Source organism: Chenopodium quinoa, unplaced genomic scaffold, assembly GCF_001683475.1.
Source record: "Chenopodium quinoa cultivar QQ74 unplaced genomic scaffold, ASM168347v1, whole genome shotgun sequence".
NCBI lineage: Eukaryota > Viridiplantae > Streptophyta > Magnoliopsida > Caryophyllales > Amaranthaceae > Chenopodium > Chenopodium quinoa.
Genome location: NW_018743955.1, coordinates 5,598,339 through 5,670,427, shown reverse-complemented (window position 1 = coordinate 5,670,427; position 72,089 = coordinate 5,598,339). Strand labels below are relative to the sequence as shown.

Genomic DNA, 72,089 nt, shown 5'->3' with positions numbered 1-72,089 from the left:
CATTAAAGATTTAATTAGGATAAACCTAATTATCATTGAGTGTATAAATTTACAATCAATAGATAAAATTATTTTGATTCATTACCTAAATTGGTAATGATATTAGAGTTTATAATTATGAAATTAATTTGTACAAATTTAATTTTGGTGCCTCAAAGTTAGGACAAAGTTTTGCATGGCTTAATGTATGCATGAGCTTGTTTCTGTCGTAAAATGGGAGTATGAGCGTTCTTCAACAACTCAAGAATAATGATTTATTCCAATATAATTTTACGCACTACCAACCTAGTAATATATGTCTCCATTTACAATGGAATATTGAGAAAATATGACAATTAAGGGTCGGATGTGCTTATTATGACACAACATGACCAAAAAGCTCATCAAATACTGAATCATTGTCTTATGTTTTGTTGTATTAGTTTATCAATTGTAAAAATAAAAGGGAGAGTTCAATATCAACCGGGCCTAAAACTGAATAATAATTTAAGATTTAATTTTAATTTACTTATGTATTTTTTACTATATTTAAGTTCTTATGTACAGACATGCCAACACAAACCTCCCAAATTAATTATAATTATCCAATAACGTTTGAGACATAACCCTACACTAATACCAATTATTTAACTAAAGAACAGGTTATGATTGTGCGCAATATAGATGATTGTATGAATCAATGAATAGTTATATAACTAATATTCTTGTATCTCTTAAATCAAACATGATTAAAGTGTATCCTAATCTCGCAATCTTAGTATGGAATGTTAGTTCCCCATAATTTTATAGTTTAGTGACAGTTACTTCCGTTACATGGTGTACAAATCAATTGGACCAACTCAAGCACATACGACAAAATCTAGACATTAAAAAAATACAAAGCAAAGTAATATTATATGAATTTGATAATAATTTAATAAGCTTAATTGTGTTATAAATTCCTACAAAACGCGGATGTGTACGGTTGTCGATAGTGAATTATGGAGACCATGACATTGGCTTCCTTCCAACCACGCGATTTTGTAGAATAAGAAATTGGATCAATACTTGAATATTTTAAGTATAAATAAGCTATAAAATATTTGATAAAAGCATATTTTTGGAATCTCTTGTTTATTTCAACACTAAGTAACTAATGGATAATTCTCCTAAAAAAGGGAAAAACAAATAAAAAGGGCATAATATTTAAATGGATAAGAGGAAATTATGCTAAATTTGCCCATAAAAAAAAAAGGAAAGTGCTTTTGTAAAGAATTATTAACAAATATAGTACTTGATCAATCAATCTAGTTTTTGGTGTTTAAAGAGCCTTGAAATCGGGAGGGAAGCTCTAACCACTTGAGCTATCCCTCACTCTCATCAATGTAGTTCAATGTTACTCCATATCTTTATGTTTTTGTCACTAACCATTGAGTAAAATTGCGTACGTAGATTAAAAAAAATAAAATAAAAACTAATGCAAAGTATGTTGATAAACTTTATTTTTCCCCAAGTCATCCACATTTTAAATTAAAATTATTATAAACATGCTTTTTTATTAGATTTAATCTCACGACCTCAAGATTATAACACTACCATCTTAAAAAATAAAATATGAAATTTTAGATGTTATTCCTGAAAAGTAAAATTTTAACAAGTGAAGATTATTCAAAATTCTTTCTATTAAGTACAATCGATGTGCTAATCCATTAGAAAATTCCAAAGATAAGCGATATAGGAATAAGCGATATAATTTAAATGCTAGAGGTTCAATTCTTGTTAAACCCTTCAATTTTTTCAGCTAAAATTTGCAAGAAATGAATCAATGCTAAGAAAGAATAACCAAATGTTAGAAAACTTCGGATCACTCCTATAAACTATTACTTGTAAAGTCAAGAAAATCAAAGCCAAATAAAACATTCTTATTAAGTTACTCAAAATTTTCCATATATTTTGACATATTTTAATTATAACATATCATCAATATCAGAAAAGTTGCCCTTGAACTGCACGTAACCTCCAATTGAAATGGAAAATTGCTTTTAACGTATGCAATTGGGTTAACCATTTACTTATTATAGTAATAAACTAATAATTAACCTCATAAATAATTAAAATTTGCCACAATCATCCCAACAAATTGGCTTTAATCAATATTATATATCTATATCAATTCTAAACCACTTTTAATAAAGTATATTATTACTAATAGTGGATGTTTTTGTATATTAGCAAGTTTCCTTACCCCCATCCACAAATTAACCACCAATTAATAAGATTAATTAACATTAATCATATGTAATTATTTATGTCAAAACTACCATAATATATTTATTGGACCACAAAGGGGACCATAAACACATCTAGTACTTTGATTCATGTCCCACAACAATGATCCCAACATTATTTTCCAAATTAAACCAAGATTCATTCCCAATTTAAGTACATTCATCCTACTACTCTCAAATGAGACAGCCTGTTTTTTTTTATATTTAATTTATCAACTATCCCATAATTATTTTTAAAATATTCCTCTTTATATCTTTGTTTTTGTTCAAATAATTATTAACAACAAATTAAAAAATTCCACCCTTCATAAATATATTCATTATTATATTTTCATTCTATATGTATATATATATATACAAAACCCTTATCCTTTGCAACAAACAAAAACTTTTCAAAACCCTCAAATTTTTTTCTCAACAACAAAAAACTCAAATCTACTTCTCTCTCTAAAATAAACCATGACTCATATGTTCAAGAAACAAAATAGTAGTAGCATGTTAACCCAAACAACAACCGCAGGAGCCTTAGCCATGCATAGAGACTCACGTGTGATCACAAAAGTCCAACCCAAAATCAGAATCATCCATATATTTGCCCCTGAGATCATCAAAACCGACGTCGCGAATTTCCGGGAGCTCGTCCAACGCTTAACCGGAAAACCCGACGCCGGGGGCAGCAAAGGCAAAGGCAAAGGCAAAGAGAAAGGCAAAAAAGTCAAAGCACTCGAGGCGGCCGAGGCCGGACCAGGGTGCAACAACAACAAAGGGAGTAACAATATAAGCACAAAGTTGGAAGTAATGGTAGGAAGTGGATCATCTTCATCACCATCTTCATCATCTGATCAACAAAATCATAGTAATAATAATAATCAAGAAGCTTGGAGATTAAATGGAGGAGATCATATAATAAATTCATCTGGTGGGTATTTAACTGGATTTAGTGATTTAGATTATAGTTTTGATTTTAATAATTTGTTTCATTTGGGGGCTGCTGATGGTTCTTCTCATCTTAATTCTATTGCTGAAAATACTCCTCTTTCTTATAGAGGGTAAAATTGGAAACAAAATTTTTCAAAAAAAAAAAAAAAAAAAAAAGATTGACTTTTGAAAAAAAAAAAATTGACTGGTTTGCTTGTTGGGTTAAATATAATTACTGATTGGTGGGAAATTCCTAGTCGGGTTTATTTGATCTTATTTTATTTTATTTTTGTGGGATTAAGAGAGCGCGATTTGATTAACGTTGTCGGGTGAGAAGATTAGGAAGTTGATTGTGGTTTAATTGTCTGATTACTCAAGGTTTTTTTTGACAAATGGGTGGATTATGTAATTGTAATTGTAATTTTTTAGGGGATGAGGTTGTTAACTTGTTACTATTAACTTATGATTATTAATATTATTTGATTTTGGTCCCTCCAATATTATTGAGTCTATTGTAAATATATGTGAGGGATTTATAATTTGACATGATTGATGAAACTATATACATGAGAAATGCCTTTACCTATTGATTTTGATTTTATGATTATTTTTAATTTTAGTTTTATTTTCTCTATCTTTAATTTCTCTCTCTTGAAATAATAATGTTTGAGTATCACATGTCTAAGCCATGTTTATGATGGTGTCACAATTCACATGCAATAGAATAATGTGTACGTGCAATTGTTACTGTATAATTCAACAATTTTACAACAGAATTTGTGTTTGTTCATCATCACATGAGTTTTGGCTCTTAGCTTTCGTTTACATAGTAAAAATGTCAAAAGAATTAGGTTAAAAAAAAAGGGAAAATTCATGAATTTATTTCATTATGAGTTAAAATTAAAAATATCAAGAAAAGTAAAATATCATAATGTAGCATTACTCTTTTCCATTTTAGGGTTTGATAAACACATATTTGAAGGTGGGAAACGGAATCATTGAGCACCGATTTTGAGATGACAAATTTGGTAGTGTTTCTTAAAATCCGTGTCCGCGAATGTGAAGATAATGATTCTAACAATGTTGTGATTTTCATTTTCTAAATCATAATCGGCATAATTTGATTTTAGATAAAATTATTGATTCATAAATAATCAATAACATAAATATTGAGATAATCGACTGATCATATTAACCATTCATGATCGATGTTGTTCTAAATAATAGTTGTTAGGTATAGGGCAACAAAACTGGGGCAACACCAATTGTGAAACTTGTTGTGCCCTGTGACTAATCAGCAAAAGTATTGTTTGATTCACTTGTCTAACCACTTTCAAAACTCCTTAGGCCATGTACTTTGTACTTCCTGCTTACCAAAAACTTAATGATATAACCGTCAATATGTCTTTGATAATACATCGATTTATGTTGTGCTACTACTACTTTCTTTGTATGACAATTTTCTACCATGAAAAGAAATTAACACATATAATTGTAATACCTCTCATGATTGCTTTTAAAGGAGTTTAATATACTACTCATATTAATAAAATGCATCTTTCTTTTAAGGTTTGTTCCGATTTACTGAAAACAACTGAACCGAACTGAACTAAATAGAGTTAAAATGAATTGTTCAAGAGAGAAGAAAATTATGAACTGAACTGAAATTAAACTGAACAGGACAGACACTAACAAAACTCATATGTTAAGATACTTATCACTTAAGTGTGCTTAGCTGGGAGCAGTCTTATGATGGGTGACCTCCTGAGAAGTTTTTTCGAGGTGCTCATAAGTGAGCACAAAAATGTACGGAATGACTTGTTTTACTTTGTGAGGACAACAATTGGCCCTTAATATGCATTTCGTGACAATAGGCCTCTCCCGGGGTTGGGGTGTTACAATAATCCAATACACTACTAATTAGTACCCATATGAAAATTAACCAGTTTGAGAATATCAACCAGTTGTGCCATGCATGCACATAGAGATTATATGTCCTAGTCATTGTAAAATAGGGTTGCCTATATATCATGCACCAATCATTTAATTCAAATTTTAGGACAATAAGTAGTTGTTTACCTATAAACCACAAAAAAAATAAAATTAAAAAAAAGTACTAATCTGGTGTAGAGATATACTAAATTTTTTTCCAGATAACTAGAATCGATTATATATTTATATTATAATTATAATGAAATGTAAATTTCATTTAATAATCGTGCATGGAAGTAGTGAATTTACTCATGATCTATGTTTAACAACTTCAACTCCAACATGTCCGGATACTCCCTTCTTTATTAATAGTTCCTAACTGGAGAAGCACAATCTGCTCCTTAAGATTCCTAATTCTACACCTCAATTATTATATGAATGTTTTTTTTTTTTTTTTTTTTTTTTTTTTTTTTTTTTTTGTGTGTTTTTCTAGAGATAAGAAAAAGATGTTTTAAATGTACATTTTGCCAACTATAATGTTGTGCAAATAAAAAGCAACGCATTTTGTGAGCGGTTGGCCAAATACACAATGTGACTACTTGTAAAAGAACAAAGTAATTTGTATAACACTGACTGAGTAGTTCCTATAATACTGTCTAAATAACCCCTATAACAATGATCGAATAACCCTTATAACACCAACGAAATAGCCCATGTGACTCTGACCGAGTAATCCTTATAACACTGACAAAATAACCTCATGATGACCGATCACACGGTGTGACCATCCACATATAATTCTTGGTGAATAAAAAGAGGTTATTTTCTATTAAGATGGTAAAAAAAAATTGTTTTACAAATTTTGATTCACAACCAAATTAAGCTCTAGTAATTTCAAATAAAAAAATAAGTTTCAATAATTAATATTTATATAATTTTGAATTACTTGTATAAAAGATAAGTAAAATTTAGGTGGATAAAAATATCTCACATACTGTCACTATTATATATACAGGTTAGCATATCATGTTCTCAAACACTAATAAAGGGAATATATACATAAAGATGCATATTTCTTTTATCACATAATTTATTCAATTAGAAATATTGTTTGTGTGACTATAGTGTATACCGCATGATCATACCTGTATTAGCCTAAAATTGTGTTGCATAAGCTTAGTTTCTTCATCTAGTACATATCATAAGATTTGTTACACGCACTTTGCTTTTACTACCTCCATTTCATATTAATTACAATTTGGGTATTATTTATGAGATATAAAATATTTTAAACAAACAACTAATACGAAACGGAGGTTGTACAACAAGATAACAGGTCTTCCTTCTCTAAAAACAATTTTATTGACTGGTATAGTGGTATGTTGTAAATGCTAAACTCATTGGTGATTTAAAATCAAGAATATTTAATTTTAGACTAAAAATGAAATATTACCTAACAATGCAACCTAGGGAAATAGTATATACTTCAAATTATGCAATGTGAGATTACTTATTTGATTGTTTCTACAACTAGGTACTCAATTAGTGTATTAAGGGTCTGTTCTCTTACGTTGAAATTCAGTTCAGCTCAGTTCAGTTTAGTTCAGCTCAGTTCAGTTCAATTCAGCTCCTAATTTTCTTCTCTTATAAAATATTCATTTCAGTTGAATTCAGCTCAGTTCAGTTCAGTCCAGCTCAGTTCAGTTCAGCTCAGTTCAGTTCAGCTAAGTTCAGTCAACGAGAACAGACCCTAAATTTAGTTTTATGAACATCGTCAAATGTTCTTCTTATACTAATCAAATATGTACGTACACGTACTTGATTATTATCTTCTTGTTACATAAAATAAAATAAAATATATAAAATCCTTAGCTTATATCACAAGTTTGACGAAACTTTCACGTTGCAATTTCACTTTCATTTTCTGACATAATATTAGATAATCATTTTCCAATAATTATATGTAACTCATATCATCCTCATCTTCTCTTCTCTCTTTTAACTCATTCAGTCGGTTCTTCGGCGTCACATCAATGATGTAAACAAGCTAGATAAAACTTTTACTATTGTAGTTGAGTTAGTATTACATACTTCTAGATCATGGTACTCCATATCAATTATTATTGAATTATTTTGTCTAAATCTAATGTTATTTTGCTTAAATTTTGTTTTATTTTATTAAAATAATATATTATTTACTCATTTATTTCAACATGTATTAAAAAAAATGCAAGTATAACATAACATGTAATAATTTAAGATTAACATATATATAAAGTGAAATAATAAGAAATTCATATTAAAATAACATGAATTTTATAAGCCTAGTAGATTATAGTGAAATTATCGATGTTGAATATAAAATAATAGCATGTAAATAAATAAAATGTACTTATTTCAAAATAACATATATATAAATTAAAATAATAAGAAATTCACATCAAAATATGTAGTAACATAAATTTTATAAACCTAGAGCACCTTACGCATGGTATTCAAGACTAAATAGAATTGCGTTTTAGTTTTGTCCTATATTACGAAGTAATTGACAAATGGTATACAAGATTAAGATAGAATTGCGTTGTAGTTTTGTCTTATATTACGAAGTAATTGACAAATTTTGAGTTTTACTAAAACACTTTTTGACTAATTTTTATGTGTAAAGATAAAACATAGTTACGTGAGATTTTATCATAATCATCTTATTGTGTTGAAAAATCCATTGTAACCTATTTGTTAGTGTCTCACATTGGAGAAAGAGGAAAGTTAATTCCAATTTATAAGGCATAAGAATTATTGTCAATCGGTATTAGTATGGAATCTCCTTAGCCTTGTTTAATCTGTGAACCATTGTTCGGGTTGCCCAGACTCATTTCATATATTATCTCGAAATCTAACCCATTGAATATTTTATAATTAAATACTCATCTTTTTTTAATTTTACTTTAAAATAATTAGAAACATTAATCATTAAACATGTTTGTTGATATAAAGGAAACATATCAACTAAAAAAAATAGAGGATGTATATTTTCCAAATTTATGCTCAACATAAATATTATATGTAAAATACTACTATAATAATAATCCTTATTAGAGTTAATGCAAACAAGATATAAGAATTTATTTATTTATTTATTTTTAGGAAAGATGCATAGTCTTAACTCTTAAGGATTGAAGAATTTGTGAATATAATTTGCAAATACAACTCCTCTATTAATTAATCTTCATATAGGAAGATCAAAACGTCTATTTCACTTTGTCACATAAATTAATGTGCAATACGGCGTGCCTTATTGACAAAATGTGCATGTCAATTAGTTTATTAGTGTTTACTTTAGTTTTTCTTTCTTTATTCTTATTCTTTTTGACATAAGCATGCAAGGTTTGTGTGGAATAATAAGTATACACGTAGTATATACTCAAAAATCCCATTTAAGCATGCAAGGGTTGTGTGGAATAATAAGTATATATTATGACAATTATCCCATTTTTCCAACTTTTCTCAACGATCCTTCAAAACTTCTCTTTTATTTAACATACACTGCTTCATCTGATCATATTGAAACCCGTTACCTTAAAAGTAACAATAAATGAATGTATAAATTTTTCAAGACGACGTACTTTTCATTGTATCTATCCACATTGATATAAGGGTTTTTTTTATCTGTATATTACTATACGTATATGAAAGTGTAGTAAAAAAACGGATTAACAAAGAAAAGGCAAGATTAATTAGAATCTTGCAAGGGATTAAGAAAAAGGTTAAAGGGCTCCAATAAATAATACTCGTAATATAATAACTTAAAATTTATTGGCTACGTATGTCCATCTTATGCCACAATGCAATAGGCCATAACGCCATAGGGTCAAATATTCTATAATATTGTAATTAGTTGAGAAAGAAAGAGGCCAATCAATTTTAACTCAACTACATTCTGTTTATGATTAATTAATTGTTGATATTACTTATTTATTTATTTATTTTTGATAGGGATATTAATGTATTTTAAATCCACTTAATACATGAATTTATGACGTCCACTACTATGATTTTTTTAATGAAGAAAATAACAGTTTGCAGTTGGTTAGCAATTTAACAAATATTTTAATTAATTAAGTCAACTGCGATATCCAAAGTCAACTTTTAATACAAATTGCTATGTGGCAACTAACACAATCTGAGCTGTTAAGTGTTGACAAATTTCTAACTAAATTATTTTTGTTTCGGCTGAAAATTGAAATTCAAACCGCCCATTCCACCGTTTTAAAGGCAAATTTTATCCAACAGGCCTTATTTTTAATGAATTATTATGTATGTACAACGTATATCAAAGATAAATTTAGCCTCTTTTTTGAATAGCTCTTTTTGTTTCATTACTTATAAGTTTTTTCATCCAATAAATCAATAATATATTATTTAACATAATTTTACAACTATAACCTTTATATTAGTTGAATTGTACTCGTTATAAATAAGAGTATAATAGTACAAACATATGTAAAATCAATAATAAACAATCATTATATTAGGAGTTTGTGATAATTTTCGCATAGTTAAAATGTTTAAATATGTGACTATTACTTTGGAACAACTAGTTTTTTTTTTTTAAGGATTGTTGCATATAATACAAGCCGCACGTCAACTAATAGGTGGTTTATATAAGGATGTTGGTTTAACAAACAATGAACAAGGATGTTGGCTTAAGTTGCTACTTTCTTAATCCGGTTACTATTTTTAGCTATTGTTTATATATAGATTAGTTAGTTTAATGCATCTAAACGTAAGATCAAATAATCATGCCTAAGGCCATTGACTATATATTTTTAATTGTTGTTGTCAAACTAATCACTTAAACTAATTAGAGTTCAAAACAGTTTTGTTGAATCGTATTGAATTGAAATATAAGTAATAACTACCAAAGTCATATGATATATTATTGATCTAACTAAATTAATAGCAGCTAATAAGTTAATTAATTTGCCTAATCCACAATTTAAGTAATCATAACAAGACACTAATTTAGTAATTTATGCCTCATCCGTCTTAATTAAAGTACATAAAAGGCGTTTAAATAATGAAATAAAATAATAAAATGATAGCAAGTGATTAACTATGTAAGTAGGAAATTGGCATGAATTAGAGGTGTATTCTTCAGATTTTGGACCAAAAGTTAAAAAAAAATATAGAAGAATTTGATTTAATATATGATGCTAACTAAATTTTAAATCAGTGATTTCTTTTGTTTTCTTAACACATTTTTGCTTCTTCAAGATCATTAGAAGTTTATCAACACAACCTGTAATTTAGATAGTAACATAAGCGGCTATCTCTAAAGTTATGGCAAATTTTAAACCATGTTTAGTTTCGTCGTGAACTCAAAGTTGTGGTGTTGTTTTAGACCATCCTAGGCGCGCTGTACTTATATACCTTTACCAAGAGCAAACTAATTCATACTCGCTTAGGACACTTTGCTACCGGAAACTTATCTTCTAGTTGTCTTCGCCACAAAAACAATGCTGCTTCAATCCACTTGGGGTTCACCAGAAACTTACTCCCTCGGACAGCCCAAAGAGACTTCTCAGTGCCACCGTCTGTTGAAACAACATGGGTGACACTGGAGTCAAGCTCAGTCGAGCATGTAGCTCCTAACTCTTCTGCGATCTTCCACAAACGATGATTAGCAGCAACGAAATTCCTAGGAAAAACTGCACTAAATACTATCTTACAATCTCTGAGAACCTGTCTTTTATTTGTTTTAAGCACTTGCCTAGCATCTCTAACAGAGACATATTGAGGATTAATGTAGAAAAAGTCATGGTGTATCCTGGTAAGAACGCGCAGTATGGTTGCAAGTGCTCCATCAAACTCATCCTCATCTCTCTTCAATTGAGCAAGAGACTTGCAATTTTTGTAACCCAATTCACGAAAACCCGATGAAAAGTAAAAATATCTGTCCATTACTATCAGATTATCTTTGTTGCTCTGCCAAATAGCTTCTGTATCATCAAGAACTAAGCCTAATTTCTCTGGTACTTGTAAAACATTTAGTCCTTTTCGATCTTGGTTAGGGCAGTCATCTCGCGATATTATTCTTGTTTGAAAGTATTGATTTTCAGGATCAAGAAGCTTTGCCATCTCTAAGGCATAAGCGCGATCCCCCATCGTGTATATATACATCTCAAACATCTTATTCGCTTCTTGCAAAAACTTATGAACAAACGGCCTCAACTTCGTCATGACCCCTAATTTATCTAGTATAAACAAGTCATTATTCGGAGAATTTTGAGTCGTCCTAGTTTTCAAGTATTCCTCATCCAAATCTAGTTTATCTAATCGAGTTGAATTAAGCAATGTATGATCTAAATCAAGGACTAGATATAATTTCTTTTGATTCAACAACGAGCCAACTTTTGAATTATCGTGAACACGAAAATTAAAATTAACAGGGTTGTAATTAAAAGGCGCAAGCAACGTCTTACCACAAGATAAACAACAATTGTTCATCATATTTAGATGCAGACATGGATTCAACATGTAATTTGTTTTTTGTCTTTTGATCCTTTCGCCTCGATTATTAGTAATAACAAAATCTACAATAGGAGCGAAATTATTAAAACCTTGATTATTACCGAAAACATGATCAGAGATTGGAACAGGAAAACTCAAAATATGATCGTATTTTAGAGCAGAATGATTCATAATTTGGGTGGTCATTGTTGATTTATTTGCTTGCTTAAAATTTTTTGAGAAAAATCGCCAGAAAAGAAATAACAAACGTACAATACCAATAAACTTGTGTTATATAAAAGTGTTGGGAGCTAAATAATTAGGTTAATATAGGAAAAGAGATAGCCGACTTTCAACCGAACACGTTTTTTCTGCCAAAAAGAAGGAATTTAAGTGCAAGTACACAATAATTTGATTTCCTTTAGGATTAAGATATGTATAACTAATTAATTACTATCTTTATTTATTTTTTTATGTTAAAAAATATACTTGTATTTTTTTTTCAATATCTTGCTCAATAAGGATGAAATTAATGGAAAGTTTTGTTGGTTGGTATTATCTTTTCTCTATATTCTAGAGAGTATAAAAGAACTATGTCTATCTTGTTTTTTTTTTTTTATTAAAAATAATTATGTCTATCTAAATTGCCTTCTTTTTTTCTTTTCTTTTTTTTTTTGAAGACTCTATCTAAAATGCCTAAAATATGACCATATATAAAGATTAAAAAAAAGTCACACGCTAAACAAAAATACTACCCCGTAATGGTTATCTGCAATTTTGGAGTATTATTTGTGAGATATAAAGGGTTTGTTCACTTCAACTTAATTTCAGTTCTGTATAGTTCATTTCAGCTCCAATCAGTCAGTTAATCTCCAATTAGTTCATTTAGTTTAGCTCAGTAAATGTGAACAGGCCCAAAATATTGAAAATTTAATCAAGCTTGATTTTCAATCTCATTATTAACGAAAAATTTAATAAATTTGTAATCTAAATTGAAATAATGTAAAAATTAATTCAAGAAAATATGGAAAGAAGAAAATTGGAAACACTGACATTCAATAACTATTTTAGGATTTGACCATCACCTTAAAAGTTGTGTTGACAAATAAATTGATATAAATTTTTGATAAATTATGTTTGTAACTTATATTTGAAGTTATTAGGTAAAAAAAAAAAAAAAAAAAAAAAAAAAAAAAAAAAAAAGGTAATTTTATCAGATTAGTAGGGTTATACTGTAAAGTTAATTAAACATTTAAACCTATAAAATACGAGTACTCCATAAGGAAGGTGTTTCAGTGTTTGGTACCAAAGGTACTTTTTTTTCTTTTCTTTTTTTTGTTTTTGAGGGGAACCAAAGGTAACTATTCTGAAACAATAGTACTACTCCATACCAAACACTGATTTGGCTCCATTTTCAGTGTTTTAACTCTTTTTTTTTATATATATAAAAAAAAAAAAAAAATAGTACTCCGTACCGAACACTGAGTTGGCTCCATTTTTCAATTTTTTTTTTTTAATAAATAAAATAAAAATCCTTAATTTTTATGTCAGTGGTAACTCTTCTTCACTTTAAAGGTCAGTGTCAATTTTCTGAGGTCTGACAATCTAACTTGGGTATTACTACGGAGTAGCACTCAACTTTAGACCAAAATCAAAATCCAGCTCATAATAGACTTCGTAGTTGGATCTGATACTTAGACAACACATATCCAAGACCACAATTCAGGCTTGCCAAGAAACTTATTATAATTTCAGTTACATTAATGCTTAAAATGCAACTGCTGCTGGCATAATCCCCCATTATATACAGTATACAAAACTCTGATTGTATTCGACTATTTAGGGGAGAAGCTTGATCATGCAATCCTCTAATATTCATGCATCAGATATATTTCTATTTGAAAACAATTCAACCTTTTTTTCTAAGACATAGGAGCAAGAAACGGAGAGAGGAGTAATATGATGCTCTGCTAAAATATTGGCAATAAATTACTGCATATGACAGCATAACATTCATGAAATCTTAGCTTAGCTTTCGTACTCCAATGCAGGTTCATCCACTGAATAAGAGGATGAGTCCATCCTTGTCATAACTTCAGGTGCTCCAAAAGGATCCCTTATAATCTGCATCAATTGCAGATCATGGAGCAAAAGATCCCATCAATCATAAAAATATCATCAAATTGGTAAAGCTAAGAGTATTTAAACACGCTGACACACAGCTAAAACTGATTAAATAAAAATGCAGTAAAACTTTCTCACCCACTACAACCAAACCAAAGCTAATAAATCTTCAGAAAGCAACTTGATAAATTAAAAAGATTAATGATTTTTTAATAGTCAGTGAGTGTGTTGCAATTTTATTTTAATTAACTAGAATGTACCTGTGCTATCACATGGGACATATCCTCAAATGCCAATATTGATAGAATTTAGGGAGCGTTTGGTTCACATAATTAAGGTATAAGGTATGGGTTTAGAATGGTTTAAACACATACCTTATGTTTGTTTTATGATGTTAAGAGTTTCAAACCCATATCTCAAACCCCCAAGGCATGGGGTTTAGAAACCTTGGGGGGGGGGGGAGGGGAGGTGGGTTTAGCTCATTCTCATACTTTTAGGTATCTAATAAAAGAAAAAAATTGCATTCCATAAGCATACCAAACATATGGTATTAAGAATCAAGTTCCAAACCCATACCACTATGGTTTCATTCTTGATTCCAACCCCATACCAGTTTGCGAACCAAACGCCCCCTAAGGATTGGGGTTTATTAACAACCTGGTTAAATCTGACAATCTTATTTTAATTTTATAAAGTAATAACATATACAGCAATAGTCAGTGATAATGTCTCATACTCTCATGTATTCACTTTATCTTCCTTTTTCATCAAATTAAGGAAATACAAACCATTATGTCACACAAATTTCTAGTGATTTGATGACGCAAACAGCAAACCAGTAAACCAATCATGCAAAACATGCAAGTATTTTTGCAAGAGCCATTTGCATGCAAAACAGGACATGGAGTTATTCTCGAGGTATGTTTCAGCTTATATGCACATCAACTGTTGTTAAGCATTGTTTAAATTAAATGCCCCAAGATGATCAATAATGTATTTTTCACATCATCTTATGATAAATCAAAACCTGTTCAGACTTGAACTTATGAGTTATGACAAGCAATCATCACAGAAGCCTTTACCACTAGAGCTCGTTTTAGGAAGCACTATTTCTAAACAGTTAAGCTTGGTTTTGTAATAACAACAGAAGTAACGGCCATGCATTCCTATTGTGAAGTGTATATTATAAAAGTGTCACCTAAAGGATCATGGTTGATACAATTTATATCGGCCAATTATCAGCCCGTGTTATTGGGTATTGATTGTATTGGCTCTTTCCCTACAGTTATTCTTGTACAACAGTACTTAGTAATTGGGAAATATTGGCTTGGTAAGTTCATAAAGCCAAAATGTATCAACTGAATACCTGATGCATCAAATCTCAAAATATAGTGGATCAGGCTGTCTGGAAGATAGAAAATTTTTACCTCACTTAAGCATCACAAAGGAGAATAATTGAATCTTTCTTTCAACAAAAAAAAAATTAAAAAAAAAAAAAAAAAAAAAAAAAAGAGAATAATTGAATTCAACTGATGGGTAAAACATGATTAACTGAAGTATCAATAGCCTGGCATATTATCACCATATTATCAAGCACACAATAAGAAATCTTCATTCAAAGAGGAATTGAAGGACTACGTATATCCTATCACAATCCAAAGTTCCAAACCATAAATATATGATAAGTATAAATTTAGAGCTTACCAGTATCTCTTCATCTAGATATGAGATCATAAACATTCTCTGGAGGCTTCCACCTGAACCAATTACAAAATCAGAATCAACAAACAATCCTCATTGGTATATCACTACATGCAAACATCTCTAAAAATGGGAGATCATATTCGTTTAATCAAAACCCCCTATGTTTTCACTACCAAGCAGACAGCAGCAAGAGACCTTGATTCCCAGGTTAGCATAAGAGTCACTATAAATCATTAAGGTAAAACAGTGGGGGTGGGTGAGTGAGGGGGGGATGAAATTAAAATTGCAATCAATATAATGTTATTATGAGAGTAGCAAACCTTTGCCGCAAGAAACATCTCAATGACAAAACAGATTTCATTGACGTAACAGCAAGCCTTTCTATGATAAAAAAATCCATGTATATGATCATGCATTCATTCCTCTCCAACCACAAGGACCAAATGATAGCAATATATGCATTTTATCAGAAATACATATTGTTTTTCGTATCTCCAAATTCTAGAACCTCAATTTGAAATGCTCCAAAAATCTGGGGAAAAAAAATATCCAACACCTACTTTTCCAGAATCTTTTTTTTTTGAAAACGAATCATTTTAGTTACAAGGAAAGAAGCTGGAAATAAACCAAAAGGTTCTGTGTATCTCTCAGCTCCCTCAAGCTCAAGGAAAAATGATTTACACCAAGATACCTTCAATTTCTTTTATAATAAGTATTGAAAATATTATAAATATTCCTTTTATAATCTAAGTTTATGACAGAATTGACCAATAACAAGAAAAGACCAGAAAAGTAAAGTAGAAAAAGATCATTCTAATATAGTTTACACAAAGAATCACTTTAATATAGTTCACTTTGGTGCCTTTCTTTGAATCATTCTATGCTTAGTAGGCATTCCATTTTCACAAATGGGGATTCGATGCATGAATACAATCTCCTTCACGATTGTAATACTCTCCATATTCTTTAAACAATATTTTTTGTAATCGGAAAATTTTGACCTCCATCAGACAGAAATTAAATAATCATCAGAAAATAATCAATTAGGATATATGAATATAAGTATATACTTCCTCCATTCTTTTTTACTTGACTAGCTTTGACTTTTACACTATTCACTAGGGGTAAGCAAACCGGGTACCCGGTCAAAATTTTAGGACCCGCACTTGGAATTGGTTGGAATCGGGTCCTAAAATTCGGATCCAAATGGAATTGGTTCAACCGGGTCCTAAAAGTTAGGAATTGGTATTGGAACCAGGTACCGATTCCGGTTCCGGATACCCACTTATGTATGTAATTGTTAAAATAAAATACAAATTATAATTCTTATTTTAGTTAGGTTCATTTTTAGCGTTTAATACTTATATTTATGTAGGTATTAAGCTATTTGTATTTATGTTAGGTATTAATAATACTTTTTTAATTTACAAATTAGATACATTCAATATATTTTTATTATTTAAAATTTATTTAGTTTAGCAAAAATTAGGTAACCAGGTACCCAATCGGTTCCGGTTCCAAAAAGCTGAGAATTGGAATTGGAATTGGTTATAACCGGGTCCTTAATTATTACCCAGCATTGGAACCACCAGGTCCAATTCCGGTTTCGGATCCGCCGGTTCCAATTCCGGGTACCTGGAATTTTTGCTCACCCCTACTATTCACCACCCCTCCTTTGACCGACTTTTGTGAATAATAGGCAAGGAAAATTTATTCATGTGAGATTTTTTTAAATTTGTCTCAGTAAAGTACTATCACAATATATAACTTTTTATAATTTCGTATTATGGAAAATTAAAGTTATAGATCGTTAAAGTTTTACATTGGTAAGCGTGATAAAAGAATCTGGTCAAGTAAAAAAAAACGGAGGAAGTAACTAATACAAAAAGAAATGATCAAACTAGAGTAGATTAATTTACAGCACAACCTTTTTTTTGTATTAACTTTCCTCAATCCCTCACTCATATCTAAAAATGTAGCTTTGGTTCTTGAAAGTTCAGAACCCTTTTTTTTTTTTTTTTTTTTTTGTTAGGACATGCGCTTAAAACTGTCTAGTATAGAGGCCACTGTGAAGTGTCTAACTTTGGGAAGTGGGAACATCCTCTGCTTCTCCCTTAATCCCTTAATTAATAAGCCACATTACTATTTTCCATAGGCCAGTTTATACAGACTTTGTACTTAAATGTGGCTCGTTATCTGGGGACAGGGGGAGCATCAATGAAGTATTAGTTAGTAATGAACAAAAATTTTGGGCAGACATTAAAGGAAGAAGAAGATTGATTTCATTGATAACATGGGAATAAAAGAAATGTATATGTAATCAAAGCTTTTGAAAGGCTTGAATCTCTCCCAAATACAAGTATAATTAAATGAAACACTCAATGATATCTTTCATCAACTATCCTCTATATTATAGACTAACCAATATCCCTCGCATTGCTCAAGAGTCAAGAAACTCCTAACTGAATCATTATGACAGTTCCCTCCACCTATCCCCGATGCAACACAGTTCTCATAAGGTCACAAACAAGATATTGTTAAGATAACTTGCAATTGTTAAGTAAAATATATCCTTTTGATTTCAGAAGAAAAAAAGATAATTGATCTACTTACTTATTGGAATTCTGATACCGTTAGAAATTGCATCCCTAACAAGGACTGGAAGTTGTTGAACTGCACCAACAGCTTGCCCAAATGGACCTTTGAGCTGATCAGGGACAGTTTCTTCAACAACAGTAGGAGAGTCAAGGATGCCCTCCAAATATTCTTCTTTCATTCTGAGTGGCCCCTCGATAGATAATTTGGAGGATAAGGTGAATTTGCTTTCTACCTGCATCCAGGATGAACTAACATAAAATACTACACATGGCAAAGCAGGAAAAACTCAATTTATATAAATTTGGCTTTGAAAAACACGTAATTTTTCTAAGTGTCCCAAACAATACAATCTGAAACAATGTAAGTAATACTCTAATGTAGAACTTATCCAAGAAGTGTATCCAAACAACCAGAAGAGGTAAATCACCTATACTACACTCTTACAGTAATCCAAATCTTATGAATGTAATAACATGTAAGTTAGTTAACCATGCACTGTAATAACACAAGCCCAATGCCATAGCTACAATGATCCATTTACAAAAGTAGATACCTTCCCTGGTAATTGACAAGCAACTTTGATTTCATAATAATTTCTTCTGACAGTAACAGTGCCATATGTCCCTGAATCTACTTAAATATTTTCACAACTAGTAGCACCAAGAAACCATTGCATGTTAACAAGAGATACCTTCCCAGGGATTCATCCAGTTTTTTCGGGGGATGAGAGAGAGAGAGAGAGATCTTACTAATTCATTAATCTCATTTTACGGTAGGAAGTGCATTATTTATAACCATTTAAAAAAAAAAAATAATAATTCTAGAATCATAATTATAAGAAGAGGTCCCTAAATCATTGACTTCAACAAGTCTCCAATTCCTTCCCAATAAATTATAGACAAAAAGCTGGCACAGTGATCATATAGGTAGCATGAAAACAGCCAAGGTTTCTGAAATGCTTGAAGCAACTATTCCGGAAATATATATATATATATATATATAACAGGTAAATATTAAATTACTCATTCAGATGGATCAAATAAGACTCACCATCACTATGTTTTATGTTTTATATATTGATAGTAATTTAGAAAATTCTATCAAATTATGAACAGTGTCAAAATTCCAAATGGAAAGTACAAAAAAGAATGAAGAGAGTAGAATATCAAATTATGAACAGTGTCAAAATTCCAAATGGAAAGTCCCAATTTGATTATCAAGCATCCCTACTAAGTTTGTCCCAAATTGTCACACTTTGCCACGGACCCACTAGTATTTTATCTCCTTTTCCCAATGTCGAAAGTAAGTCTCACGCTTCTCATTTAATCTCTCATCACATTACTTTTCTACTAAAACATAATAGATTGGTCAACCATCTATCACTTAAACCTTTAAGCAAACCAACCATCTATGACGATTAAATTGAGATGGAGAAATAAATTGCCTTTATATCAAAAATACTTTACAAATTTATTTTGCCTAGTAGCTTGGATTGTGAGTTAGATTTAATTATTAAAGCAAACCTGCAGCCATCACCACTTAACCACTATAATTTTGCGAACCTAGAGTTAGTTTTTTAATAGAAAAAATAAATAGATGAATGAAGCTACATCTGCTTCTTAATCAAGCAATTATCTCTACTCAACAGAGAAAGACTGAAGATTTTGAGCACCACAGCAACCCACCAATCAACCTAAATAGTCCCACAACAATTGCAGCAGAGCCGGAAAGATTTGTGCAGATGCAGAATCTTTCTAGGGAGATGAGAAAGTAGAGTGGGAGAAGTTGGAGAGAGTTTGAGTAGTTTAAGGGAAACGGCTAGGATATCATTCATTATCAGTACCACGGAAAAGAGGCTAGTTAAAAATACAAGAACTTCCTTTTTTGTTGTTTTAAAAGCTGGAAATTGAATTTTAACAATAACTTCCTTTTTTTTGTTTTAAAAGCTGGAAATTGAGGCATGTGACTCAATCGCATTTTATGAATTCCCATATGGCAAAAAACATCTCCATATCCTAAGACCCAAATTGGAAACATTTCCTGGGAAAACGAGAAAACTCAAGTCCTTGCCATTTCCGTAATTCATTGGTGGGAGTGGCCTGAGTTATTGGAGATCTTGCAACAACAAAGAGTGCAGTGTTGAATAAAGGCGTCACCACAACTTGGACAGCTAGCGATGAGCATGTCAAAGCTCCCAAAACAACTGTTAAGATTTCTGATTTGTGGGAATATCGAATGCTGAAGCACAAGTACTAGCTATACATCACATTTCCAATAGATACTAACTTCAGCAGTTTTACAAACTACAGAAAAATTAAAATACTTGTATATTATCCAGTGGCTAACACTTCTAAAGACGCAGCATTTCTAGAGTGAAAGAGTCCACCCACTGAAGCTGATGGAAAGGCCAATCCATACTTTTACTGCAACACCCTTACCCACAATGAAAACATCAAAACATTAAGCCCGCACCTTTCAAGCAATCGCAAATTTTCCAACTGATAAACTTGTTACTGGGCAATCAATATGTTGCTTATAAGTCATTGTCATGTCATTTATTGAACAAGCACAGGGGTTTTTCATAAAACAAATGGTAGTTACATCATCCTATGGCATTATAGTACAGCTAAAGGTGGTAAATAAAGCATTATTTGAAAGGACATCAAATCTTAGTGTAACCACAGATAAAAGGTCAAAGTAGAGGCCAGAGGACATGTGAATAATTATGTTTTCTAAGTGAAAATATCTAGTAGCTATATTAAGAAATTTGAACGTTAGTTATGAAATAATAAGATAAAGTGAGAATAGTAATATTCAGCTCCGAGTTTCAAATTTATAATGCGAGAGAATTTTTTCAAAAATATTCAAATTACATGAAAGCAAGTCATAGTAAGAGGTTGTAGACTTGTAGTAGTCAAAGGGATAGAAAAAACATCAACGCATGTATAAACGATATTATTAACAGTTTAACACAGAAGTACAAACACTATTATACTATCTTCATTTCATAATGATTTACATATTCAACTTTAGTCCATTCCAAAATGGTCTCTAACATGTTGTTTTATTCTATTTTCGGCACACCACTTTTACTGTCTTACCCATAACACTTATACCTTTCCACTAGTGTTACCTTACTTTATTCACATTTTTTTTGCTGTCTCTTGCTCTCTCCTTTCCTTACACCATATTTGTGCAAATTGTTAATGTTAAGACCATTGTGAAACAAAAGGTAGTAACTTTATATTGAAACGCATAGAGATAGAGTAAAAGTCCTTAAGAAGGCATTACCGAGTTAAGTAGTCTCAAATTTGCTGTGACCTTTGAATAACTATCCTTTAACAATACATCCATTTTAGAGAGGTTTGCCAATGTGGTAGGAAATCTCCTGAGAAGATAAATTAGTCTTTATTTAGTCCATGAAAGCACTTCTTGTGCATCACCATAATCAGTTTTCAAATTGGTAAAACTGAAATACAGGAAAGGAGAGCAAAACAGAAAATGCATACTCCAAAAAGAATTGAGCAACAGCTGGAGTGCCAGACCCAAGCCACTCAAACTTCCATCTTCCTTCTAAATAGGGAGACCTGGAAAGCTGAATAAGACGAATAAATTTTTTGCTCCTGATAAAAGATTAGTAATCAAATCCAGTACATTTACCACCTACGTTGTGGGTCGAGGTGTTGGATTCAGACGCTCAAGAGCAGTTACCCTCTCCATGACATCTATTCGCTGCATCTCTGTGACCCTTCCTGTGAATAAAGCCTCAAAACCTCCTGCATCTTTAAGCTGCATAAACATCATATGACAAACTATTAGAATACACAAATGTCATATTTAAAATGAATAGATGGCAGGAGATCAATTGGGGCAAAGTTGGAAACTATCAGTAAAATGAATGGCAAACTAAATTAAATTGGCAACAAGCTTGTAATTTACATGCATTGCAATATCTAGCAGTCCAAATAAAAGGTCCTTCTGTTGTTGATTATACTTGAGGCCAAATGAGATAAAAACATTTATTGTCACCATTACAGATTAGAAAACTACATCAATGGGTTTCCCTTTACCAGTTCCAAGCCTGGATAAAGGAGGAGGGTTACGGTAGGCAAGTGACAGCCAATGTAAAACTTTGTCACATCGCTTGACATGAGCCACAATGATTGAGAATAGTACTAGGATGGGTGACCTATTGGGAAGTCCTCATATTGGTTCATGTAGCCGACTCCACGTATGGGATTAAGGCGTTCAAGAAGAAGAAAAAGAAGAAGATTACAGATTAGAAAAGAACAATCAGATTGATACCCTCGTTTGGTAATATTCACAAGCACTCCATCTAAAAATGTAATTTTGAAAACATTTTGAGGTTTATAGTCAAAGAACTTCTTACCTTAAAGCTCAAACTAACACGTTCAAAGTAGAATAGAGCGAGGATTACTTATCGTGAAACTCTGCCTCTTAATTACCATAGCAAAGTTTATACATGAGAGTAACTACCTCTTTTTCTTCACCTTAGCAAGATTATAATGAATCTGGAAGGTATAAGGAAGCTGAGTAATCATCGAAATTCATACATTAGTCTTATTCCCCCCTTTTTTTTTCCCCTTAGTATAGCTTGGTGATGGGATCCCTTCCCACCCAAAAAATTCTTCCTCTTCCAACAAAGGGGGCACCTCCATAGCCACTTTCTTTCTAAAATCAATGAACATCTCCATATATAAGATCAATGATTCTAATCCATGACACCAATGTTGATTTTCTCAAAAGTGTAACAAATTGAAGTCCATCAAAACTTCGATCCAATGGTATCACTCACTAATGTGCATAGATTAAGAATGAAATGCAAGATGAATCACACTCTAATTATCATACAGCTTAGCCAATATATCTCCTATTGAAGAAAATTTTCAACAATAGTAGTTATTTGCTACCATAGGTATTTTAAAAACAACAAAAACCTTGGAATCTTATATGTGATCCTGATAGAGCCACCAATCTCAATCCCTATTAAAGATGTCAAGATTTACACAATCTTTTAATTACGCTCAAACTATTAATAATTGGAGCATTAAGATTTTGAAATGGTTCTAGGATTTTATAATTTTTACATTCGTGTCAACATATGATCTTACTAATATGTCCATTCTATATGGTGTTTTACCCTTGTCCCTTGGTCATATTTTGGAGTATTTTTGCCTCTAAAGAGTCACTTTTATTACTAATATTCATTTTCTAGTGTTATATAGATTTGATACTGTTTTATAGGAAATTACAGATTTAATGCATTTTCCCGGACATAGATGAGTCATTACGAGCATTGGAGTAGGAGCGCGTTCATATGACCATGTTCCAAAGCCCAAGACCGAGTTGGAGTAATCAAACCGGTTATTAAGGGCTCGGCGAAGAAGAAGAAGAGTTTGAGGCATTGGACCGAGTCATAAAGACCCAAGGAGGAAATTCCGAATAAGGCCGGGGGAGGAAGAAAGAAGAGAAGCAACTCCGCTCCGAGGCGCGCTCGGTTGGGCGCGAGCGAAGGTTCTTCCAACAAAAAGGCGGGCCTGGCCAAGCGAGATGGCGCCCGACCGGACGCGTGCGTGTTTCTGAGGGGTGATTAGCGACTTTTTCACTTCGATTAGTCTTAGGATGTTCGGCTTCTGTATAAGTACGCTTTGTTAAGCGAGTTATTAGGACGTCTTTCATTAGTTAAATTCCAGATTTTTAGTTTTGATTAGTACTCTTGTTTTCTCAACACTTTTTGTTTACGCAATTCATTATTTTCGTTTATTTTGGTAACTATTTCTTTTCCTTTTATTTTCAGTAATTTAATTGTTTTGATTAATCATGTCTTGTTTATTTGCTTCGCTTAGTTTAGATTAAATATGTGTGAGTAGTTTTATTTCTAGGGTTTGTGAGGATTCATAAATAATATGAAGGGGTAATTTATTGTTGTTGATTTTCAATGCTTGATTAATTTCCTATTGATTTAATACTATGCAATTAGATTTTGCCAGGTTTATTTGTATGAGTTGTGCAATATTGATTCGAGATTCGAGAGATGTGAATTGATATTTAGGCTTAGTTTCAATAAACAGGTTAATTTATAAATGGTTCAAGATTCGTGAGATGCGATTTAATGTCGGTAGAATAATTGTGTGATTGTAATACGTAGCGAAAGCCCTTTATGATCTGATTAATTGATACATCGGTGATTGGTTATTGAGTTTTACCTCGCAATATTATTTATTAGCGAAAGCCCTAGGCTTTGATTTATTGATTTTTCCCTAGTTTAATTTGCTTTAGTTTAATTATTCTCCTTAGTTTAATTCCCCTAAAACTAATTTGGTTACTTGATAGTTTATATTATACTTCGTATTAATTAATTAGGAATAAAAAGACTCGTTTCCTTGTGGATTCGACCCTACTTCCCTATATGCTTTAGTTAGAGGACTTAGGTAATTCTTTTGATTAAGAGATAATACTTTATCCTATCACTTACGTATTCAAATTTTGTGCAATTAGTCACCCTAGCAAATTACATTCCCTACCTCAAGCCATTAACATCAAACACTCCACTAAATAGACTTCACTTAATCTAATCTCAGTTGGCCTTGCGCCCTAAGTTGTAAGTCATCTTCATAATTAGCCACAACTTTAAAAAGTAGAAAATTTTACTTAAACTAGAAACTAGATAAATTATCATCACAGTTTAAAAGTAGAGTAGGATTGAAGAATCCTACGATATTAACATTAAAATGATCCAAATTACCTTCCTCTAATTCTCTTTTGGATGCCCTATTTTAATAAGTCACGCTTTTCAATATATTACTTTAATCATTAATATATTAAATTATCAATAAGGAAAAATTATAAAAAGTTGATATTAGTATAATACATTGAGACGAATCTTACAAGATCCCACATAACTATGTTATTCTTAAGAATAAATCATCAAAAATAGTCAAAGTAGATTATGTGAATAGTTTAGAAGTTAAACAGATCATCCTAAAATGAAAAGAGGTAATATTATTCCTAGGGTCATTATAATATAAGACGTTCCTATAATATTTGGACATCCATACTACTCGATCAGTAAATCACAATGCAAGCTTTGGGAACATTTGGAATTCAAGTTTTAGAACATTATGTTTAAAAATCCTAGCATAATCTTTTTTAGAATCTTACAATCCTCAATTCACTGCCATGACCTTAATCTCGATAGAATCCTCAATTCAACACCAAAGCCTAAACTTTATATTCCTAAACGTTCAAAGTAGAACTTTTAACCCGAGTTCCCGACAACCTTTGTTTGCACACTTCCATTGTTACAATGACAAAGCAGCACATTTCTACCTGGACTACCAAGATACCAGCATACCACTTCCCAACAAATGAGAAAGTGAGGAGCCTACATCCCTGGCTCCCAACTAGACCTACATTTAGGCTACCACCTAGCATAGGCACATCTCTTACGTGCCACCGTGATACCTTAAGATCCATTGCATAGTTCATAGTGCTCCTTCCCGAAGAGAAAATGTCTCAAGACATCAAAAGCATAAACAATATGAAATTTGATCTTGTACATAAAATTCATAATGCATGTAGACGAGCCTTTCTTCACAATGTTTTCACTCGTGATGAAAAGGATTCTACACAAGGCATAAAGCCGCCTACTTGTAATCAAGCATATAACTCCAGCTTAAATCTCACAATTATGCTGTAAAAATTTACTTTATTCAAATTAAGAACAATGCTATGATCTAAGCAAGTGATTATTAAAAAGGGATAAAAATCCTGCAATAAACTGTAGAACAAGCAAGCTAGAGGGCATGAAGTTCTTAAAACCACTCAAGATCCCAAGTTGTGCAAGTAATATAATACAATAATAAACTCTGGTAACCCTCTTACTGAGACACCTAATCTATAGGTTATGAATGTTTAACTAAGACTACACAGTACACATATTGACTTTACTAATGAGACTGTGAGAGTATTATTCTCACATCCAATTACCGTATGTGGATACCTAGAGTTATTGTAGACACCCATTTGTGTCTCCCCAAAACCAAACCCGGTGATGAGTACCTTTCACGTCGAATCACAATCGAATGAAGTGAAAGTGTAGAAAGTCTAGTGTTGCGGATAGTTTTAATTTCTTCTCTTCTCTCCGTTTTTTAAAACTTATTTTAAGAAAACAGCCAATCCAGTTTGGTTGGTCCATGATATGGGTCCAATAATAGTGTAGTTGGATGGGGCTTGCAAAGACCTTTCCAACGATATATTATAAGCCCAATTCCGATGAATATGGAGGAAGTTATGGCCAATTTACCAAACTGGGCCCGGTTTGAGCCTTATATGCGGCCCAATGATCTAGGGGAGGGCCTAATATGATTTATCATTCCTAATGCAATTAGGAATGGTTTTAGTTTTCTAGATTCTTCTAGAAGGTTCTTTTCATTCCTAATTCAATTAGCATTGATAAATTGACTTTTGTTGACTTTTCAGAGTTTTAATTAAAATCAAAGAGCATTTTCGAGTAAAAGATACAATTTTATCCTCTAATACGGCAAACTTATCTGATTTTCGAAAACGCGTTAAAAACAGGTCTGGCGCCTGACTCCAGGCATTGGCGCTTGGAGCCAGGCGCCTGGTGCTAGCCATTGGCGCCTGGCGCCAGCTCTGTTTTGCGTGCGCCAGCTCTGTTTTACGTGCGCCAAGTGCTCTGTCTTGATATTTTATCTTTTTGGCTGATTTTCTCTATAAATAACGTATTAAAAACTCTGTTTTCATACACCTACAATCAGTTTTCATTCGCAATCATTAATTCTCTAATCCTCTCTTAATCATTCATCTTTCTTTCTTTTTCTAAACTTTGCTTTTAAATACAAAATTCCGCATTCACAAGATCTAGAAACACCTAGCCATATTCGAAGTTGCCTTCACCCTAGACGTGAAAGGTTTAATTTCTGAGGGTTTGGTCCCAAATCTCTATTTCAATTATTTAATTTAATTGTTTTGTTTATTGTTTTCCTTAAAGTTACTAACGTGTGTATTTTGTTATTAGAAAGAGATACGAGGCATCAAAGTAAGTACTTTAATGGTTTTAATTGATATTATGATGTAGAAATCATGTTTATATTGTTATTATGATATTCCTAGTATCATGTCTAGGGTAATTTTAATATTAAATATGATTGTTACGATGCTTCCTATGTTCTTCCTAATATTTATGATTGTTAGTATCGTGTTAGGGTTAAAGATTTGATTTTTATTGCTTAGTGACATGCTAGGGTTTGTTATTGATCTTGTTAGTATCATGTCTAGGATCTTGTTGTTATTATGCTTTAACATGAACATGATTATGATTATAATTGTTATAATTTATGATGATTATGAATATTATTATTATTATTATTATTTTGATGATGATTATTTATTTATGATGATTATTGTTATGATCATGATTATAATTATTATTATTGATTATTATTATGTTGCTTGATATTTATTGTTGTTGCTTGATATTTATTGTTATTGCTTGATCACACCTTTTATGCATATTTAAAGGGAATTGGTACTTGTAATCACGCTTAATAAGTTATTTAATAATCTTGTTTAGGGTTAATGTGATTATAATTCAAGTGATCGCCAATAATAGTTTATTTGTGCAATAATATTCAACCAACATAGATAAACAGGTTTAGGGTAATCCTATTGATTGCATGTTAATTAGAAAGCGCACACGAATACGATCAGAATAAAGTAGAGGCCTATTATTAGGGCAGGTTCAATCTCTTTTAGGTAGGATTTGTACCTTCATCCCCGAACCCTTATTTGGTTCCAGACCTTATGGAGTTGACGATCTCTTGGATCGTTAAGGCCTTCATCCTATGAACGGTTTACAAGTTCCTAAAACTTGTTGGCGACTCTTTTGCTCTATCTTCTTCCCTTTTGGACGCCACCGTACTTAAGTGTATGATCACAGTGGGGTTCAATCTAGGGGTTAACGCTTGAAATTTATTCCCCACAGTTATGTTATTCAATTATTGTAAGCCCCGGCCCCTGATTCTTCAGAGAAAAAAATTTAGACCATTGAGAAATCTGGTAAACTAGGTCTCATTTTTTTTTTTCCAGTCATCACTAAAGGGAGCTTTCAGCATAATAGCATTGTGTATCGTTACTTGATTGTTCTTTTGTCACTGTTGATAAATTTATTTCCCCAATTTAATCACACAAAAGAAAAGAGCACTAGTGTTTCCATTATTCATTTGAGGCCATTACCTAGCAAGGCAGTAAGCCAGCAAGCACATTTGGGGCACTCTTACTCTATCATTGATTCACTGCTCAAAAATAATCCAATGTATTCAACTAACTATTTTTCAAGACCCTAGCCCCTCCATTCCTCAAAGTTCTTCCCACTTTCCATTTAGGGCCGTTCATTATAGTTCCTCCCATTTTCGATTTGTCTCCATTTTTCCACAGCTCCACTCTCACACACACTACTTACGGTTCTACCAATTTTCTAACTCATCAATTCCATCCAACCAAAACTTAGAATACAGTAATCATATTACAATGAGCCAATATTAGAAAGACGGAGGGAGTGGATCATTAATCCCCTTGTTTGACCCACTTATTTTCACACACTACTTTCTATGAAAACAAAAAATAATCCATTTTTGCACTTTCTTTCATTCCTCATTTCCTTGGTAAGTACACCCTTGATCCACAACATCATACTCAACTTCCCAACTATGTTATCAAACCTAAATACTAATACATTTTATATAAATCACAAACCAACATAAATTATAATCTAATTTCAGCAAGAAATTCAAAAAATCAACAACACATTGAATCCAAATTAAATATTAGGTCAAAATAATTGAAAACAGTACATCAAGATAAACTCACAGCAAGTAAGAGCGATTCCTTAGCAGAAAGGCGTTCCATTTCTCTAGCATAAGCAGCAGAAGGACCTTGCACAGTCTGCTGAACCATCGCCCGACAAACATTCCCACCATTTTTAACCTTCTTCTGCTTCAGACGACTCCAATTGAAATTCCTCCCACTACTTCCCCGAAAAGAGGAGAGAGAAAGTAGACAGTAAGGACGAGAGGAAGAAGCGTCGCAATTTCGGAAGCCATTGAAGGTGAGAATCGAAGCTTGCAATGAGGAAGAAGAAGAAGAAGCAGCCATGAAAATTTTCTGTGGAAGAGAAATTAAGAATGTGGTTGAATTGAATTGCAAAAAATTAAGTAATAATTGTAATTGAAGAAGATGGAAGTTTGGTGAATTGAATTGAAGAGAAAAAGCCGTTAGTTTTTTTTGTAGAGAGAATTTGAGATTTATTCTCCTCTTGGTTTGTTTGCTGCTGTCAAATTGATTGTCACACTTAATTTGTGTAAGATGAGGCTTGGACGCTTCTTAGACCATTGTCTGTCCATCAATTATCGGAGTTGTTCTAGCCTAATTAAGGTCTCGGTTTTAATTTTGACTTTAGTCGAATTTGGATTAGTATGAGTGTAATTGGTTGGGAACTTGGGATACTCTTGAGAGGTTTTAGTAATTTTGGATTAGTAATAAAATTGTGTAATGAGCATGTGATACGTGTGTCGACAAATGGATTAGGATGATTACGTGCGCTACGCGCGTGCCATAATTAGTCATGTTAAAGGAACTCTTTCGGTTTAGACTTAGTTGTTGGTAACATTAATGAAAAAATATGTAAACAAATCTTTTTAGTGGTACATATGTCCGCAAACTATTTTTAAAAGTATTTTTAAAAAATGAAATAAACATTATTATTGAAGACAAATATGTCAATAAATGTTTTTAAAGATATATATGTCCAAACACTATTCATAAGAGGGTAAGAGTTATCTCAAACTTTTTAAATAGTAGGGATATAATGATATATTCACAAATTCTTGCCTCAAATGGTACAACCACTTTAACATTTAAGGTAATTAATAATAACTTAAATGTGAAGTTGAAGTATTAAAAGAATAAGTTGAATGTCAATAATTAAAAAGAACTTCACATTCATCCCCTACTAGGTTAGATTCCGTGTCATGCACGGTAATCTACAGTTACATATAATTATAGATTATTTATTGATAGATATTATAATCATAAATTAGTTGAGTAATAATAAAAGTATATGACATGTTGATTTTTTAGTTGTACCTTCTAATGCACACAATAAGATCAATAACACAACTAAAACAAAAGTAGGCAAAAAAAAATTGAGCAATATTTTTCTGTTGTAAAGTAGGTCACAAAATATTTTAAGAATATGATTTTTGGTTTATAGTTGTCCAATTTTTTTTAGAAAGATTTGTGAAATCTTTTTATTTTAAATATAATAATTACTACGTATTAATATGGAACGTGCATATAAAATAATATTATTTTTTTTGATAAATTGTTACCTTAAATTATAGATTTAAAAAAATAATACAAAAAAATCACTAAGAACACACCAGGAGATGACACGTGTCATTACTGGTGTGTCTTTTAGTATATAGTTATTGATTGATTGATTGATTATTGATGATTACTTAATAATTAATTAAGTAAACTTAATAACATATATATATATATATAATCCTTACATTTTTAAAAGTATGAGTGAACTGTCACAGTTTTTATGAATAGTGTTGAGACGATTATATCCCTATAATGTATATTTACATATTTGCCCTCATTAATGCTACTTGTTTTTTTTCTTTTTTGAAATCTTAAGAATATTGTGTGGAGATTTATACCCCTAAAATTTTTTGTTTGTAGTATATCTTCCCTCGTTAAATGCTACAAGCAACTAAAATTATAAAATAATGCTAAATCTAAATAACTTCCCAGATATGGTTAAATATGACGCGCGCATCACTCGAGTCGCCCTAATAATTAAATAAAGTTAAGTAATTTTTTATTTACAATTAATGAAATTATGAACATATTTTGTTGGAAAATTTTGGATTTTTTACAATTTCATATGTGGCTAGTCACCCTCGTGTGCCCAAGATTACTTAATCGGTTAGAGGTTACTTCATCAGGGACTCAGTCGGCCGGGTCACTCGGTCGGGGTCACTCGGTCGGTCGGGGTCACTCGGTTAGTTAGGGGTTACTCGATCGGGATTACTCGGTTGGTTAGGGGTTACTCGGTCGGGGTTTACTCGGTTGGTTAGGGGTTACGTACTCTATCAGGGTTTATTCAGTCGGTTAAGAGTTACCCGGTTAGTGTTCTGGTGTGTTTCAGTCAGTGATCAACCACACAGAAAGCGTGTTGTTATTTCTATTATGACAACCTTTTATTCATTCTTTATCATATACAACCTTACTTTGTGGAGTCCAATTATATACTCCCTCCGTTTTATAATTAGAAGCCTATTTCTAGCATTTATTATTCACATAATAAGGAGAAATAGGCTTCTAATTATGAAACATAGGGAGTATAATAAAACTCATACTACTCTCTATCTCTCTTCTCTTTAAAACAAAAGTACTCACATGCATGGTCCCCTTTTATTTTTCACTTTTTCTTAGTTTGCCAAGCTACAATAACAGAGTAACATTTAGGAAAACCAAGGTAGTGTAATGTCTATAATTATTAAAATTTTGGAAATAACATTTTATATAGTTGAAAAATTGCCAAAAAAAAACTGAAAATATCGAATTTTCTAATGTTCTGTAAAAAAAATTTTTAAAAAAATTATTAATATAAAAACAAAAACAAATATATATTTGTACCTAAACGTTTCTTTAAATGACACTTTATGAATAAAAAATAAATAAAAAAAAAAACTTAAAGACTTGGGCTCTGTTCACCTCACTTTATTTTTGTTGAGCTGAAATTATTTTTACTAAATTGAAATTATTTTTGCTGGACTTAATTTTTTATTATTTTTACTAAATTGAAATTATTTTTGCTGGAATTTTTTTTTTTTATTGAATTAAAGTATTTCTTAATCTCTCTCTCCCTCCTCCTTATAAGAATCCATTAAAAAAAATTTCTTTTCAAATTCTTGAATATACCCTACTTGAATAAACAATAATGCATTTAACCTTTGCTTTTAAAACTACGTGAAAGTCAAAGCTAATTACTTATTTAAAAAATTAGGGAGTGCTCTTGAATTAAGGTGTGTGATTACCTTTGTTATATTTTCATAAGAATCTATTGTGATTATAAGAACTACTTCTGTGTTGTTTGATTCAATATGTTTGATGACTATTAGAGTATTAGTTTCGAGTAATGTGATGTATATTAAATGCATTTTGAATGCATTTTGATAATTGTGGCATAGTGGTTAAGCGTTGTTATTTTTGAACAAAAGGTTGGGACCAAACCTTGATCTCCCTAATATTTTGGCCCATGATCCGCCACGGTCTCTCTTAACCCCTAATTCCCTATGTTATATTGGTTGTGAACTTGTGAGCTTGACTTGCTTGATCACTAATTGGATGCTAAGCAGGATCTAATGAATGAGGTCATATTACAAGGATTGTCTCTCTTAAAACCGGCATTGAATTCTTGTCATTAAATCAAAGTGATCACCTAAATTTAGCATTTATGTGATTAAAAGCACTTTCAAAACCACCTAGAATCATTTCTTTAATTAAGGACTCAAAAGTTGAATCCAATCATAATTCATAAGAATAGACAAGAATGTGTCATTGTCGAGTTCTGTAAATCGAGTACCACAGACCCCATCGATCTTTAATTCTTAGACCGATGCAAATGAGTCATGTGAATTTCCATGTGGCCTTAAAATTAACCACTCTGGGGTGACTCTTCAAATAACAAAATCGTGCTCCTTAGTATGAATTGCACTTATTTTAAAGTCTACATATGTTTTTCAAGGACTGTGCACCCTCCACACACGACTCCTTTGTAAATCGAACCAGATTGTTAATCAAGTTGTCGTTGTGTGACGTTGCGTATACTCAAATAAGGCATATGACCTTTCACATCCAGGCTCATGAAATCAACAACCTACAACAAAGAAGCCAGATGCAAACGGCAGAGCCCATAAGGTTAAAAAAAAAAAAAAAAAAAAAAAAAAAACAGTCCGCTACTACGTACACAACTTCATTAGACCATATAATAAAGTCTAGCTAAAAATAAGACTACTTAAGCTTTTCAAAGTTTACTCAAAATATAGAAATATACGAAAACGGTGAGGTGAAGACTCAATAATGCACTAATCTAGGAGCATAACTTCATTTAATCAGTGGCGGATCTTGGGCTATCCCTTAACTTTTTGTTCAAAAATAACATACTCAACCAGTCAACCACTTTGCCATAACATTTTATATGTAATAAATAAACATCAAATTACTTATGATGAACAACTCCAATATATTTAGGGGGGCCTAGCCCTTGCCAGCCCAAACAAAGGTCCGCCCCTAATTCATTAGTTAACAAAATAGGGAGAATAGAATATTGTGAAACATTTAATAAAACTCCAGAACCTAAGTATGTCTAAAGATGAATTCATGTAATTGAAAGTTAAAGTGGAAATTAGCGATGACATTCAATTAAACAAAATTGGTGACATGCTCCAGGAGCTTATGTTATACTAGTTTTTGTACAGACTATCATTTGATTTTAAGCCTGAAAAAAATTTCCTAGATTTTCTCATGCAGGTTGTCTTTAAGTATGCATATTATACAGGTTCAATAAGTAGCACTGAAACCAGCATGAACAGCCAAAGAATGAAAGTCCTTCAGATTTGGCTTAAGCCAAGCCCGCGTATTACTAATACTCCCATTCAGACTCAGCAGGTCCTTCAGGTTGTCTGCTGCAGAATGTTGAATTTGGATGGACCAGAAGTATCAACAAATCCTTGCACCGACAGCTCAGGTATCGACAGACTCATCTCTTGATTCAGCAAGTTGTGGTCTAAATAGATGACAACCACAGTTATATCATCATGATATTTTCTTCTTTCCCCCTTTTCCACATTCCTCAGTTCTTCATCTTTCAAGTTCATCTTTCTTGCAACCCTCTTCAGTGTTTTCTGGACAAGTCTTTTTGCAATCCCCTGAATGTCAGAGAGTGAATTATGAGGATGAGTACAGTTAAATGGCAAAGATGAAATAATTCATGCTAGATGCAGCTAATAAAGGATTTAAGGATGCACACAGCTCGAGGACTATTGTGAACAAACTCGACAGCTTCATCATTAGTGAAGTGCTCCCAGAGACCATCTGAGGCAAATATCAGAAACTGGTCATTAGGTTTTAGAGTTCTGGTGTGAACTGAAGGTTCAGCTGTTAGCACAGGACGGCGAATAGGTTCAGCAAAGTGAAATCGCGGAAATGAGGGATCAAGAGCAAGTTCTGGACTCTTCAAGTATGCATCTCCAATGGATCTAGAGACCTATATATCAATAAATCATACAAAATATTGTCAATTATAATGTAATAAGATGGTCCCAAATAATTGATCAATAATGAAAATGATAAGGACCAGAGTGAATAACTTTCCTGTTTTAGAAAACCACTTTAACCCATATAAAAAATATGTTGAGTAATTCTAGATGATCATTTAGATAGCTATAAATGATGCACATAAAGACAATGTCCACATGCAAGGAGAACCTTAGAATAGAATTAATACTCCCCCTCCTTAGACAAGAATGCACTTAATTCATAACCTATCAATTGCTTTTTGTTAATAGACATGGCAAACTAACTAAAAATCCTTATGAAAATTCTACAGAGTAATTATCTAACATAACTCTCATCGGCTATGATGAGTAAAACCAAATTTGAATTATCATCTGAACTAGAGATAACGAGGCAGCTCAATATTAAAGTATACTCTGGAAATCTTAAATTACATCCAATCCTAATACTAAAAACTTGGGTTATTTAGGAACTGATCATTAATTTATAACACATTTAATGAATTTTCACCTCGGGTTAAACACTGGTAGAAAGTGGGGAGCAGTACTACTCCTAAACAATGGAGCCTAATACAGTGGACCTAACACAGTTAACTCTCAAACATACTTCCTTCATATCCCCAAGTTATCAACTGACTAACCCAAGTTATCAACTGACTAACCCAAGAAACACTAGGAAAACCTATGCATCTGCCAAGTATAACATTAATATTAGGCATCCACATGTGTAATTCAAAATCAAATGAGAGAACGGAATTAGCATGAAATTCGGACAACGATCACCATGATGTGCAGCCCTAGAGGCCGTTTAGATATAGCATCACCAAAGTATAGAAATAAAGAACTGAACATCTCATACTTCAGATTAGCAAACAAACCCCTTTACCAAACAGAGAGATAAATGTGGAGATGGAAAAAAGTCAAATGCAAAGAAAAGATACACATTGGTAAACCTGAATAATGCCTTTGATTCGCCAAACCCCTTGCTTCTGAACTAAGATGGATGCATCATCAGGATGTGTAGACATAAGTTCTTCTCTAACTTCTGACATAGAAGCATTATGCTCCCTAGTCAACTGCTCCGCAACAATCTTATTTGATCGACCTAAAGTACCCATTACAGCTCGTGAATCACCCAGATTAGCAACATATAATGTCCCGTTCCAGATAAGACCAACTAGACAGCAAGATCCAATCGCAGCAATCAAGGGCTTCAATTTGTAAGTCCGGGAGACAAGAGTAAGAAATCCATCCTCTGTTGCAGAAAGAGCATTCCTGATGACATCTTCTGAAATGGTTTTGCTGTCTTGAGCATGTTCTGCACAATATTAACAAACATTCTGGATGCATTAGAACAAAATTCAATTTAGTCACGATAGCAGAATACGACACAAATTAAACTCGGTTGATAAGACCAAACATTTGAAAACTGAATGACAGGATAAAAAAAATACACACACCATACAATTTAGTTGTATTAGCTAAACTTCCATCTTCTACTTAACCAGTCAACCCTAGTAGGCTCTATATGTTATTCAAAACCTCAGATGATTACAACCCCCAACCATCATTTTCGCCCCAACTTTCAAAAACAAATATTTATAAAGGAAAAAAAATAATCAACATCATTAGATGTTGTTCAAGTGTCAATTACACCGTCCAAACAAGCTAACTATTTGCTCTCTAAGAAAAAGACGAAGATGATGTACAAAAACAGTCAAATAAAATTTTCACCAACCAACTAAATTAAACAAGAAGCTATTCCAAGACCGAGACTCTTAACTCAGACTCTACCACGTCAGCTTTCCACTAAAGTTAAATTATTTTTTAATTATAAGACTCATACCAGACTTTGGGCCTGTTCACATTTACTGAACTGAGCTGAACTGAACTGAACTGATTGGAGCTGAACTGAACTGAATTGAACTGAATTGAACTGAATTGAAGTAAGCTGAAATGAATATTTTATGAGAGAGGAAAATTAAGAGTTGAACTGAACTGAACTGATTGGAGCTGAACTGAACTGAATTGAACTAAATTGATTAGAGCTGAACTGAACTGAACTGAAAATAAGTAAATATGAACAGGCCCTTTCTCTACTTTTAACACATTATTCCAAGACTCACTCCAGATTCACTATTTACATATCTATTTCTTTTATAAAAAGCAACAACTTTTTTGAGCTGATGAGTTGACAGCTCTTTATTGGCCAACAAAAATCAGATTGCTTTTTGTAAATTTGTAGAGTCTTAAGATGAGTTTTTTGCACCACTTTATTGCAAATATTATATAGTCTTGTACGTGAGTCTTGAGTTTAGACTCTACTCAAGACTCACCAATAAACTCACCCTAAATTTCTAATAACAAACAAATTCACTATCTCAAAAAATCATCAATCTTACATACTACTAAAAGTGAATCTGAAGGAACACATGGCAACATATTATTAAAAAAATTCCCACCAAAATTACTTTCTAAAAAAATAATTATTATATAAAAATAAAGATTGCGTTTAGATTATGACTTTTTTTTATATAAAATCTAAAATAAACTTCCTAAAATATCAACTTGCACATTATAATTTATAAGTATAAATATTTTCTCTCACATGTTTTAATATATTTCATGCACTTTAATACCTGATGAATCGATTCATTAATTTTTATATAATTATATTATTATCATAATTATTCAACAACCGGCAAATGCACGGGGTTTAACCAAGTAAATAAATAAATAAAAATAAAAGCAGTAGAACCCATCACGCAAAAATAGACCACACGTCACAGGGTGTCCTTTACCAATAATAAACTTGTCAAAACAGATACACAAACAATCAGCCAAAATTAGCAATAAATTCCAACCCAGAAAACCCAATTAAAAAAAAAAAAACACATGATATAATACATACAAGTATATTATTGCAACATAAATCCCAGAAAACATAACCAGAACTTCAAACCACAAAAACCCCAGAAAAATTACATCCCAAAAACTCAATAATACCATGCAAAATCAAAAACCCACATCATAAATTGTCAATTAAACACAAATCACCAATACCCACATGAAATTTCTCAAAAAAAAAAACATTAAATTACAAATTAATGAGAAATAAAAAGATGAAAAACTAACTGATGAGATGAAAAAAGAGATGATCAGATATAAAACGAGCAGCTTCAGGTCCACCATGACCATCATAAACACCAACAAAAGTAGCACTACGACCAGTTTCAACTTGACTACGATCTTCAAGAACTTCATTAGCCTGAAAAACAGCAAAAGAAAATTCACCCAGAAAATGCTTCTCCAAATCTCTTGACCAAAGTAAAGGATGATGATCACAAACAGATTTTCCTCCTCCCCCACTAGAACTACTGCCGGAGTAATCATCACTGTCGTAGTTGCAATGGTTATTGCTATTGTTTTTACTATTACTATTACTATTATCTCTGTTCATTCGGACATATCGTCGAACAGGTCGCCAGCATGATGAAGCAGTTTTTTTTACCCCTGAAAACATCCCTCATTTCCCTAAAAACAATACCCTTTTATTGAAATTTTTTGGGTTTTTTTTATAAAAATTAAATTCAGACGAGAAGAATGGTTTTTTTTTTTTGGGGGGGGTGTTTTTTTTTTAAAAAAAAAAAAAAAAAAAATCAGACAAGAAGAATGGGGTTTTTTGAAGAAGAAGAGAGGAGGGAGGAAGTGTTTTAAAGAAGTTGATAAAATAAAAAAAATTGGAGGAAAAATTATTTAATTGGTTGACTGATTTTGGTAAATTAGAAAAAAAGTTATGAATGGAAGGTCAACCTCTATTCTAGAGGAAAGATTTGTTTGAAAGAAAAATAAAATGTTTTATTTTAAGAAATTGAAACATTTTTTGTCACGGAAAATAGGGCAGATGCTGAGGTGGTATTGACTGGATTTGGTGAGTTGTTAGTCTAACTGATACTTGCACAGCTGTACTCAAAACACTAGTACAGATCCCTAGTAACTCCTACTCCTAATAATAATGGCTATCTTATTTTTTAAATTAATAAAAGCTACTCGTACTTTTTTTTTTTTTGAAAGCAAGCTACTCCGTACTTGGTAACAAACGCTTTGGCAACATTGAATAAGAGAACTAAAAATTATTATTCAGGTAAATGGGTAAAATAAATAATATGTGTGATTTTGGCGCATTTCAAAATTAGGTTATATATTAACTAACTATCTAATGATCGACTTGATCATTAGCAAAATCCTAATAAATTAAAACTAGTTTGTGGCTTGAGTGTTACATTGGATTGCTAGTTTAAAATATACTCCGTAATGTTAGTAAAAAAGAAGATTAGGTTCTGTTCAGTTCACCTTATAAAAAAATAATTTTCAATAAAAATAAGTCTAGTTCAGTAATTTCAGTTCAATAAAAATAATTTCAATTTAGTTAAAATAATGTCAGTTAAATAAAAATCAGTAACTCTAAAGAAGAAATATAATAGAGAATCAGTAAAAATAATTTCAATTCAGCAAAATTAATTTTTCAGTTCAGTAAAAAATAATTTCAATCAGTAAAAATAATATAAGTTTAGCAAAAATAATTTCAATTCATTAAAATTAATTTTAGTCCAACAAAAATAAGGTGAAGTGAACGGGGCCTTAGGGCCTGTTCACATTTACTTAATTTATGTTCAGTTCAGTTCAGCTCCAATCAGTTCAGTTCAGTTCAGCTCCAATCAGTTCAGTTCAGCTCCAATTAGTTCAGTTCAGCTCCAATCAGTTTAGTTCAATTCAGTTTAGCTCAGCTCCAATCAGTTCAGTTCAGCTCTTAATTTCCCTCTCTCATAAAATATTCATTTAAGCTCATTTTAGTTCAGTTTAGCGCAGTTCAGTAAATGTGAACAACCCCTTAAAAAGAATAACTTTCCACTGTCTTGGAATTGATAAGGTTATTCTTTTCTATATTCATTTTTTCCAAGCTATACACACACACACACACATAATCCTTTTTTGTACTTAATAATGTACAAAATATTTAGGGTCTGTTCACATTTACTGAACTGAACTGAACTGAACTGATTGGAGCTGAACCGCCATTGTTATTAAAATCCCGATTTAAATCTTAGAATCTTACGATTTCACGATTCATGTATATCATACGATTTAATTTACAATTCTATTCGATTTTACATATTTTTTAGAACTAGCGAAATCCTTACAAGTAAAAACATGTTTATATAGGTTTTTATAAATATATACTATCAAGTATTGATTGCTTAATGGTTAAATAACTAATATCTATCAATAATTAGGTTTCAAACTCATAATTTCAATACATTCAATTAAATTTATATTTGACGTCTTGATTATTCATGTCGGTAGAATCTTACGATTCCACGATTCGATTCTGATAGCCCCTTCCGATTCAAAGTAGAATCCCGATTTTAATAACTTTGAGCTGAACTGAATTGAACTGAACTGAACTGAGCTGAAATGAATGTTTTATGAAAGAGGGAATTTAGGAGCTGAACTGAACTGATTGGAGCTGAATTGAACTGAACTGAACTGATTGAAGATGAATTGAACTGAAATTAAGTAAATGTGAACAGACCCTTATTTATGTGTCTATAGAGAACATAAATTACTATTGATTGGAATTGTAAGAAGTGTGATCCTATATTAATATCCATGAGATTTAGTTATTGTAACTTGTGTGATGTTTTTTAATCATAAATAGTGACATGGAGTAATGGTTGCAATGATAGTGGTGAATGGTGATGTGTCGCAACACTAGTTGTTTCAAGTGAAAACAATGGGTCCTTCAAATATGACCTTTCTTGTGGGCTGAAGACTAAATCTGGCCCAAGTGATTACTGAGATGAGGATTTCCTGCACAGCAAATACACGTAAACTGGCCTTAGGGGTTTTGCCGATCGAGGAAGGCCCCTCTGATGCCGAAATCAGTACAATGTTTAGAGAGAGAATGTTATGCAAGAGAATTAATTGCTTAAGACTTGAAGTGAATGAATGTATAGAGAGAGAGATGAAGGCTTTTATACCTTGCTCAATAGATAAGTGGGTCTTTGGGTCAAATGGACTTGCCATGTTGACCGGACATTTGGCTGACTTGACATGATTTGAGAGGGTTGAACCCTCTGTGGGCTTTTAATTGAATGATTTATGGACTGACTCAATTAATGTAAATTGGACCCAAACACTAGTTAAATAATGACGTGTCAAAGTGATAGTGCAGATTTATGTGGCACATACACATAACGTTTTTAAAATTGTTTTTTTTTTTTTTAAAAAAAAAATATATTAAATATAGATAGGTTAGTGTATAAAATTAACAAAGTAAGTCACACAATTTTATGATAAAATTAATAAAGTGACTAGGATAACAGGTTATGAGGCAATTAGGCAAGTAACTTGTGAGGAAGGAGTAATGAGGATATGTCTGTTTAGCCTGATTATGTCTAAAATTATTTTATCATAACTTATTTTATTTTATCTAAATTTATTTTATACTATAATTTATTTTTATATATTTATTTTATCATATCTTAGGCATTATTCTCTCATCTTATTTTTGCTAAACCAAAATTAGCTTTGTTTAGCTTAATTATATTTAAGCCATGTTCTTTTCCCTTTGTTTTTGCTAAACTGAGTTTTTTCTAGTGAACTTAAATAATTTTTACTAACTTGAACTTATTTTTTCTAAACTAAAATTATTTTAATGATTAAAACTTATTTTTTTTACCGATTTTCTATTATATGTGTTCTTTAAAGTTACTGATTTCTACTAATTAAACCTTAATTTTATTGAACTAAAATTATTTTTGCTAAACTAAATTTAATTTTACTAAACTGAAATTGTTTTTATTGACTATTATTTAAGTTAAGGTGAAGAGATTACGGTCTTACTAAACTTCTCAATTTGGACATTCATATGTGCAGTTAAGGAAGACTATAATTCAACACCTCCTTCACATGTAAGGCCTTTTAATTCAATAACAAACCCTACATATTGTAATTAGTTACCCCATATATTTTGTTAATTACATAACAAGTCAATCCTTATGCAATGAATTCTATTCTCCTGGTATCTATCAGAACTAATTTGAATTTAGTTAAACTTATTTGAGCATAATATATATTTTTTTGTTGTAAATTTAACATGATAAGTAGTAAATTGTTTTAACCATTTACTGAAATAAAAATAAGATGAGCAAAACAAAGTATTAGCTTTACCCGGCCCATTGACATATGGAGTATATGACATTAAAGTAAAGAGAAATAAAGGAGGGGAGGGGGGAGTAGGTGCATCCGTGCAAGGTCAAGTCTAAGAAAAAACTCTCGAGGAAAAAAATTTACAATAAATAAAATGTATATTAAACTATGGAGTACTTTATAAAATATATACGAGTATGATAAGTTGATAACCAATATTTGATAAATGTGAAACTCTGAATAATGAAACGAAGGAAGTATAAAAATAGTAAAAGGGAAGCAAAGAAAAGAAGCAAATACTAGAAGCAAGAAGTAGGTGAGTTGGGCATAGCAAAGTTATTAATACTTGGTTGTTGAAATCATGAAAGATAGCATTGCGGTAGGGGCATGTTTCTATCATCAAAACTATTAGCACAAAACACAGGTCGCTTGTGAACTAGAACTGCATTTGCTTTTCTAACTTCCTCATATGCTTATGTTGCATTTTTGTCAACCATCTCATCCCTTTACAACAATATATATGGAAGCACCAGGCACATAATATGTCAAAATGGAAACAATATGGAAGGGACGACAGCTGTATTAGCGCGTAGTTTTTAGTATAGGCGGGGTGTGCAATTTTGTGAAATTGGACCCTGGAATCATTCTTTTAAAAATATGTTGAGTATAAATGGCTTTTATTAACTAAACTACTACGGAGTACTAAATTATTTCAATTGATTAAAATTGAAGACTAAATCATTTATCAATAAGTTTTATCTTTATACAAGTGACTGGGTTTTAAGCTACAAATTCTAATTATTACTTCCTTTGTGTTTTAACGAGTGTTACACTTTAACCAAATACACATGACGAGACACAACTTTAACCATTAATTTATCCAATTATATGTTTATAAGATTATAAAAAAATTGTTTTTATAAAAGTATACATTATAACGAATCGAACAATGTATTATACAATTTTTTATATGTTAGTAAATTAATCAAGTCAAAACCATTATAAAAATAGTAAAAAAGCCAAATATATCACTTATTAAAACATGAAAGGCATACGCAACATCATTCATATGCTAAATGCCAACTCTTTTATAGGATGGTTGTCAATGTTGTTGTTTATTTGATTTAATTTGGAGGGAGAGAAATCAGAAAAGATGTCAAAATGTGAAAGAAGTCTGCAATAGAGATTATTAGAGATTGCAAAGTACCTTATGTGTTAGATGTTTAAATTTGACTAATTAAGTTAGTAGGTTGTGTTTGATTTGTTTAGTTTGGTTGTTGTCTGCTTTTGCGTGTTAGTGTTTCTATGTAGTTTGATCTGATATTATATTTTTTTTGGTTAGTAATAAAGCACATTTATATATCCCGAAATTAATTGAAGATTTTGTGTCAAAAAAAAAATTAATTAAAGATTTTCGATTTTGTCTTAAATTAAAATACATAAGAATCTATTCTGTTTAGCTTAATTTCAGTTCAGTTCAATTTTTAATTTCCTCCTCTCATAATTAATTCATTTCATCTATTTAGTTCACTTATTTTCAGTAAATCGGAACAAGCCCTAAGTCAATCTTACTGGGACTTTAAGCACTTTAATCATTTGCTTGATCGAGATAAAGCACAATTCCATATTACAACACTACTTTGTATTCTCCAAAGTGATAAGTAGTGGAAATTGAACATAAATAATTAGTCAAACGAATAAAATAATTGGTGACAATAAATTTCAACTACAGTAGTTTTTTTTACAAAATAGAAAGGGGACCTATTACATTTTCCTACCCACATGAGTATGTGAGTTTTTTCATGTCAATTGGCGATGCATATTTCCTTCCATACATAGGATTATAGGAGTATTAAAAACTAAACAATATCATCAATCAAACTTCTATGGCGGTTATAATGCTTCTCCATGAAAACCTTCGATGCGCCTCTAACAGCTTTGCTCCATGTCTACATAGCACAAGCAATTAAAAAAAGATTACAACTCAACATAACCATTAAAACTAAGCTCCTTACCAAAGGTTATTGATCATAAATATTGAAGAAAACAAATTTGAAACCGTCTAATTGTCAACAAAGTATATAATGTCAATAAGCTCCTTACCAAAGGTTATTGATCATAAATATTGAAGAAAACAAATTTGAAACCGTCTAATTGTCAACAAAGTATATAATGTCAATCATAATATCACGAAAGTGATATACTGATATACGTAACAATTGTTGCAATGAAATTAGAAACATTAATAACACAAATCGACAAGTGATTAATCATGAATTTTTAAACTTTTATTATTTTACAAGGTATATTAAGTTGATAGGCTAGCATAAGAGCCTGTTCTCATTGACTGAAATGAGCTGAATTAAATTGAATTGAACTTATTTGAGCTGAACTGAACTGAACTGAACTGAACTTGTTAGAGCTGAACTGAACTGATCTTATTAAGCTTAACTGAACTGAACTGAAATGAAATAAATATTTTATAAAAGAAGGAAATTAGGAGTTGAACTGAACTGAACTTATTAGAGCTGAACTGAACTGAATTAAAAATAATCGTATGACAACAAACCCTAAATCATATGCATACAATATATATGATAATCATATAATTCACAAGTCATATATAGTACTATAGTATTTGCCAAAATAAAAAAAAATAAAAAAAAAAAATAAAAATCACGAGTGTCACATACAATATTCCAAACAAAAAATTGAATTTGACTAAGCATATGACAAGATTACATTAATGAAATAAAAATAAAAACAAAGAAAAAGAGAAAAAGGGTATAAGAGAAGTGACATGTAAATGTAGTGATATGAAATGAAGTAAAGTGATGATTTCACACGAGAAGTAAGAAGTGTAAGATTTTGTGCAAGTCAGATTATATAGCTAAATACTCCTATCAATGTCACATGAAAAGCCTCAGCACTTTCATAAGATGTACAAAATGTGTACTTTGTTTGACTCTTATTTTCATTAATTGTCACATAAAGTTGAAGAAAAAGATGCGAATATAAAATAATGTATGCTCCTATTTTCATTCAATTATTGTCTTTAAAATTCTCATATCAGCTTATATTATCTTAGGGTGGTTATATGTCTTATTGTTTAATAATGCTACACAAGCTTGCAATTTGCACCCTATGTTTTTGACTTATCTCATACTTTTTAGGTGATAAAATCTCTCATGCATGTACGATAAATTAAGGCATGCATTATACATACCATAAATTGAAGTTTATTCAAATGTATTTTAGTATAGGTTAGTATGAATAGCACGAGTGTGCGATTTAGGACTTTTATTGATCTTTCTTAAATTTACCTAAATTTTTAAAGCTTTGAAATCCATCATGGGCGAACCCACTAAGGAACAAGGGACTTTCGAAAAAAAAAAGAGGAAAAAAATTTCAGTATAAGAAAAACTGGAAAAATAGTTAAATACAATTATATTGAGTGTAAGAAATAAATAAGAAGTTTGTCTTAGCTAAGTTGGTAGTGGGCTAGAAACATTATGACAAGAGGCCCAATATGACATTCACCTACTTGAGGGGTTTGAATCCCCCTTGTAACATTACTCCTTTTTTTTTTTTTTTCTTTTTAATTTTTAATTTTTAACTTTTATATTTTTTATTTCAACCAAACCACTTGACTACTCCCTTATTCCTATTTCCCAACCACGAAGGCACAAACCACCACCCACGCGGCCACGAGTCCCGGACTGCAGCCACTACCGACGGCGACTACCGTGCCACCGCCCCACCAAGTAGTTTTCCCTCTTGTTTTTCATATTTTTAAAACCCAATTTTACAAAGTTTAAGTAATGTTTTTTTTTTTTGTGAATTCATCAATTATCAATGTTCAATGGTTGTGAATTAGAGAGTTATTTGGTTAATCAGTTTGTGAAATGAATTGTTAGTGAATTGATTTGTGAATTGAATTATTAGAGTGAATTAGGGCCTAATCTAATAGACTGAAATCAGGAGTTATTTGGTTAATCAGTTTGTGAAATGAATTGTTAGTGAACTGATTTGTGAATTGAATTATTAGGGTGAATTAGGGCCTAATCTAATAGACTGAAATCAGCTGAATTGAACTAAACTGAAATGAAATGAATATTTTATAAGAGAAGAAAATTAGGAGCTGAGCTGAACTGAACTGAGCTGAGCTGAACTGAAAATAAACGTATGAGAATAGACCCTTAGTATGGATAATCAATTAATGAATGATTGTTTGGTGACTTTCATTGAGAAAGAAGTGTTTTTACAAGTTCCTGATGAAGATGTCATTGATCGATTTCAAAGAATGAAGACCCGAAGGATATTTTAGTAGTATGTACCCGAATTGTATTTATAACATGGTCTTTGGGATTAAATATGTACTCGACTTTTTTAAATTGTTTACCTGAACTTTTTTTTTTTTTATAAATTTAATTATCTAAATTGTCCCCCACCGTCAAATTCCTAGGTTCGCCACTGAAATCCATAAGAAGTAATAATGTAGTTGAGTATGAATAGCAGGAGTGTGTTATTTAGGATTATTATCATTGAACATTTTTGAATTTATCTAAATTTATATATAAAGCTTAATGGAATTCATAGGATTCATAAGTAGTAACGACAATTTTCATTCTACAATATTCTAAGACGATTTTTTTTTATTTTTTTTTTTATTTTTAACTTGCCATTTTCCCTTTCATATATATATATATTAAAAAGGCGTTCTCATTTAATCCAGTTTTTCAATCCATATAATTAAAAATATGGATATCATAAGATTTGAACACACAGTCTTAAGTTTAATCTCTAACACGTAAGTCACTAACCTATTACCTTATTACATGTCATTCAATCGAAATTAAATATGAATAATGGTTTTTATCATGAAAATAATGTAGTGACTCGGCACATCGCTCATATATACTTAAAAACTACTTCGAATGATAAAATAGAGGTAGTATGTATATGTCAATGTAAAGCACATTATAGTATTATACTAACTTCACTTAAAAGTATTGAGTAAGGATTATAATGTGTATAATAATTACAGTATTTGATAATGCATAAACTTTAGGCTAATACTTTGTATCCCAATGCTTAATTGTTACCGTGCTATTTAAATAGATATCAATTGACTATAAACTTTAGGCTACCATTCTTTCTCCTTTTGCCAACTTATTGTCAAGTTAATTTCCCGTTCAAAATACAATGGCTCATACAATTAGAGTGAAGATAACCAAATTAGCCAGCTAACTTAATATTTCAAGTATTTTCGTTTATAGTAAATTGTATCCCAATGGTGGTTAACTACTAATGAACTTGTTACTCATTCATCAATGTTGATGCCTATATTCTTTCTTTCTTTTTTTGCCAACTTTACGGGCCTGTTGTCATTGACTGAACTGAGCTGAACTGAACTGTGCTGAAATGAACTGAACTGAATTGAAATGAATATTTTATAAGAGAAGGAAATTAGGAGCTGGACTGAACTGAACTGAGCTGAGCTGAACTGAACCGAACCGAATTTCAACGTAAGAGAACAAGCCCTACGTCAAACTGATTTTTAAACTTGTTACTCATTCATCAATGATCAAGCTTTAAGCTTGAAATTTTTAAATTTACAAGCAATTCAAAAAAAGTTACAACTTAACCATTAGAAATGCTCTTAATGCTTAAGTCAAACAATAAATTCTTGTAAAAATTTTATCAGATTGATAATCAATTAATAAGACTTTAGATTCTACTTATTGCAAAAAAAAAAAGTTGGCCTAATTCAAGTCAAACCCTTCGAGTCAAGCCCAAGATTGAGCCAAGAAAGTAATTATCCGCTATTTTTGAGCCAAAATAAAATTAAAAACTAGTATTAATTTCAAGTTGTGCAAACCCCAAAAAATAAAAAATATGCCCAAACTCTGATAAGTTTCGAGTCAGGCCAGGCTAATTATGATCAGATTCAACTACCAAAGCACACTGTAGTATTTCCTTTAGATCTTTAAAGTCCAATGATGTGAGAAATCTGGTTGACATATATAGATGTAATATATGTACACGTCGATCTAGCTAAAACTTGGTTAGAGTTTGGGGTAGTGAGTTTGGACTCCGATTTAGCTCAAAGCTCATTGAGTCTAGAAAATTGAGCTCAAGAAAGGCGAGCTCAACTCGAGCAAGCCTCAGCTTTGAATTTGGGCTAAGGCTTTAATACAGCTCACAAACATGTTCAACTAGTTAACACACCTAAATGTATAGATCTATATTCTAGAATCATATACAAGTATTTGTGTATAAAAATTGAATTGGTGTTAAAATTTAAGCTAGCTTTCACATCACTAAACTCTATTTCTGGCATTGAGGGGTGTAGGCACTATGTTGCCGGGTTGTTGGTGAGAAATCATCTTTTGCAGACAACCAAATTAAAAGAGTACTACAATAGTGCACCTAAATGTGCCCAATTTTTATTGTGCCAATCACAACCACTCTACCGAGAGATTTGCAAAATCTATACTTTATCTTAAAAATTAATTGAAGACTTTCATTATTTTATGCATTTAAAAATACGAATTTTATAAGATTGACCCACAACCTAAAGTACTATAGCTAGGCTAGTAATCATTACGCTATTACTATATAATATATGAAATTCTTTTAAATAAAATTATATATAAATAAAGATTTACATTATAAAATTAATGCAGTAATTCTAGACATGGTACAGACCTAAATACTAGTTTCATCCTAAATTTTGTCAATAATAAATCATGAAACATATGAAAAAGTTGTTCTTTATTATCTTCTATATTAATGTTATCACAACTTTTATGGGAAATTCTCCGTTTCTCATATTGAGAAACTAAATTTATTTCTTATAGAGGTATTTTCGTGAATAAATTAACAAACTTTTTTTATTATGGGCTTTACAATTGAATAAAGTTAAATAAAGTTGCTGATTTATTTACCAAAATGTCATTTTATTTCTCGCTAATCGCTATGAGAAATTGGGGCATTCCCAACTTTAATAGTTTTACTATCGCACAATATGTTATATGTACGTGTCAACTAGCTTAATTAATTGATAAAAGTTTCGGGGGCAGCCTCTTATACCTATGATCTTTACATTATGATATCACTCCCAACTTGCATATGCGTAGTATATAGTTGTATATTACCCATACCCAAAAAAACAAAACATGCGTAATGTTTTAATCACCTAGAATCAACATTTTTCAAATTAACATGTATAACATAAATTTCATGTGATAACAATTTAACAAACGTGATTCAGTGATTATATTTTAGATGCAATCAAATTTAATTGAGTAAATTAAACAAGGAACATGCAGAGTAATTAATAAAAAAAGAGTTGATTGAAATTAACAGAGTAATTACCTTCTCAATAGCAGAAAGAACACACTTGGTCCTAAAATCTCTAGCCCCTCTAAAACGATGAGCCCTTAAATGCTTAACAATGAAGTTCCCCGAAGAAGACGACGAAGAAGAACGCCGAGTCTTATAATGTTGAGGAAGAAGAGACTTCCTTTCCACCACTCTCAGACTAGCATTACTTCCAACATTTAATGGACTCATCAGTATACACGTCTCCCAATCATTCTCATCACCATAAACAACCTTCCTCTTCTTCTGAGTCGTCCTCCGCTTACGAGGCGGGGAGGAGGGATGATCGTAGTCGGAATCGGAATCGATTTCGGCGAATTTACGGAGGAGTTGATCAGAGACATGTTGAACTAGTTGAGGAGATTCCATTGTTTTATTAAAAATAAAGGTGGTGAGAGAAGTGAAGTGAGTTTGGGTTTAATGGGTGCGAGAAAGGGACCGTTGAGGGTGGGCGAATGATTGGATCTGGTGCGGAGGGTTGGGACAAGGGTGCGCGTGCGTGGGGGCGGGAACAATATAGCCGTTACTTCTGAGCGTCATGTGCTATTAAAATTAGAATCAATTTTTTTAATTATGAAATGGGAGTGTTTGTTTGTTTGTTGAGTATGTGTTGTACTTCTAATTATGTAATTTTTGAATTGGGTTTGGGGCTTTGGGTGTGGTAGCACTAACACATGGGAATATGGGATGATGGGAATATTCTTCTATTATTGGTTACCCTTTCTTATTTGGAAAATTTATAAATATTAAGTCAATCTTTTGGCCGTCCGCTTTTATTACGTCAACCTTTTGATTATTTCTGAACACGTCAACCTTGTAGTAGCATTAATTTTTATTACGTTAAAATAAAAAATGACTTGCAAAAACAGGTTAATTGCTTGCATGGAGGTAAAAAAAGGCTAATTTTTTCAATTTTCCCATTTTTTATCCTACTTTCTATTCCATCTTTTTCCATCCTTCTTCTTTGTTCTTCTTCCCCATATTTCCTCTTTCAATTCTTACTTCATCTTCTCCACTCTTCCTCTTCATTCCCAAGAACTTTAACTCTTCAATTGTTTAATTCTTGTATTTGTTGTCGCCGGTCAGAAATTTACAAGAACCATATATAGTCAAACTAGTTTAAAGGTAGAGAATTACTTTGATCACAAAACCTCTTAATTTATATGTACAAATAGTGTTTGTATTTGATGTTAATCCCCTTATATCAATATGAATAGACAATCCACATACTTAAAATTGCTCCAAAGTGAATGCTATTGAAGTAATTTAATTGAGAGTATTAGAGTGTGATTCAAAGAGGATTATGGAAAAAGAGATGGTGGGGTGGTCGTGGGGTGGCTGAGGTGGTTTTTAGGCAACGATGGAGGGGTTTGCTAGTGTGAGCGTGAGCGGATATGAGTGAGCAGCGATGATGGTGGGTCGTGGGTTTGAATAGGAAGAGGAAGGAATAGTGGAGTATGTAAGTTTAATGGAGTTGAAAAATGAAGATTAAAGGAAGTGTGGATAATAAGGGAGATCGTTAGTTTGGATAAGACTATAAGAGTACGAGTATAGTTAATTAGTTGGCATTATTAAATGCTAACTTTTATTTTTTTTGGTTTAAAAATGTTAATTCATTTTTTTATATCAAATTTTAGAAATTATTAAGGGCTTATCCGGTCACCGGTAAAAAAACGTAATAAAAATTAATGCTATTACAAGGTTGACGTGTTTAGAATTGACCAAAAGGTTGACATAATAAAAGCAGATGGCCAAAAGGTTGACTTAATATTTACAAATTTTCCTTCTTATTTTGCATAAAGAGTGAATGTCGAAATGAATGTTCATACAAATTAAAGAGTAAATCAATATATACTTCCTCCTAGAGTTGTGAATGGATAAGATCGTGTAGACGTGTCATGTTCGTGTGTCTCATGTTCAAACATATTGTTTCTAAAACAAGATAAGAAAAAAGTCATGTTGTATTGTGTTGGGCTCGTGTCAACTTTTATAAATGAACTTCATGAACAATGAAAATATTTTTTGTGAGAGTGAGGGATAGCTTAAGTGCTTAAAGCTTCCCTTCCAATTCTAAGAGATCTTGGGATCGATTCTCACCACCCACCCTTGTGGCTCTCTAAACACTAAAAAATAATAATTTTTGTAGACCGTGTGTAGTTTCATAATGTCATCAATATTTTTTTTTTCCTCAATGTGTAGTTTTATAATATCACTCTATATAATTTTTGTTTATATGCGACTAGAAATATTGATGGTAAATGATACATCTTAAAAAACATGTAAAAATAAAATACAATCACTATTATGGGACGAAAATGACTATAAAAATTTGATGTATTTAAAAAATTTATATCAAAACAAAATAAAACCTCACATAAATATATTTTTCTTTACTTATAGATAGATTACAAAAAATGATAAAAATAAATCTATAAATAAATAGTGTAAAGTTTCAAACATTAAGATTAGATTAGATTAAAAAAAAAAAAAAAAACTCTTGATATGTATTATATGCACACCGAATGACCGAAACAAGATAAAGCCAGCAACACCAAAACACATACATTGTAATAAGCAACACGACTTATAAAATTAGTTTCATTTTCCATTAATTATTATTTTATTTTTTTTGGAAAAAAGGATAGTTAATTAGTTTACAACCATGCAACAACTGATAGTAAGACAAAAATACTCTCTCTGTTTTTTTAAATGCATCAGTAAAAAAGGAGTTCAAATCGTAGAATGAAAATGAATTCAATTCTTATTTTGATTTTTTTTTTCATTAATTATTATGTATAGAGCACGGTAAATAAGCACAATATTTGTTTTTTTTTTTTTTTTTGGAATTTATTGAAACTTATACTTCGTATAATCTCATTTAATTTATTGGAAATTATTAAACCTTATCGAACTCATTATAACTTTATGCAACATTTTTTGAGAGAATAATAATTATTTAAAATTGATTATTCATTAATTAATATTTTACAAAATAGGTAAAATATTCCATTTAAATTTTAGATGCAATACCTTGCTATTTTTTTTAAAAAAAAAACATATATACATTTTTCAGTACACGGATTTCATAATTTTCCATTATTGTTTTTTGACATTTCAATCAAAATTATTGTTCTTTTTATATTGAATAAATATTGTAAATATCAAAATTGCAACACCACTTTTTGATCAACCTTAAGTAAACCAACACTAGAATATGTCACGTATAATTCACATGTTGTATTGAAATCCAAGTCCAATGAATTATTGCAATATTGTCGACAGGGTATTCGTTTAATCCGTAATATATATTATCCTCCAATTTACTATAAAATTTGTAAAAAAAATAAAAACGTATTTTATATATGTTTTTTTTGTTGTTCCACCCAGTTCACCATTTGGACTTATCCGAATTCGGGATTAGTTCTGGGTGGTTAGGTTCCAATCCCCTCCCGATTGTTGTAAAAACGTACTTTATATATGTGTTAGTTTGTTATGTGTAGATTAATCACATGTTTCAAATATAACACATACATTAATCAATTTGTTCAATGTGTTATTAATTCTCAATATTAATTTCACAAAATAATTTTACTTGTTGGTTAAGATGCATAATGTATATAAATAATTTGGATATAAACTAAAACTTAAACGTGCGAATAGCTAAAAACTGTGAAGTAATCTGAAATGGAAACCCTAAAACAAAAGCTCAAGTCTTTTTCCCACGCAATTTAGGGTCACTTATCAGGTGGTTTTATAGCCTTTATTTGTCTGTATTGATATGCTAATGTGTGCTAAAATGGTTTGTTACAATATAGATATTTAAGTAGTAGGCAATATTTATGACAAATGGGTGAGTAGCAACCCATTATACCTTATATCAATGGCAAGTATCCTTTTGGAAAATTTGCAAATTACAGCCATTTAAAGTTCGTATTTTGCAAATTACAGCCATTTAATTTTTTTTTTTTGCAAATTGCAGTCTAAAATTTCGTATAAGTTGTAAATTGCAGCCCAATTCAACTTTTACATCGATTTACATATCGAAAGATCTTCGATTAAGGTTTTAGGGGTCATTTTAGTTCTTAAGAGACCGAATTGAGCTCGATAAGTGCCTCGTTTTGCTTAACAAAAATATATCGATTTGTGGGAAACTGTAAGAATGAGACACTTGCGTCATTTTTTTGCTAATTCCAAGCTCAATTCGGTTCCTTAAGGCCTAAAATGGCCCCTAAAACCTTAAACGAAGATTTTTCGACATGTAAACCGATGAAAAGGTTGAATTGGGCTGCAATTTACAATTTATACAAACTTTTGGGCTGCAGTTTGCAAAACAAAATTAAATGATTGCAATTTGCAAAATACGAACTTTAAATGGCAGCAATTTGCAAATTTTCATATCCTTTTTATTATTATTATTATTTTAACAAAGGTTAAAAGAGAAATATCTATTACATATTACTACTAAAGCAAATTAAATAGACGACATCCTCTCTTGCAATTTGGTGAGCCCTGTGAACCTGCCGTATGTCTGTAAATACTGCAGTGTTGAAAAGTGGACCCTAAAAGCTGAATCTATTACACAACCATAAGTAACGAACATCCCCACATCCATCATGCATCACATAGAAGAGTGACTAGATTATAAAAATCCGTAAATATTAAAAGCGATTGAATGTCTGCATTAAAAGCCCTTTGCAAGGCATACAAACAGGCTAAGGCTTCTGGATGAAGAGGTGAAGTGCAAAACCCAAAATTACTCCCACCAATAATCCTCTCATCCAGAGGTTCTGTATGATCGAGACACCAACTCATTCCTACTCGTCGTGCGTCTTTGAAGCACGATCCGTCGATATAAATCTTAATTAAGATAGATCCTGTATGATTTTGCCCTAATGAGCTACATAAAACCCAGGCGGGGACAAACCAGTGAGAATATTAGAAGAGGAAGAAATCTCTATACCTGTAACCTCATCCATAAAGATAGTATGAGACTGTAGGATATCCAATAGTTGCAGTCCAATTGGTACTGTAACAGGCGTACCAGGTTTGCCCTGTTATTCCTAATAAATAACCAAAGACCCCCACAAAGTACCAACGAAGGTGCTAATATTGGGACTCAAAATCCCGTCTCGACTAATGAAAAGTCAGATATAATTTTGGATCAAATCCGAAAGAGAATAGCCAGGTGCCCATGTACTTTTGATGCTCAAAGCGCCATCCCTCAATGCTGCTTTGCAATAGTGCAAGCAATCCCTAAACAAATGGTTAAAATCTTCTAACTGCATACGACAATGATCACATGACATATCCCGCATTGAAAACCCCTGTGATGAAATATAATAAATTATTCTACTTAGCTTATTTTTGGAAGTACATTGTAGTATTGTACAGTTATTTATTTTTTATTAATAAAAAGACATACGATATCTACATTGTATAGTTTATTGGGTACAACTCATTTATGTATATAATCACAGTGTATACTATCAATTGTAGTTTTAATAATTTTTTGCCTTATTATTTTGATCTTTATTATATGCATTCCATTTGTTTATTACACATGAGTTGCCTCATTTTAATATTATAATATCACAAATTTTATGAAAAAAATTGCAACTGCCAAGCACCGGCTTTAATCTAATAAGACAAATTTAAGTGACAAAAAATATTTGTCCACAAAATCTTCACTTATAATGTGCAAGTGTGCAACAAAATACCCTTACCTAGCTCTAAATATTATTTATCATCGAAATTAAAATTAGTGTGTAGTTCAAATGATGCTCCTTGTATTTTACACATGAAATGTTCTTTTTTCTTTTGGCTATACATATGAAGAAGCACATTCTTTGTCTTGCATGTTCTGATTTGAACTTGCTATTAATTACTACTTTAATAGAAATAAAAACTATATTCTATGATAAATATAAAGTAAAGGCATAATTATTCGAGATTATTGAGTCATAAGAGTTATTTTGTCTCAAAACTTAAGCTGTCATTAAGGAAATTTGCATATAAGTGAAAACCTAACTGCACATTTGGTGAACAGTTATAAATCATGAAAATGTTAAATCTGTGCAAATATGTGAATTAAGTTGTACAGTATATCATTACCATATGGTATGTGAGGTCATCTCTAAGCCCTCATGTTCCTCATAAAATTTTCCCATTACCATTTGTAAGGTGGTATTGATGAGTGGTAATCGATCGGAGATTCATGAAGAATATTCACTTGTATGTGGATGAAGTTTCATTACCATGATATCCAACTTATATCAGTGAAGTAGGAAAACATAGCTAATGAATATTTGAAATGGTTAGATGCAATGTCTAAATCATATTTTATTTCTAAATAGTAAAACAATTTCTGTCATGTGCTAACATGTCCAAATGATATGATATATGATGTTAATGTTTTAGTGTAAGGTCACACGTGACACATATATTAGTAATCATTTTTTAATTCATTTTTTTTATACCAATTAGTATACTTGCCAACGGGGTGCAGTTGGAAAGTTGGCAATGGAAAATCCAGTCTTGTAGGGGTTGGATAGTTAATTTCTTTATTCATCCTCAAACTCTCACCTGGGATAAAGTTCAACAGTGTTTTCAATCCGCAAATGCTTCCACAATCCTTGCTATGGAATCTCCTGCTATACAGGAGGACTTTCGCCTTTGGGTGTGTACTACTTCGGGGAATTATATGGTTAAGACGGGTTACACAACGCTCATACAACCGCTTAGTCCTTTTTGGAAAATCTTTTGGTCCCTTCATTTACTTCCAAAGTGGAAACTATTCTTATGAAAGTTATTCCATAACAGTTTATCGGTCAAAGGAATTTTTTAATGATAGCCTGATATATGTCCAAAATAATCAATGTATAGTAATAGGTAATAGATTTTTTGAAGGAAAAAAAAAGTTATAAGTTGATAAATTTATAATTTTCTTAAAAAAAAAAAATATAGTGGTAAATTTTAAAAATACTCAAGTAAATAGAACACGAAAAAAACAATTATTATAAAGATAATATTTAAGATTACGAATGACATTATAATTGTATTATACAAGTATTCTCAAAATAAAAGATTTTTGCTAAACAGGGAGGGAAGTTTTAGAGAGAACCAAAAAGTAACACGTGTCATTTTTTATGTCTGTTTTAATATTATGTTATTGATTGACAATCAACCCCTTTTTTAAGTTAAATCCTCATTTAAAGAGAAGAAATAATGCACAAGAAAGGCTCACATAATGATGACAAAACAAAAAAAAAATGCAATAAAAATAACATAAGACTAAGGTACTTAGAGCAATGCTACAACACAAGATTACCTACGACTACAGGTATACATAGACTAGGGAGTACATACAAAACGCGAGCACTAGTCAAAAAAGGCTATAAATCTATAATATAACCACCACCAAAGGATGGCTTTATCACGGTGTTGCTTAGGCTACTTGTTTTTCTTATGAAGAGATAGGACCAATATCCTTTAACTTAAGCTAGCAAACATGATTCAGAATTCCAGAGGAAGCATATATATTTGATATTGTAGTAGACGATTCGGAGTTCAGCATAATAGGTTCGAATTTTTCCATAGGATGGCTAAAAAAAATAAGCTACCACAAGTCCACAACCTCCAAACTGAGTAAAGTTCCAGAAAATGCCCTGCTAGGTTGAGAAATAACTTTTGACCTGCCCTGACAGAAAAATGTCTGCATTTTTTAGGTTTGATATCTTTACATAAATGAAATTGCATAGAATATAGTGTTTAGGGCACAAAAGCCAAGATGATACAAAGGATAACATAAATAAGATGATGCGAGAAACTCCCAAGAGAAATTTATTGATGCTGGGATTGAAATTTTGCACAAGAGTGGTTGACAGTACAGAAAGCGGTCATTGAAACAGCTTATAGAATTTAAGAAAGCAAGACACTCCAGCAATTTCTTTCTCTGTCCTTTGAATAACATTTAGATTCAGTGATAAGCAAGTAAAATATTCAATAAGTGTGTTGCTTTAAAACAGACAGATAAATAACGATTAGGTGACGGTCGTATGAGTTATGAATAAAGCAACATTGATTTATTGGCACTGTATTCTTCACATCATTCAACAAGGCAACTTTGTGTTGTGGGACGCTTGGTAAATGTTAAAATTCTCCATGCATAATAACTTTGCGTTGTGAGAGGCTTAGTAATTGTTAAAGCTCTAAAAATTTATTAGGGTTTCAATGGATCAAGGATTTCAATGGATCAAGGATTCAAGTAACATCTCATTTGCTGAATCCTACTAGACAATTCTACCATTGAAAGCAAGTTCCTTTCTAAAATTTGACAGTTTTTTCCAGATAGTGGCCTAATGGAAGTTATAACGCATGGCCTAGTACATTTTGACGAGTACACAAGCAGAATTTTAAGACAAAATTCAAACTACTAAGATGCCTATGATAAGTTTCAATCATATAATATGTGCAGGTCTCCAAAATCAGCCGACATTAAATACAGAACCATGAAAATTGACAACAGAAATTTTGATTCTTAACTTTTTTGAGGCCCATATTTTATTTTCTATGAGACAATACCTAATAAGGGGTAAAGTGTCCAGATCAATCACCCTCGAGAGCTTAATGCCTGTACAACGAGGGAAGGCCAGAAAGCCCAAGATATGACTGGGAGTTCAGGCAAAGAAGATTAAGTCTTACCACGAGCTAAAAAGACATAACAAAATACAAAAACATGCGGATGTACCTGAAATCCATGATGACAATTAAAAGCTGAACTGAGTCCCAAAACTCAAAGCATGGCACTCCAGATTTCTCAAATTAAGCTGCCAAAAAAGAAAAAGGCATTACTGCTGCAACACTTGTAAAGAGAATGCCATATACATTCTAGAACAATTACGCAGTACATATATATATATATATCCTAATACGGGTATTGCAGCATGTAATAACGCTTACCACAACTGCAACTCCTGTCTCGCAAAATTTAGGAATAGTAATTAGTTGTGTCAATTGCCCTTCTGGTCCTGTGTGCAAATGAATGAGTAAGCTATCTTACTCTTCGTATATAGGAGTGTTGAATGACAAATACTTCAAAAGTTCAGGTAATATTAAAAGGAGGACACAATTAAAGGATTACCTTTAACTAAACGGCTTCCAAACATATCCTGATTGCCGACAAAGTAAACACGAGGACAACTCTCAATTACAAAAGGATCCCTGTCTGTAAATGGATAACACCCTAAAAATTCCACAGAAAAAATTGTTTATCAAGATATTTGGAAGGAAAGGGCCAATTAGAAATCCAACAGTAAAACAGCTTAGTTACAGTTGAAACTATTTCATCCCCAGAATAAAAATAACATCCATCTATGCTAATAATTTATTATAACAGGAAAATTTGGAAGAAATTTAGAGTTAATGTGTCTTCAATTTGTCTTTCCTTTTTTTTTTTTATTTTTTTTTTTTATTTTTTATTTTTTTTTTATTACAATAGGTTATTTTGTTTCAAACTTCATGCTTCTTCAACTTGAATAGTTATCATGCCCCTTCAAATCTTCAATGTCATCAATGCGAATAGTTATTATTTCACTTCATCTTTCAATTTCATACAATAAACATATCCCTTAATATCATTCTCTATACATTCAATAATTTACTATCGCAAAGATTCCCATATTATATATCTATGCACGAAATGTAAATTTTTTAAAAATTCAAATATTATAACTTATTTACCAATTTCGACAAGTCTTTTAAAGCACAAAACGAAATATAGATACTCATCTGGTCATTTTATGAAGCTATAGGAAAACAATTTACTTTCTACAAAACAAAAATTGTACATTGCACAGGGTCAAAACTAGTTTGATTTCCATAATCGAATTGCCTATGATTGTAAGCATACTACTAGTAGTTGCTGTTAATTTTAGTTGTCTGCTACTCTATTCAGATTTCAGACTTTTCACAAACCATTGCTTGGTTCCTACCCCCCCCCCCCCCCAAGCACAGATAACTTTCAATGAAAAAAGAAGATAAAAAAAAAATAGAACTACTTTCACCTAGAGTGTTAGGTGCAGATGGCGCAAGATGCCTCCATCTCAATGTTCTTTCCAAGAAATCAAGTTTATCTTTAGCTTCTGAATACTTATCAAGATCGTCAATATTCTGCCCTGATGTCCCAAGAAATCTACAAGATGAAGCCCACTCAGTACACATCCAATTCAGAAACAGATGAAAATGAACAGTAGGCCAAATATTACCTGATATTGTCAAGCTCAAAAGAATGAGGATTAGTACAAGATCTGAAGGTGTTATAAGCTGAAGACCCAGGAAAGAGGCATCTATTTAAAGGCTGAAACAAAAAGTCAAGATAAATTCAAAGGCTATCAAAAGTTGCAATAGCCCTAAAATCAAACTCATATTTAGAGAAAACACCTGCTGTGGTAGATAAAAATTTGCAGGATCATTTGGCCCTGGCATGATATCCAGAGGTACACCAGCAGCAATCTGCAAATAAAAATTACAGGCCACGTTAACCTCAGCATTCTCCATAAAAGAATAGGAAATAAGAAACAAAACAAATTCACTCACTGAGCAGATGTAAGAACCTGAGTTAGCAAGATATCCAGTTCTCTAAATGGTTCAGACAGCTTAGCTTGATCCTTTGATCCCAAGTTCTGCAGAAACAAACAAAATCTAAAAGGTCCTTTCAAGAATACGTGTTCAAGTGTTTAACCTCCCCCCACAAGCATCGTAACAAGAACGAATAAATTAAACAAAAACAATAGCTACCTATTATTATAAAGTCACAGAAAATTCAGTCATGAAGAGAAACATAATCATCAGAAATAGGAGAGAAAACATTCAAAACAATAGATACTATTATATCAATAACATAAATTTCACAGTAAACAAGGGAAACTTAATTACCAGAGATAAGTGCCATTTGAATGTGCTAGTAAAACTTAATATCAGGAAATTTAATCATTGTGGCTAGTATATAATTTTTCCTGAGGAGAATAGAGAATTCTGGGAAGAAAATTTAAGAGTTGTTGAATTTGATTATGATATGATAATTACAGAATATGAAGAAGATATTCAAGCTTTTTAAGAGGCTTGGTTCTCTCCCAAATACAGACTGAAACTAAAAGGGACACTCACATTTTCTCACTCTAATCTCCTCTATATATAGACCCGTAATTCCCTTCTCCCTCCCTCTTTTCCATCCCCTTCTTCCTCCTTAAGCTACCTCATAACAGAATTACAGCCATTACCTCATATACCCCTCCACTATACCTAATGCATAACAAAAAGATGATCTTCATAACGACCCCTGATCTAATATATATGACAACTAGTATGGAAAGAAGGTACAAGCTAAAATAGAAGAAAGCAACAAGCTAATTCGTATTAAGCACTGCATAAACCTTAGTCACAAACACCTAAGTTGTAAAGTTGGACTAACATGTTACTGACTTTCTTCCTCCGTTCTTTTTAAGCTGACGCATTTCTTTTATCTTAATTGCCAACGCACTAGTTCAACAATTAATATCGCTAATTATCAATAAGTTAAAAAGTAAAATTTGAAAATTAGATATTGATCCCATGTGACTATTTTATCATAACTACTGTATAAATCACAGAAGCTAGTCAAAGATGAATTTGTCTATTGATTCAAAAGTCAACATGTGTCAACTAAAAAAGAACGGAGGAAGTATTACTTATTTCCAGAACCCATAGAGATGCCAAATATTACCAAAAATGTAAAAGCAAAAACCAACAGAGTAAACTAACCATGATATATAAATTATGAAAATATGAAGCAAAAATTTCACTGATTATTTAATACAAAATAATAAGTTACCTGTCCATTAAATAGTCCTCTGGCAAATTCTACAGAATTTCCAGCAATTACTACATGAACTATCTCTGCAGCAGTTCTCTGCTCCTGCACAGATTTAAAAGCAATGATAAGTTGCGACTCTACAGCAATAGTTGATGCAGGATAAGGTACAAAAGAGTAAGACATTTTCATCCCCTAGATGGCCAGTTATATGATCTACAAGCAGCTGGAACTGGAGAGGATTTGACGTGCTATTTCCAACACTTAAGCCTGACACGAAGACGACATACTTGTCATCACCTGTGAACAGATAAACCCAAGGAGATTCAGAGAGAGAGAGAGAGAGAGAGAGGAGAGAATTTAAATGCAGCAGATACAACATAATTCTCGTGGTATATTATATAGGGGGGCCGTCACTAATGAGTTGCAGGTAAAAAGGCATGAAGTTAAGATGATAACATCTCTGGACATTATGCATCTGTCTAAAACCTTGAACATGAGTCCTAAGGAATGGGAAATGCACAGATAGCCTGAATCTTGAAAAAACAGCAAAGTAAACGCATACATTACTATAACCCATCTTTCTCCTGTAACGTTTACTTCTTTATGGTCATCAAAATCTACCCTAAACCATAGCTTCACCAAAGATTCAACACCCCTTTAAAAGCATTAGGTGATTATAAGAGTAAAATTTTGGATTGTTTGATGAAATAATATAACTAAAAATAGAATATAAAGTCAACAAAAGAAAAAAGAAAAAAGAAAAAAAAAACTCTATGTTCAAGGAACTGAGGATGCATTCCACATTCGCGTTCTTGTACCACATTCTGGAGAAAGTTCTTTGTCCTCATTTCGTGACTGGATTTATCCCTTTGTACAGGAAAATTTTGTCCTTATTATCAACCAATATTTATGGTAGAATAGGTTTGTTGAGTAATTTCCTCAGGAATTTAGAAAGGGCATTAATTATCCTACTTTCTACCGAGGAAAAAAAAAAAGGCTATAGGTTAAAGACTATGCCTATGAATCTCTACTAGTGGAACTATGCAAGATTGATTTGGACCTCATTGCATCAAGTTAAAGTAACAACAGACATTTTAAGGCATTATTTTAAAAGGAAATCGATTATCCCTGGCTTTCTACCAAAAAAAAAAGTCAATATCTTGAAGACTATGCCTATAAATCTCTACTGGTGGAACTACGCAATACTAATTTGGACCTCAATACACCAAGGTTGAATAAAGTAACAAGACAATTTAAGGCATGTGAAGTTGTGAACTGTTTCATGTTAGGGTTCTTGAGTGAGATACATCTTTCTTTATCACATATGTGTATGGTCGACTCTGATTTTAGTTGTATACTTCGTATGTTGTATGACTAACAGTTAGCAAATTTGTTTCTGTTTTCAAAAATAAAAAAGTTGAGAGAGGGGGTACATAGTGTGAGCTATGCTGATTGTTTATATTGCAATATCCTCCAAACCATTGCCTTATATAATACACAGAACCAACCCCCACCCTTCTCTTTCTCAAACCAAAAATATAAATAGCACTTTTCCTAAGTACTATTCCACAAACATCAACAACATGGAACTAAATCCAAGAAAATTATTATTCCTTAGCAACTACAGTGTACATCTAATGAAGGACAAGATGGTCACTCCATAGAGTAACTTCACAAAGCAAAGATTGGAAGAGCATCAAGTGACATTACCAAGCTTTAAAGGCTTCTCAATTTGGGGTGGTAGTCCAGCTTCAAGGATATCGTGAACAAGAAACGACCCAGCTCCACTTTCTTTTCCAAGGAAGGCAACCACAACCCCTGTAAAATGGAAATAGTGCAATACTGTCACGAGAAAATACTTATAGCTATTCATATAAATGCTAAAAGGTTTGGCTTACAAGTGACCTGACATAAAAGATGGTAAAGCGAGAAGGAATAAGATGGAATCATAATTGTATCCAGTGATTAATGTTAGCTGGCATTTCCTATTTTTTATGCAAAGGCCAACAGAAATCCATGTGTTATCTGTTAGTAACATTACTAGTATACAATCCAACCTTTTATTACAATTGCAGCATAGTTGCACTTATCAGTTATAATGATGAGCAGTCATTTCACACCCTAACAGACGAATGATATTAACCATAGATGCATCAAATCGAGAGAAGTATAAAAGAAATGAAACAAGCACTCTATTAGCAATCAAGAAACTGCCTTGTTGATCTTTTGGGGACCAGAGTGAGCACAGGAAGTGTTTAATAGAGAGGGCTAATTTAGATTTTCAATTAATGTAGATTTCATAAATAATGTAAAACAATATAATTTCCAGCATACTCTTTCTAACGTATAACAGATATCAGTTCTTAAAAGCTATTGATATAATCATAAGCCATCCTGCATAATTTCTGCCAAGATATATACATATAAGTATATATAAACAAATTCTGTGAGTAATTTCTTATATATCCCCTTTCAGGCTTTTACTAAAATATGCATCCTCTGGGATTAAAGTCACACCAGAGGAAAGATATATTCTGGCAGACCAGCCAGCTTAATGCTCCTAAATCCTGATATGGAATTTTTGTGTCCAATAACTAATAAATATCCTATACTCTTTCTAACTAGCTGAATTTTTGTCGCTATAGGGAGATCAAAGAATAAATATAAAAAATAAATAAACATAAAGTACCTGTCACATAAACAGAAGGAAACAGTGAAGTTCCCTCAAGCTTCACTCTTCCACTTTCATCCTCTAGGATCAGGTGATCATCAGGATGCATAAAATTGTGCGGCTTGACCAGAGGAGTCACAGACCTCTATATGTTGATAAAGAAAAGAAAGAAAGAACAGGAAAAGGAGAAAAAATTTAGAACAAACCATGTCTCTAGACATTAATTGGATGTTTTAGCAATCAAAGTTAGACAAAAATGATATGTATTTCATAGCAACCTCCTTACCTCCTTAGCATACTCATCAAGAATACAGGGTTTGAGTTTCATGTGCTTGTAGAGTGTTCCAACAACGATACACTCCTTGTTCTCTTCCAAACCCAAAATCGTACAAACTACAACCAAAAAAAAAAAAAAATCCTCAAAGATATAAATGATTCCTCCCCATGTACTTGGGGTTTTGGATTAATTAATGTCTGACTCCAGTTAGACCACAACAATTACCATAACGAAATGATTGTGCACACATAGAAAGCTAGCATCATAAGTCAGCAACAAAATGCAGCAAAAAAACTAATTGGATACACAAAGATAAGACCAAAGTCATTGAACAGCATTTGTAAGATAGTAAGCATGCATTGATCAAATATAACAACATCAAAGAAATCTCTCTTAATACACTGCTAAACAATGACATAAGATAGCAGAAATTAAGCATCCCCACAAGCTTGATCAACTACCTTTCCTCCAAAAATTAGAAAATAACCGATTACGGATTAAAAACACTTTAATGATGTGATCACAACCAGCTGGTAAGGTCACAAGTGCGATAATCAATCCACAATGAGGATCAAAAGGGACACTTGAAAGTCATAACTAATGATCCTAAAATTGTAAACACTCCCGAAACCCTAAACCTTAAACCCTACTTCAAATGAAATTCTTGCCATATACCCAATAAATTTAGACAACCACTACCAAATAACACCAGAAACTTTACTGTTTCTCCAACCTAAAACATAATGAACCCCCTCCCTCACCCCCCCCCCCCAAGGCCCCAACCCACCCACCAAAAAAGATATGGTATAAACCTCAAAATTAGCTAAAATTATTCATAAAATTGAAGTACAATTACAAAACCAGTAAAATTCAATTTAACCCACATGTAAAATAACCCAAATTTTGAATGCATTAAACTCAAATTATAAAAACAAACTGCAAACACCCCCAGATAAATGTAAATGGTATAACCCCAAAAATCAATTAACTTGAAAAATGAACGAATAATAAAACTAAAAATAAGAAATTAAACAAACCCCATATGATAAAATGACCCAAATTCAATGATTTTATACTCAAAAGTCCCAAAAAAGACCAAAAATTGGGAAACAAACCAGGAATGTGGGGTTTCCAGTGAGGAACAAGAGAATAAAGAAGAGTCCTCAACATATGAAGCCTCGCAAAGTAAATTTGACTGTATTGTTGTCCCTTATACACTTCATTTCGTACCATAAACACCTCATCCTGCAAATTATTCCCAGAATACATTAAGAATAATAATAATGTTGGATTAAATTGCGAAATTCATTGAAAAAATAACTACTCGTATAATAATGCTAATAAAGAAGAACTAATTATGGGTTTGAAAAAAGTATGAGATTGAGAAGAGAGAAAGAGACCAAGTTATGGTAGTGAGAATGCTTGCGTTGGAGGATCTGCTCGCCGTCGACTTCCATGGCGGGAAAACAATGAACACTGCGCTTCAATACTCGGACTTCTAAAGTCCAAACGTGGTTTTTAACTTTTAAATGGGTGATTTTTTTGGAAAATTGTTATTATTAATTTCAACTATCAATTATTTTTTAATAATCTCTACTTTAAGGGGCGTTTTCCTATCAAAAAAAAGAAAAAAAAAAAGGGTGTTTTCTTTGATCAGGTCAAAAAAAATGCACAAGATTGACTGCCAATATCTTTTATTATATACTCCGTATATATATATATATATATATATATATATATATATATATATATATATATATATATATATATATATATATATATATATATATATATATATATATATATATATATATATATATATATATAAAGTTTATATTACGAAACTATACATTAAAATAAACCCAACAACATCTTACATATTACGTTGACTTTCATATAATAGCTAAAAAAAATAGTCAAAGTGAGAGGTGTGAATAGTGCAAAACATTAAAACGTTGCGAGTAATTTGGGACGGAGTAACTTGTCTTCAAAAAAAAAAAAAAAATAACTTTTTTTTTTTTTTCCTTAAATGTTAGGCGTCCTAATTTCATTAGTAATAAAAAATAAAATAAAATAAAATAAAATAAACCTGACCACGTTCATCCCACTGCAGCCCCACTACCTCACTCCCTAACGCCCACCGGAAACCACCATCTCCTTCCCCAACCCCACCGAAGTTCCCAGAAACCATTCGCTACCTCACGTACTCTCTTCCCCCGAAACTACTCGCTGCCTCACGTACTCTCTACCCTCGAAACCACTCTTAGCCTCACCCCTTTCGCTGAAAACAACTCGCAAGCAACCATTTCACCCCTACCTTCTCCCGAAACCACCGCAACTCCACTCCCCTTCGCCAAAAACACCAGATCCCCATGCCCACTCCCTCGAAACCACCTCACCCATTCGTTTTCAAGGTGGTTTCGGGTCCAAAACCACCACATCCTTGATATTTGGATGGGTTATAGCTTTCAAGCGGTTGAGAGGGGAGGATGTCAGTTTCGGCAAGGGTAGGGAGAAGCTGGTTTCGGGTGAAGGGTTGGGTTGGGGTACCGGTGAGGTTGGGCCGGTTAGTGTTTTTTTCATTTTTTTTGATTTTATTTTTTAAAACATTGATTTTAATTTTTTTTTATTACTTGGACAAATTATATGTTGACACATGTCCAATAACCTAATATAACATGTCATTGACTTTGTTGATCGGTTTCGGACTGATGAAATAAAATGTCTCCTAAAATTGGGATTATTAAAAAATAATCGATAGTTGATATTAATTAAAGTAAATGGCCCAAAGTTAAGATTAATAATAACAATTTTTCCCTTTTTTTTTTCCGGTTGAAAGTGTAATTTTAGGGGGAGCCCCAATTTATATTTATCTAGGGTACAATCCTAATATATAGGCAAAATTTGCACGCTACTTATTTATGATAAATAATAGGGACTTTTCATATGGTACCACTCAACTTTTGGCTTTTTCATATAATACCCAAATATATTTTTTCTTTCACATTGTGGTATCACCCAAAATTATAGTTAATTAATACATTGACACTCCGTTAATTAAAAAGTTAATTTTTTTTTTTTAACGAAACCGCCTACCAATAAGGCAATAATATTATATACGGAGTATTAGCAATGTCCACCTTGTCAAAAGTACCAAGAGGAAGAACAAATTGAGGGTACTCCATCCAGATTAGTTCCTCATTACATGAAAGGAACAATTTGACAATGGAGCCTGCAACTTTATCACATATTCTTGGACTTAAATTTAAGGAACAAAACTCAAGCTTGCTCCTTCAGGATGTTGTCATTGACAATCAACTGAGTTGCTGTCCTCTCAGTTTATTTGGCTCAATGAGGTTCAGTAAGTGAAAACAGTCAATTAATACTTCTAGCTTGCTAAAATTAAACTAGCATCAATTCCATAGCATAGCCCAAAACTCCAAATAAATTAAAAGAGTTTTAGAGCAAGCCATAGAAGGATTAGGCCTCTTTTGCCCAAAAATGTCGTTAATTACATATGTAAATCTAAAAAATATATTATTCCAGCTTTATGATCGCCGACGTCGTTCATTTCGCCGGAAGATGAATCCTTCGCTTCTTCACTGTGTACTTTCGCAACCTCATACATCACCCCTTTTGATGGAGATGGTGACGTGGCCTATATAGGATGTTTCCGGCGATGAGATAGTGTCTAATGAGTTTTCAGACGAGGGATGGTGAACCGGTGTCGGAATCAACGTCGTTTATTGGAGATGGTGAAGGTGAAGCAATGTAATTAACGGATTGTCACTAATTTAAGGAAATTTTGACATTTGCTACCTCTAAAAACACCATGTTTCACATTTACTACATGTTAAAATAAAATTTACTTTACTACCACCTAAATCAGAGTTTGTTAAAATTTACTACCACACGCCTTATTCTGTTACTGTTTCCGTCAGTGGGGTCCACTCCACCATTTAGCCATCTTCTAGCCACCATTCCATCCCCAAGCACTATTTCATCCCCAGCCACCTCACTAGCTACAACCTTCTAACCACCCTCCATCCCTACTTGCCAGCCCCTCCCTGTCACCCATCCCCCCTCCCCCCTTCCCCATGCCGGCAGACAGCATCCAAAGTTTCGGCCGACGACCCCATCCCATTCCCTTACCCCATCTACACAGCCTTTCCCCCCTCATTTTTGCCCTTCTTGATGCCCCGACCACAACCCCACCACGAACCGAAAATCACTCCATTTCCATTCCCCCCACCGGATCGGCCCCCCCACCATCACCAAATATACACCACGACAACAAAACCATGGAAACTTTCTTGCTGCTACACTAAACACAACTAGGAGTTCATTTTTGACTAATTCAATTGTTTGTAATTTAAGGGATAAAGGTTTAGCTTGAGATAGAATAAAATCAGTAGCTTCATAGTAATTGGGGTTAGGTTGAGTAATGTTAATTTGAAAGTATTCTTGGAATAATTTGGAAATGATTAATGAAAATGAGTTTTGGGTTACTTTGGTTGAGATTAAGAGAAGAGAAGAGAAGAGAGAGAAAATAGAGATTTGATTATATGAAGAAGATGAGTTTTGTTCTTGAGATGAAGAGAAGAGAGAGAAAATAGAGCTTTGGGCAGGTGGTTTTCGGTTCGTGGTGGGGGTTGTGGTCGGGGTGGGGTCGCTGGCGCCGACTGCAGCTTTGGGCGCCGGCCGCCGACAGGGGGAGGGTGGCTGACGGGAGAGGCTGGGTTTTTTTATGGGCGACTGTTTTTTTTAAAATTTTTTATTTATTTATTTATTTTTGAATAAACTTAACAGATTCATAACGGATGCCATAAAGCAGTAGTTGTTTAGGGTAAAAATACCCTAGACACGTGGGCCAATGAGAGGAAGCCACGTGTCGAGCTTAGGATGGCCCATGTGGCCTAACATCCTCTTGACACTTGGCGCCCTCAGATACATCTCTAAAATGGTGGCCTTCAAGGGCCCAAATCCCTAGAAGCGCCGTTTTACGGCGCAACCCACTGAAATTTAGGTCAGGTGACCTAAATAGGGGCACGTTCCCCTAGGACCCTACAAATAGGGAGATATTTCCCCACTTTGGGGACACATTCAATCATTTATTACACTTGCTTTCTCTCACATCAGAGAAATACCTGAGCTTGGAATCCAAGCAGATACCCACTTAAATTTCCGTTCTCTTTATTCCCTTTCAAGTTACTAACTTGATCATCGGAGGCGGAGCTCCAACCACCCGGAGTCTCCGTTATTTTGCAAGTACAGCTCAGCCGGATCAAACTTCGTGACGTAACTCTCCCAAGGGACAAAAACACCCAAAACATTTGGCGCCGTCTGTGGGGAGAGTACCTCGGAGATGGTTCAAGAGTCTGTACCACACCCTAACCGTCTGGGTGATGACCCATAAATCATTACAGACCAGGAGGATGAGGATCCTTAGGTCGAAACCTTTACAGCCGACGATGGCTCGCTCAGAATCAAGCGCATCCGGCCCAAAGACACTATGGAGCGGGGTGCCTCCCAGGCGGGTACAAGTCGACCCCCCTGGGCAGCCGAAAGGGGAAACCCATACGGCCGCTGGATCAGCACCTGTTACCCGAGACGAGCTCATGAGATTCATGACAAATTTCAAGGGTGAAATTAAAGAGCTGATCACCCAAAGCCGGGCTAGCCCAAGTAAAGGTCAGTCGGCCAAGAAGACTCCTCTGGAAAAGGGGAAATCAGTTAGAGAACGGCAGCCCACTCCTCATCCAAAGGAGAAGACAGCCGGGACCATTGATTGGTCGAAAATTCTTCTCCCTAAGAGGAATACCAACAACACCTGCCGGACTCAGCAGCCGGTGGGAAGTAAAAAATCAACTCTTAATGCCCGGGAGATTATCAACCGGAAGAGAAAGCAACAGCTGTCTGAATCGGCTTCTACGTCGAATTTTCCAGACAACTTTAACAATACTTCTGCGGGGAATGCACCTTCCTTGCATGAGAGTCAGACAGGCGGTAATACCGTCCACTCTGGCCCTCAGATGATCGGGGCTGCACCATATGTACCTTCTCAGGTCTATGGTTAGTACCCACCTTACTATATGCAGCCGGCTCTCTTCGGTGGTCAGGCGGCATACCACAATGTCCAGCCACTGGACTGGCAGCTTCGCCTGCTCCGCCTGGGTGAACAACCTTCTGCGTTCACCCGGGAGATAACCGAGGCGGCCCAGCCGGCCAAGGTTAAGAATGTATTGGTTGGTACTTATGATGGTACCACCAATCCGGAAGATCACCTCATGGCTTACACCAACCTCATGTACTTGCAGGGGTTGGATGATGCCACTTGGTGTCGTTGCTTCCCGGCTACATTGAAGGGCATTGCCCAACAATGGTTTGGTAATCTGCCAGCCGGGTCCATTGATAGTTTTAGGAAGCTTGCCTTCCTATTTGCTTCTAACTTCTCAATGAACATCCCTGCTAAGAAAACAAGCTTGGACTTGAGCACCATTAAGCAGGGGGAGAGAGAAGGGATGCGCTCCTATGTCAGGCGGTTCAATCTGATTAAAATTCAGATCCAAGGATGTCTGATGAGGTAGCTTTTACAGACTTTTTCAAAGGTCTGAGAGACGGTTTGACTTTTAAGTTCGACCTAGTCAGAAAAGGGGCTTTCACTTTACAGGCGGCCCTGAGGGAGGCGGAAAGCTACATCCAAGCAACCGACCTCTGCTCGCCTGGTAACCAGTCAGACTCCAAAAAGTCTGACAAACAGAAAGACAGCCGGCCTGCCCAGCCGACCAAAAAGAAAGAAGAGAGCAAAAAGAGAAAAGAAATCTGGGCGGTTAGTGATTCTGACCAGCCGTCCTAGAAGAAGAAGAAAGAATTTAAACCGTACGTCCCCAAGTACGAGTTTAACAAGGACTGCAACTCCATCCTCATGGAAATTAAGGACCGGCTGTCCCTACAGAAGCCAAATCCAATGAAAAGTTCCATTCAATCAAGAAACAAAAATATATTCTGTCAATACCATGAGGATGTTGGCCATGACACCAACGACTGTTTCAGCCTTCAACGGGCGTTGGACCGTCTGGCTGACAAGGGAATGCTGAAGTCCTACATTTCTAAGTCCCCAGCCGAGACAAAGAAGAAGAATAAGGGTCACTCCTCTAAGACTACCCCCCAGCCTGCTAGTAGTTCGGATACCGACAAAGAGCTGGTCTACACAATAGCAGGCGGGTTCTCATGTGGTCTCCCTACCATCCGGGGCACCAAGAGCCATCTTCGAAAGATGGACAAAGATGATGATGAGCAGGCGTCTGCAAGCTCCTCCTTCCCAGATGTTCTGATAACTGAGAAGGACAGGGGCAGCGTTCGCCGTCCGCATGATGATTCGGTCGTCATTGAATGTAAGGTTGCCAACCAGCTGGTTGGACGGATCCTTATTGATACCAGCAGCTCATCAGACATCATCAGCCTCCGGTGCCTGCAGAAGCTGAAATATAATGACAGCAGCTTGCATCCGGTTACACACCCCTTAGTCTGCTTTGGGGGTGGAATGGTTTACCCAGTAGGAAGGGTTGATCTACCAATCCGGCTGGGTGAGAAAGGAAAAGGGCGACACCTGGTCGTCAAGTTTTTGGTAGTTGAGGAGCTAACCGCCTACAACATTATTTTGGGCTGGTCAACCCTCAACGAATCCAAGGCTGTAATCATCCCTTCCCTCATGCTTATCAAGTATGAAAGGGATGACGGCTTTGTTGGTTCCTTGAATGGAGATCCGAAGACGGCCCGAGAGTGCTATCTCTCAGCCGTCAAAGATACTGTGGCCCTAGAAAGCCAGGAACCAATAGACCTTGACAATGTCAAGGATGCCGACCCAGTACCAGCCCCACCAGCAGCCGGTAAGAAAAGAAAGGCACCTATGCTGGTGGAGGTGAAGAAAGAGAAAAAATAGCAATCACTGACCGGTGAACGGTCAGATGAGCTCCGTCCCCAACTGGCTGGTAAACATATTGATATACCTCTGGACGACAGCCGTCCGGAGCGTACCGTGAAGGTTGGGACAGTTGCTTTTGTTAAGTTGGATGCAGACTTGCACCTTCTTCTGAAAGAATTCAAAGACATTTTTGCCTTTGAAGTGGAAGAGATGTCAGGCGTCAGCCCGGATCTTGCTGTCCACAAACTCGCCGTGGACCCTAAAAAGAAGCCCATCCGGCAGAAGAAAAGAAATCACGGCGAGGAAAGA

The 72,089-nt window shown here is 32.9% G+C and overlaps 6 protein-coding genes across 8 annotated transcripts; 1 reads left to right on the top strand and 5 right to left on the bottom strand.

Annotated features, from left to right (window-relative positions):
* The first annotated feature begins 2,627 nt into the window (after positions 1-2,627).
* On the top strand, positions 2,628-3,786 carry LOC110689243 (VQ motif-containing protein 25-like). The gene has a single exon (XM_021865975.1). It carries the CDS (start codon positions 2,727-2,729, stop codon positions 3,318-3,320), a length of 594 nt encoding a protein of 197 aa, XP_021721667.1. The 5' UTR covers positions 2,628-2,726; the 3' UTR covers positions 3,321-3,786.
* A 6,696-nt stretch (positions 3,787-10,482) lies between these two features.
* On the bottom strand, positions 10,483-11,627 carry LOC110689481 (RNA polymerase II C-terminal domain phosphatase-like 4). Its single transcript, XM_021866268.1, has one exon. It carries the CDS (start codon positions 11,625-11,627, stop codon positions 10,569-10,571), a length of 1,059 nt encoding a protein of 352 aa, XP_021721960.1. The 3' UTR covers positions 10,483-10,568.
* Positions 11,628-13,348: 1,721 nt separating this feature from the next.
* On the bottom strand, positions 13,349-29,467 carry LOC110689241 (probable plastid-lipid-associated protein 13, chloroplastic). The gene is made up of 7 exons (XM_021865974.1): positions 28,965-29,467; positions 21,721-21,842; positions 21,563-21,640; positions 21,345-21,441; positions 18,069-18,285; positions 15,456-15,508; positions 13,349-13,751 (listed from the first exon to the last, which is right to left on the bottom strand). Exons 1-7 carry the CDS (start codon positions 29,247-29,249, stop codon positions 13,656-13,658), a joined length of 948 nt encoding a protein of 315 aa, XP_021721666.1. The 5' UTR covers positions 29,250-29,467; the 3' UTR covers positions 13,349-13,655.
* A 4,064-nt stretch (positions 29,468-33,531) lies between these two features.
* On the bottom strand, positions 33,532-38,705 carry LOC110689239 (probable protein phosphatase 2C 25). Its single transcript, XM_021865972.1, has 4 exons — positions 37,598-38,705; positions 35,416-35,780; positions 34,198-34,434; positions 33,532-34,096 (listed from the first exon to the last, which is right to left on the bottom strand). Exons 1-4 carry the CDS (start codon positions 37,983-37,985, stop codon positions 33,842-33,844), a joined length of 1,245 nt encoding a protein of 414 aa, XP_021721664.1. The 5' UTR covers positions 37,986-38,705; the 3' UTR covers positions 33,532-33,841.
* A 4,667-nt stretch (positions 38,706-43,372) lies between these two features.
* On the bottom strand, positions 43,373-49,852 carry LOC110689240. The gene is made up of 2 exons (XM_021865973.1): positions 49,055-49,852; positions 43,373-43,623 (listed from the first exon to the last, which is right to left on the bottom strand). The coding sequence occupies exons 1-2, from the start codon at positions 49,427-49,429 to the stop codon at positions 43,534-43,536; spliced, it is 465 nt and encodes a 154-aa protein (XP_021721665.1). The 5' UTR covers positions 49,430-49,852; the 3' UTR covers positions 43,373-43,533.
* Positions 49,853-53,554: 3,702 nt separating this feature from the next.
* Positions 53,555-65,551, bottom strand: LOC110689238 (DNA polymerase delta small subunit-like). 3 transcript variants are annotated; one of them, XM_021865971.1, is made up of 15 exons: positions 65,257-65,551; positions 64,972-65,101; positions 63,866-63,972; positions 63,598-63,724; positions 62,619-62,726; positions 61,090-61,205; positions 60,927-61,010; positions 59,671-59,739; positions 59,498-59,569; positions 59,323-59,414; positions 59,122-59,249; positions 58,200-58,301; positions 58,019-58,086; positions 57,807-57,885; positions 53,555-54,384 (listed from the first exon to the last, which is right to left on the bottom strand). In XM_021865971.1, the coding sequence occupies exons 1-14, from the start codon at positions 65,311-65,313 to the stop codon at positions 57,826-57,828; spliced, it is 1,320 nt and encodes a 439-aa protein (XP_021721663.1). In that variant the 5' UTR covers positions 65,314-65,551; the 3' UTR covers positions 53,555-54,384; positions 57,807-57,825. The 3 variants fall into 3 exon arrangements, with proteins under 3 accessions (XP_021721663.1, XP_021721660.1, XP_021721661.1); XM_021865968.1 differs by lacking the exon at positions 53,555-54,384 and adding an exon at positions 56,328-56,756; XM_021865969.1 differs by lacking the exon at positions 53,555-54,384 and adding an exon at positions 56,328-56,751.
* Between the last annotated feature and the right edge of the window lie 6,538 nt (positions 65,552-72,089).

Coding starts and splice junctions, on each gene's coding strand:
- LOC110689238 (XM_021865971.1), bottom strand. CDS start 65,313: ATGGAAGTCGACGGCGAGCAGATCCTCCAACGCAAGCATTCTCACTAC. Junction 63,725..63,865: donor TTGATGAGTATGCTAAGGAG/GTAAGGAGGTTG, acceptor ATCAACATATAG/AGGTCTGTGACTCCTCTGGT. Junction 57,886..58,018: donor AGACAGGAGTTGCAGTTGTG/GTAAGCGTTATT, acceptor CTTTTTTGGCAG/CTTAATTTGAGAAATCTGGA.
- LOC110689243 (XM_021865975.1), top strand. CDS start 2,727: ATGACTCATATGTTCAAGAAACAAAATAGTAGTAGCATGTTAACCCAA.
- LOC110689240 (XM_021865973.1), bottom strand. CDS start 49,429: ATGGAATCTCCTCAACTAGTTCAACATGTCTCTGATCAACTCCTCCGT. Junction 43,624..49,054: donor TTCTTTCTGCTATTGAGAAG/GTAATTACTCTG, acceptor TGTGCTATGTAG/ACATGGAGCAAAGCTGTTAG.
- LOC110689481 (XM_021866268.1), bottom strand. CDS start 11,627: ATGATGAACAATTGTTGTTTATCTTGTGGTAAGACGTTGCTTGCGCCT.
- LOC110689239 (XM_021865972.1), bottom strand. CDS start 37,985: ATGTTTTCAGGGGTAAAAAAAACTGCTTCATCATGCTGGCGACCTGTT. Junction 35,781..37,597: donor TCTCTTTTTTCATCTCATCA/GTTAGTTTTTCA, acceptor AATATTGTGCAG/AACATGCTCAAGACAGCAAA. Junction 34,097..34,197: donor TTCACAATAGTCCTCGAGCT/GTGTGCATCCTT, acceptor TCTGACATTCAG/GGGATTGCAAAAAGACTTGT.
- LOC110689241 (XM_021865974.1), bottom strand. CDS start 29,249: ATGGCTGCTTCTTCTTCTTCTTCCTCATTGCAAGCTTCGATTCTCACC. Junction 21,843..28,964: donor AGGAATCGCTCTTACTTGCT/GTGAGTTTATCT, acceptor ATGTTTATGCAG/CTTAAAGATGCAGGAGGTTT. Junction 18,286..21,344: donor ATTTGAGACTACTTAACTCG/GTAATGCCTTCT, acceptor TCCTGGATGCAG/GTAGAAAGCAAATTCACCTT.